Source organism: Cornus florida, unplaced genomic scaffold, assembly GCF_030987335.1.
Source record: "Cornus florida cultivar Cherokee Brave unplaced genomic scaffold, ASM3098733v1 CherokeeBrave_3.0.0_Hap2_Chr04, whole genome shotgun sequence".
NCBI classification, from domain to species: domain Eukaryota; kingdom Viridiplantae; phylum Streptophyta; class Magnoliopsida; order Cornales; family Cornaceae; genus Cornus; species Cornus florida.
The window spans coordinates 106,769,160-106,841,248 of record NW_026775574.1 but is presented as its reverse complement, the minus strand read 5'-3'; the positions used below and the strand labels follow the sequence as shown (position 1 = coordinate 106,841,248).

At 35.8% G+C, this 72,089-nt stretch overlaps 4 protein-coding genes across 4 annotated transcripts; all 4 read left to right on the top strand.

Annotated features, from left to right (window-relative positions):
- Positions 1-6,356: 6,356 nt before the first annotated feature.
- On the top strand, positions 6,357-7,388 carry LOC132304554 (VQ motif-containing protein 31-like). The gene has a single exon (XM_059802297.1). The coding sequence runs from the start codon at positions 6,611-6,613 to the stop codon at positions 7,163-7,165; it is 555 nt and encodes a 184-aa protein (XP_059658280.1). The 5' UTR covers positions 6,357-6,610; the 3' UTR covers positions 7,166-7,388.
- Positions 7,389-19,519: 12,131 nt separating this feature from the next.
- On the top strand, positions 19,520-47,370 carry LOC132304553 (thiamine-repressible mitochondrial transport protein THI74-like). The gene is made up of 8 exons (XM_059802296.1): positions 19,520-19,870; positions 23,341-23,715; positions 24,490-24,704; positions 37,191-37,261; positions 37,395-37,496; positions 46,261-46,378; positions 46,806-46,941; positions 47,018-47,370. The coding sequence occupies exons 1-8, from the start codon at positions 19,787-19,789 to the stop codon at positions 47,081-47,083; spliced, it is 1,167 nt and encodes a 388-aa protein (XP_059658279.1). The 5' UTR covers positions 19,520-19,786; the 3' UTR covers positions 47,084-47,370.
- A 2,439-nt stretch (positions 47,371-49,809) lies between these two features.
- On the top strand, positions 49,810-65,463 carry LOC132304552 (uncharacterized). The gene is made up of 6 exons (XM_059802295.1): positions 49,810-50,027; positions 50,147-50,203; positions 53,207-53,360; positions 61,062-61,159; positions 61,260-61,325; positions 65,081-65,463. The coding sequence occupies exons 1-6, from the start codon at positions 49,899-49,901 to the stop codon at positions 65,117-65,119; spliced, it is 543 nt and encodes a 180-aa protein (XP_059658278.1). The 5' UTR covers positions 49,810-49,898; the 3' UTR covers positions 65,120-65,463.
- Positions 65,464-66,558: 1,095 nt separating this feature from the next.
- LOC132304551 (probable steroid-binding protein 3) lies at positions 66,559-67,132 on the top strand. The gene has a single exon (XM_059802294.1). The coding sequence runs from the start codon at positions 66,613-66,615 to the stop codon at positions 66,913-66,915; it is 303 nt and encodes a 100-aa protein (XP_059658277.1). The 5' UTR covers positions 66,559-66,612; the 3' UTR covers positions 66,916-67,132.
- Positions 67,133-72,089: the final 4,957 nt, after the last annotated feature.

The following is a 72,089-nucleotide window of genomic DNA, read 5'->3' as shown; positions in this document are numbered from 1 at the left end:
GAAATAAATTTCGTTCTTCACATGGTCACTTAGAAAATGTGATTTTAAGGGGGGTTTCTTCTTCGTGTTTTTCCAGAAAATGCCATCTTGGTATCGGAAATCGATCGCAAAGTTCAGCTTCTGTTTTTTTCATTTAGCAGCTTTTTGGACCATCTGGACCAGTTTTCTTGGGAGGGCATTTTGGGCATTTCAAAGTGAGTATTTTTCGATTTTTCTAACATGTCATGTAGAAAACTCAATTTTGAGGGGGGTTTCTTCTTTGTATTTTTCCAGAAAATGTCATCTAGGGCCTCAAAATCCCATTTTTTCCAGAAAACTGCTGCCGGCTTTTTGCTGAGTTGTAGTACAAGTGTACGGGTGGTGAATCTCGTAACCGGCTAGATGAGCGTGGGCAGTGAGTTGGTCACTGATTTTTTGCCTTCTAACCGGTTAGAAAGGGTCTCCTAACCGGTTAGATGGTCTTGAGTTGACTTTTTGACCGTTTTGCCCCTTCTTCTTCCGTTAGCCATATCTTCTTCATCCGGACTCCGAATCAAGTGATTCTTGAGTCTAAATTCATTAATTTTTTGTTATCTTTCTAATGGTGTGCTCAATGGCACCCACTTTTAAGATTGAAATGACATTTTTACCCCTAGGTCCATTCTTGTCCGTTTTTGAAATGTTGCTTCTGCATTTGTTTCCCTTGGGTTCCGTGACTTCATTGAGTGTCACATTTGTGTCTTAGGGATGTGTTTTGTCTCTAGAGACCGTTGTTTTATCTTTTGCTTCCGTATTTCGGATCCGTTATCAGGTCATCTTTCGGTTCATCATTGACGCACCGGGTTGAAAAACTTGGGCCGTCAAATAAGCTAAGCAGTTTTGTTAAGTTTTCTAGAGAGAAAGTTGGAAAGCTATTTTGGCGGATTTTTTAGAGAGAGAACTTCTATTTGCAAATGGAGAGGATGAGACTATTTATAGAAGAGAGGAAGGAGCAAAATGACCAAAATACCCAGAGTGTATTCCCTAGGCTACCTCAATTTGAGGAATATTCCCCCCAAGTTTGGCCTAGTTTTGCTCCTTCCTCAACTTGGAGTTGAGGCATGTAATACCCCTAATGCACCCCTTTTTTATGCCTATTTTTGCCTTACCTCATTACCCCATTTGAGGCATAGTGTGTTTTAGGCTAAAAAAAGGCTTGGACTCATTTTGGTCATGAGGCACGGTGATTTTTAGGCCAAAATGGCTTGGAATCATGTTGTTCATGAAGAAAAAAAATTCAATTTTGACTTGTCTTGACCAAGTTTGACCAATCTTGATCAATTTTGCCCTATAGGTCAAAATTGTTGACTTTGGTCAAACTTTTATTGTATGTGCCAACAATTGATTTTTTAAAAATCAATTTTGACTGGTCATTAACTATCTCAAGCCAATTTGGACTGTGGGACACATGTCTTGCCTGTATGGTGCCTACGTGGCAATGTTCGAGCGGGGCCCTTCGATCATCAAAAATTCAACTATGGAACTTTCATAATCAAATCCATAATCCGAAAGGATTTGGGTGTTCTAAACACTATAGCATGGTCCAATCAACAATCGGACAATTATATTTTCTTAAAATGACCATTTTAGCCCATACGATGAAAAAAATGGGTCGTGAGAACTATACCCCGAAAAAGGTCAAATCTATCTTTTTTGGATACTTTGAGAAGAATGATGGATTTAGAATTCCAATCCTACATCCCGATTTTCCTAGGTTCAAAATTACCATTTTGCCCCTATGCTCGATTTTGATCCCGAGTGTAGATCGGTTTGTGGCAACCTTGTGGGCGGGTGCTAGAGACACTTGTAGGCTACCACATTAGGTGAGCTACATGTTTATAATCCCACATTACCTCGATGTGGATAGGGGAAGTGATATATATATAGTTGTTTCACTCTAATTGGTATGAGGCCTTTGGGGTAAAACCTAAAAGCAAAAATCGTTCGGGCTCGGGCCCAAAGCGAACAGTATCATATCATGTAGTGGAGTGGGTTGTTACAATTGGTATCAGAGCCAACCTAGCCAGAAATGTGGCCAACAGGGACATTGGGCCTAATGAGGGGTGATTGTGGTGACCTTGTAGGCTGGTGTGCTGTGGGAGGGTGCCAGAGGCACTGGCAGGATACCACACTAGGCGAGGTACAAGTGCACAATCTCACATTGCTTGGATGTGGAAAGGGGAAGTGTTATATATGTAGGTGTGTCACTCCAATTAATATGTGGCCTTTTAGGGTAAAATTCAAGAGCAAAACCGTGTGGGCTTGGGCCCAAAACAGGTAATATTATACAATGTAGAGTGGGTCATTACATGGTTGATGCTTATAATAAATTTTAAGTATCTTAGAACTTATAAGCGCATTGGTGAAGCTAAGATATTCGATCGGATGGTTCAATTTTGAGACAAGGTAAAATTTTGATTTTGTCACTGGCCCATTTTGGGATCCTGAGGTAGGTGTGGGGCTTTTCTGACATCCATAGTGCAATGGCAGTGTCAAATTTGAGATCTAACAATCCGATTGTGAGAAATCTCCAAAATCATAGGTTTTTGCCATTTCGAGTGATCTGGGCGTGATTGGGTGCCTGAAGGTTCCTTATGTGCACATTTCTAGGTGGATTTCTAGGTTTTGGGCTATTCTAGATGCAATGGTGGTGTCCAATTGAAGGTCGAACAACTAGATTTTCCTAAGTGACACTTAGTGGCGTCAATCCCCTATTGGCCTAGGAATTGAATAGGGGCAAAAATGAGGTGTCTACAAGCGTCATTGGTTGCTCTATTTTTTCAAATTTTTTGCTAAGTTTTCTTTAGCTAAAAGTTTATAATATCACTATATCATTGGCAAATAACATGCACCATAGGATGTCTTCTTCTCAATTATAAGTTATTTGTGATCTCAAATGGTTTAAAATTATTGTGACTAGCTAATATGAACTTAGTGTATACCCTTGGTACAATCTAACATTTATGGAAATATCACTAGTCTTATCACATGTTATGCAAACTCTAGTTTTAGTATTTACAGAGGCAGAGCCAGTGTATGCCCAGGGGGCACTTGCCCCTGCCTAGCCCTTCCCATTATATATATATGGTAATATATATATATATATATATATGAAAATTTTAAGTTTATGCCCCCCTTTAAAATTATTTATTTATAAAATTATCTATTAATTTTCTAGTTCTTTATTCTTTAAATTCATAAAAAAAGTTAAATTTTCCTTCTTAAATTACTCTTCTTCTTCTTTTTCTTTCTTTTTTCCCCCTTTTATTCCTTTAAATTATTCTCTTCTTCTATTTCTTCTTCTTCTTTTTTTTTTTTTTTCTTTTTTTTTTTTTTTTTTTTTTTTCCTAACATTGTGCCCCCCCTCAACTGAAATTCTGGCTCGGCCCCAGGTATTTAGATAATATGTTGAATAATCATTATAATTTCTATTAAAATTTATTTTTTATATAAATTCCACCAAATTATATCTCTAAGCACTCTATATACTATGCTTTTCTAGACCTAGAAAGATAATGTATATATGTAGATATTTTTTGCTTACTCCTACTTTTTTTTACCTATTTGTCTTATTAAGTAAAGGGTAAAGTATAATAACCCAACCCCCCCCCCCCCCGCCCCGGCGGGGGGCGTCTTTTTCAGTAAACCCCCTTATCTAATTTTTTTAATGTTGTTTTATTTAAATCATAATTTATCCGAACTTCAAAAATTCATATCTCACAAACCGTATATTCAAAAATTACAGATAATATATGCACGTAAAGCTTATGAAACAAGGATTTCATAAATATAATATTTGTTTAACAAACCACCATAACCAGAAAGAAATAGGCAATTTAAGAATCTTCTCCAGCAATCTTATTTTATTTTTTTACTTGCAAGAAAATTTTCTGAATTATTCATTTGCATATAGAGTATAATATATATAAAAAAGTAGCCCAAATAGAAACTGATTTTATGAGATACCATATTATGCGTCAAGGTATTTTCATTTTCTTATACACTCATCATTTAAAAAGAAAATAAAATAAAATGGATAATCGGTCTATTTTGGGGCTAATTTTTTTATATTTTATGCTCCATATGTAAATGAATAATTCTAGAAATTTTCTTGCAAATATCCTGAGTATTTTATTTTAAGATTTTTGGAGCAGATTCTTAGATTCCCTATTTTTCTCTAGTTATGGTGGCATGCACAAATCTTATATTTTAGGAATCCTTGTTTCATAAGCTTTCCATCCATATATTATTTGCAATATTTTGATGTACGATTTATGGTATATGAATTTTTGAAATTCGGATAAATTATGATTTAAAAAAAATAGTAATAAGGACATTTTGATCCAAATATTTACTCTTTTACCTCTCAAATAGTTGGGGGGAATTTCTTTAATAAAAAAATTAGACGGGAGATTTATTGTACTTTGCCCTTAAGTAAATAATTTGCACGGTAAATATCTTTAGTATAAATTCAAATTGATTATTGGATACCTTATATCCATGATCATTGCTTTATCATATTATCTCATTAATTTAAATGCTCAATATTTGTTGTAATTTTCTTATCCCCTTGTTTTTGTGAATGGTTATTATCATGTATTTCCTCTTTTTATTTGACATCATTCTTTCTTTTACAATCATGTAGTATAAATTTTGTTAATCATTGAATTCCCACTATTCCTAACAATTTCCATCAATGGCCAAGCCAGGGCTCAGTGGAACCACTGCCCCAACTCAAATTTAGTTATTTCTTACATTTGTATAATATATAATTTTTTTAAATCATAAAATGCCCCCACTCCAAATTATCCAAAAATAAAAAAATTATTCTCACATCATTTATCTACTACTCACATCAAGTTCTTCTCCGTATTAGTTATCGATATCTCTCTATTACTCTCTCATTCTTTTTTTCAAGTAAAAGAAAAAGAATGTTGTTAACATGAATTGATTGATTTTTTTGTGAATTCATTTTTCCATTACTTAAAATTACAATAGTGTCTTGCAATTAGTAGGGTTTCACATACTAAAATAAATTATCACACAACGTTCAAAAAGTGAAAATTACGACAATGAAAAAATATATTATAAAAATAGTATCAATCAATATTTAAGTTTTTGTATTTTCAATGTTGTTCCTACTAAATTAAAATTAATGACTCGGGTTTGATAGGAATTTTATCCAATCGAATCACTTTAAACAGGCCAATGACAATAATAAATATATTTTTCAAGTGGAATACTAATTGCAGTCATTTATTGGTCACCATTCCTATAATTACATATTCATTTATGAGATGTCTCCTACTTTTAGGAAATTATAAATATAAATTTTTAAGATAAAATTACCTTTTAACCTTTTCTTATCTCTCTCCTTTTATTCTCCTCTTCTTAATTTTATCCCTTATATCATTACCAAAAAAAAACAAGTATTACGAAAATATATTATTTTCTTTTTTTTTGGATTGTCAAAAAAAATAATATTATGGAAATGAATTATTTTATTTCTTTTTTAATTATATTTTAACTATATATATATGTGTGCTATATATGGATTCACGTTCAATTCCTATAATCACAATTCATATTATTATTATTTTTTTTAAATTTGTCAAAACGAGTAACATTATAAGAATTGATGATTTTATTTTTTTTAAAAAAATTATATTTTAACTATATATATATACACGTGTGTGTGTATATATATATATATAGTTACATATTACATATTATATATATACATGTACATCAATTAAGTAAGGAGAGAAAAAAAATAGAAAAAAAAAAACTATATGAATTGTGATTATAGTAACTGAACATGAATGCTATGCGCATACATAGCGCATACATATATAGTTAAAATATAATTAAAAAAAAGAAATAAAATAATTCGTTCCCATAATATTATATCCAAAAAGAAAGAAAATAATATATTCCCTTTTTTTTTTTTTTTTTTTTTTTGTTTGGCGATTTAAAATGTTATTGATATAAGGAATAAAACTGAAGAGAAAAGAATAAAATGAGAGAGATAAGAAAATGTTAAAAGATAATTTTTTCTTAAAATTTTATAACAATCTCACAAATAAACGTACAAAATTGTGACCAATAAAAAATGCAACTATGAAAGGATAGTTATGAGCACAAATGCAATTAGCACTCTTCATTTTTTTTTTTTTTTTTAATTTGAAGACAATTCTATTTGCAATTTTCTTGGAATATCGCCAATTAAGCACATCAGAAGATTCTGCTTGGCTTTGGCTTCGGCTTCGGCTTTGGTTTTGTCCAGGTTCACCACCAGATCTGACTTGGTTGCATCAAAGTTCCCTTTACCTCAAAGTCACAGCAACAATACCTCTAGAAAATCACTCTTTAAATACTAACAAACTTCTCAGTTCTGACTCATCAGAGTACAAAATCATCCCAAAAAAACACGCTGCTCTCTCTAGTTTATGGCCGCTTCTCTATGGTACCAGTTGTTGCTTCATTGAATTTGCTTCACTAATAGGCTCACGATTCCCTCTCTCTAGAAAAAAAAAAAAAAAAAAAAAAAAATGGTCTAAGAAAGGCAGCTCTCTGTCTCTGTCTCTCTCAAATGGAAAAACACTCAAACAGTACTATGATTGCCCCTTCATCTCCAGCTCCAACAACCTTCGTTCAAGCGGACACTACAACCTTCAGAGAACTCGTCCAGAAGCTTACCGGTGCATCCGGTGACTCTGCGGACAAACTTCCGGTGACCCTTCCGGCAAGGCTCTCCTCCAAGCCCTCCAATTCCGTTGATGCCACCGGCATTCGCCGTTCACCGTTCAAGCTCCAGGACCGAAGGCCGTCCATGAGGAAGTTGGAGATCAAACTCGGCCTAACCTCGCTCCGTAACTCACCACCACCGAGTCACCACTCGCCACGCCAGACTCACCTGGTCGCGTCCCCGATTCAGAGCCCGGTAACCCCACTGGGCTGCGACACGGTATTCTCCGCCCGAGTCGGGGCAGAGTCGCCGTCGTCGCCGGCTGTGTTGGAGGAGGAGAAGGCAATTGCCGAGAAGGGGTTTTACTTGCATCCGTCGCCGTTGAGCACTCCCATGAAATCGGAGCCGCCGGAGCTGTTGACTTTGTTTCCGTTGACTTCTCCAAGACAGCAGCAGTAGGTACTCTCGTGAATCGAATCGGTACGATTTTGGGTTAAAACTTTAAACTTTGGGTCGTGATGATGTACGGTTATGGCGATTTATATGTTTCGTTAATGAGTAAATTTCATTTGTGTAGAGAGTCTAGAGGGAGAGAAGATATTAATGGAGGACACATTAGTCGTGATTCTTACTCTCTGATGAATGTATAGTTGATTTCTTTCAAGTTGCAATTCTTTCATTTCTTCCTAAAGAATAATAATAATATATAATCATAGTAATATATAATAACTCTTTCATTCACAAATATATATTTACAAAAACAAAATTACAACTCTATATATATATGAATGTTGATATATCCTATGTATATGTATATATGCACAATTCTTTATAGAATTTTGTGGGCTCTTTGTATATTTATCTATGCCAGTATGGTACTTGAATATTTTAGTTATGAACTTATGATTGACTAAGATGAGAGACGATGAATTATCTTACTAATAGATACAAAATTTTAGTTTTGATTTATATATATTTTCCATTAAAATATCCTTTTAAATATATATGGAGAGATATCATATAATTATTGGCCCCATACTATGCACTAAATGTATCTCGATGGCACACATTAATTAAGATATATATATATATATATATATATATATATATATATATATATATATATATATATATATCTTAGTTTATTTTATTTTTCCTTTTTTTTTGCTATTCAGCTAACATATATTCAGTGATTTTAGGTATGACTAAGGTAGAATTTATTGTATGTGTGTTTCTTATAGTAGTACTAGTTCACTAATTCCATAATATGATGCATAAGGAATTATTATTATTATTATTATTTCATTTATTTTCTTTTATAGCTGTAGTATCATTTACCTTGTTCACTTGGTTACAACTTTTGTACTGATATATACTTGATTAATTGATTTAGATGACACTATAATACCAAGCCGAAAAATGGTATAGCCATGACATGCAGCATGCATAACTCGATCTTTAGCCATTTATATCTAGTAATTGAACTTCCTTCAACTCTTTTATGTTTTTAAAATAATGATGATTAAAAATGGTCTTAGAGAGTTCCGAATATAAGAGAATATAAATGATTCAAAGATAATGTATAATTTGTGCAAATCTCAAAAGAGGCCGCTGGAATTTATTTTTTAATTTAAGTAATACTTAAATTATATTATCAAATATATTTAATTAAATTAATACTTAATTAATTTAAAATTAAATATTAAATTAAATTACCAAACAATACCTTAGAGGAGGGGAAAGGATGACAGGTCCAACTTTCTGCTTCCTTAAAAAGTGAAAGTAACAAGAGAAATCAGAATAAATATTTGTTGGCTAAAACAAAAAATCACTCTCAAAATAGAGATTTATTGAATAAAATTAAAAAGACTATTTTACACTCATTTAAGTGTATTGATTGAATAATTAGGATACAAAGTTAAAAACAATAATACTTTTTCCATCATTCCTGTTATTGTTTTACTCTGGTTTTCTATATCCTTACCTAACGAAGTATAATGTTGACAAGTGTAAATATACAATATAAAATTATAAAATGATGTGAAAATCGACAAACTTTTGGTTGAATCAATTTAAAATTTAGAATGGAATGAATTTCAAGTTCAATTTTCTAAAATATCACTCTTAGTGACAAATAAAATAAAATAACAAAATATCCTTCTTCAATAATTTTTGTTTTAAAAAAAATAAAATGGCTACCGCCAAGGGAGGATCCAGGATTTCTCGTTGAGGTGGGCTAATATTAAACATAAATTTAATAACAAAAAAAAAAAATTATAACATAATATAGATAAATAACATAAGCGTGGTTGTTTAATTCCATTTTAGACTCTTTAGTTTGCAAAACAAGTAATTTTAAATTTTTAAGTAATTTACCTAAATCAAAATATATCAACCAATTAACCAAACCCTATATTAAGTAATTTTTTAAAGAAAAAATCTGGAATATATATATATATATATATATATATATATATATTGAATAATTGAAGAAATGATTTACTTTGAATATTAATTGATCTAATTTGTTGTGCACTTGTACTTTATACTTAGAGTCTGAAGTGATGAAAGCAATTCCATTTGTTGGCCTTCAGCAATTTCTGCAAAGGAAGATTCCAATTAGAAATTATGTGATTCAATTCAATTTGTTGACCTATATTAAGTTTGCAAAACAAGTAATTTTAAATTTTTAAGTAATTTACCTAAATCAAAATATATCAACCAATTAACCAAACCATATATTAAGTAATTTTGTTAAGAAAAAATATGGAATAATATATATATATATATATATATATATATATATATATATATATATATATATATATAAATAATTGAAGAAATGAATGATGACTTACCTTGAATATCAATTTATCGTGCACTTGTACTTTATACTTAGAGTTTGAAGTGATGAAAGCAATTCCAATTTGTTGGGTGGGACTGTAACAGGCTGAAATGAAAAACCTGAAAATCTAAAATGATTTGCCCCAAAATCTGAAGGAGCTGAACGTTGAAGGCTGAAAAACCTAAAATGATTTGCCCTAAATTTTTATTTATTTATTTATTTATTTTTGGTGCCCATTCATGGGGTTATTTGGTTTAGGTCTTTATTTTAGTAAGATGGCTGAGTTAACTTGGGCTTCATTCGGTTTTTGGGGTGGGCTAATACTATTATTTTTTTATTTTTTGGGTTGGGCTAATATATTAGTATAGTAAATTTTTTTATTTTTTTTTGGGTGGGCTATAGCCCAACCTTGCCTACCCTTGTGTCCGCCCTTGGCTACCGCGGTGGATAGCGGAATTAATGTAGGTGGTGGTGTTGAAAGTAGTGTAGATGGTGGTGTTGAAAGGCGACAATGATGTAGGTGGTGGACGATGGTAACAATAATGGTGGTGAAAGGCAACTGTGGTGTAGGTTATGGTGACGGTGGTGGAAGGTGCGATGGTGTAGGTGGTGGTGGTGAAAGGCGGTGATAATGGAAGGTGGTGTAAGGGTAGGTGGCGGCGGTGGTGATGGTAATGACGGTGTAGGTGGAAGGCAGCGACCGTGGTGGCGGCAATGATGACGATGGTGGTGGACATAACGGTGGTGGAAGATAATGATGGAGTCGGCGATAAAAGTTGGTGGTGGTGGAAGGCAATTGAGTTAGCAATGGTGGTGATCGACGGTGATGATATTGTGATGGGTGGTAGGAAACAATAGTGGTAGTGACAATGACAAGGGTGGAGGTGGCCAGTGGCATAGTCAGAAATTTTTTTCAGTGGGGGCAATTTTTAACAACAATAATATATATATATATATATATATATATATATATATATATTATTTGAACCAAAATAATATATGTAAAAATTAAACAGTACTAAATATTTCAAAATATTTTTCATATTCTGAAAGCACGTAGTCGAGTTTTAAAAATGTTCATGGCATAATAATAGTAAATTTAGAAGATAAAAAATTATATATCAAATTACCTGTCTTCGCACTGCAGTATTTGTTTAGATTTTGTAAATTTTTGAAAATTAACAACGCATTTGTTTATGGTAAAGTCAAAAGTTGGAAAGAATATTTTGTATTTTTGGGGAAAGTGTAAAAGAATATAATATTTTAAGAAAGTGGAAAAAAAAATATCATATTTTTTGGAAAGATTATATTCCTTTTTTGAAAAGATTATGTGCAATGTCAACTTTTAGTGGGGACAATTATACGAATATAAAAATCTTTCTATATAAAATTAGAAAAAATTAAAAAATTAAAAATTCAGTGGGGGCAACTGCCCCCACTTGTCCCTATGTGGCTACGCCGCTGGAGGTGGCAGCGGTGGTGGGGTAGGGAATGGTGGTGGTAGAAGGTGGTGATGGTGGTGGAAGGCCTCAAGGACAATGGTGGTGGTTTTATTTGAAACATAAGAGTATTTTTGAAATTTTGATTTTTTTTTAATAAAATAAAATTATTTGAGAATAGAATGCCATTTTATGAGTTTTTAATTGTGAAATGAATTTTTAAATTTCCATTTCAAGAAAATTGTCATTTTGTAAAGAAGAGTAGTGTTTTATTTCATGTAATTGGAATAAACATTCCATTATGACGCAGCATAGAGCAGAGAGTGAGTCACTGCACAGTATTTGCGCGTGAAAGTATTAGAACGTGTAGTACACCTAATGAACAAAATTCTCAAATGTGGTGGGGTCATAGTTGAAAAGGTCCATGTTGCGACATAGAGGTCACTGTCCGTGGACCGTGGCCTTGTCAATAATGGGTGTTTTGAGATCAACGGTGCTGATTTCCGAATCATTAATAATGGGATTTGTCGGAAACGGCACGGGACGGGACACAGTCTTCGCTTCCTGCTACGAAATCACATGGAAAATGTCTGTGTGGTCCCCACTATGGCCGATCAATGAGATGACTCACCCGACTAATCTATCTCCAGATTTGTCGTATGAAAAATTCTACTCTTATCAGTCAGACATAATAATGTTGACTTTTTCTCCTGTTTGCAATTTAAAATTGTTGAGTAACATTTAATTTCAATCCTTGATATGCATGTAAATAAAACACTATTGTTCTCCACAATATTACATCCAGGGATAATTTCAAAAAAAATAATATTTTGGTGGTTAAATGTCAAAAAGATAGACTCAAACTTAAATATTTTAAATTAATAAAATTTTATCAATTGTTAACTTAGACATGAAAATTTACAGTTGATTTATTTTTTTTTAATTCTTAAACTGCCCTACGAAATGACCTAACTACTTATTTAATAAAAAAATTTCATGGAGCCAAGGCTGAAAATCTCAAACACATACCTAAGACCATCCAATCATCATCACAAATCCCAATATCACATTTGCAACAACAACAACAATTTGCATCATTTCTTGAAAGCCCACACGTGTCCCTAAAAGCTAGAGTCCTTTGTGAAATTGCATTTCAACCCCTACCCGAAATTATCAAAGAGGTTATCACGCTCTCATATGGTTCTCCGATGGCTGCAGCAAGAGAGGAGGTGGTGCTAGCAAGGTGATGGCAAATGATTTAGTATTGGTGTTGGGTAGGTGGTGGTTTTGTTGGGCCGACAAATCAGTGGTCGTGAAGTTCTTTTGATCAATTTTTAATGTTTTTATTTTATTTTATTTTTATTTTTTTAATTTTGATCATGTTTTAGTGTTTTTTTTTCAATTTGACCCTCGAGTTAAGATTTTTGTGGTATACACTAGAAGGTGGTGATGATGGAGAGAGATGGAGAGAGAAGGGGGACTGGTGGTGATAAGATAGATATAAATAGAGTGGAGAGTGGCAGCGACAGTGGTGGAGTGACTGTGTTTTGGGTTTCTTGTGATAATAAATCATTTGAGAACAGAGTGTTTTTGAGAAAGAGGGAGGGGGTAGTTTAGTCATTCAAGGTCAAACCCAGATTCGCCTTAGGGTAGTTTAGGAATTAATAGAAAATCTACTGTAAACTTTCATGTCCAAGTCAGAATTTGATAAAATTCTATTAATTTGGAAAACTTGAATTTGACTCCACTTTTTGGCATTTGACCACCAAAACACTATTTTTTTTTAGAATTATCTCTTTATTAATTTTACTCCCATGTGATATGTTTATGGGGGCATTTCCCTTGTATGGACAAAACACCTCTTCATTTTAAAAATTGTGCAAATAACTCCCACTTCATATATTACGAGAAGATGAATTTCAATAACAAAGCAAATGATTTCGATAAAGTTTTAATATTTCTTCTGTGTCTTGGTTTTGATTTTGATTTTGTTTTTTCCTTTAATTTGTATCTGTTGAAGTGGAAATCAGTACGACTCAGAACGACACCATTTTCCTGCAAATAAGAGAGGAGAAGATCGATGAATATTGACGGCACCAGTGTGGTGCCTGCCAAGAGTTATCCAATAATCAAGTCAGTCATCGGAGGTCTAAAATAAAGGCAGGGATTTAATATATCATTTTTATCATACCCAATTTCTCGTTCTTATAGCCGACTCTCCCTTAGTTCTTTGCAAGATCAGAGGAGGTTTGTTAGGGAGATATTCTGCTTCTTAAATTTGAACTTGTACCGTCCTAGGCTATCTTTACCTAACCATTTTATTTTTATCTTATTTGTTTATCTAATTTCTCCTTATCAGTTGCCCTCCATTCCCAAGTTTGCTTGTCTAGCTTTGGGAATGTCAAACTAATTTTTCTTTTAACCCCCATGCACAATTCCCGAGGTGAATAGTGTCACCTCGGGTACTGTTCCCGAAGTAAATAGTACAAGGGCCAAAAAAATTCCCCCTGACACAATTCTCGAGGTGAATAATGTCACAACGGGTACTATTACCGAGGTGAATAGTACATATAATTTTTTTCACCCTCGGGAACAATTCTCGAAATGAACAGTGTCACATCGGGTACTGTTCCCGATGTGAACTATAATTTTTTTTTTTTTTTACCTCGGGTTATTATTTCCAAGGTGGAACTAATACAGATGCCAAAAAAAGGTTCTGTTTTGTAAGGGTGTGGATTTAAACCCATGGTTAATCACTCTTAGTGATGTAAAGCTGGATTTCTTTGAAAATCCAACATGCTATTTTCAAATTTTACGAGTTTCACTTAGTTGATCCCTTTGGTAAGGGAATAAATTTTACAAGCTTCGCTCAGCTCGTCCGTTTAGTAAATGAATGAATTTTTATGACCTTCACTCAGCTCGTCCTTTTAGTAAGTGAATTAATTTTACGAGCTTTATTCAACTCGTCCCTTTAGTAAGGGACTGTTTTCACGAGCTTATATTCAAGCGTTTTTAATTGCATGTTTTAGTCCATTTTTGTATTAATAATGTGTACTTTATAAGTGTTTGTATGTTTTGTTTATTTTCAGGATTTGTCTCCAAAAAAATGAATAAGAGTAAGGATTTATGTTGAATCAAGAAGATAAGCAAATAAGATGAAGTACTCACAAGAGATCAAGGCTAAGTTCGGACGTCGTTTCCAAGCACAAAATGGACGTTCAGCAGAAAAATAGGGTAAACAATTACAAGAGAAATAAATAAAATTCTAGTAGCCAAAGAATTTTCCGTTCGGACACCGCATGCCACACTCAGCCATTAACAGAACCTTGTGTGCGCGAGGAAGACACCATGACAAGCTACGTTTGGACGTCCGCACATCATAATTATATATATAATTAAATCTCTAAGTTGATTGCATTTAGACATATTTATGAGGTCTTGGTGAAGTTAATTCCCTAGCTTCTCTTCTATATTTTTAATCCATTTAAATTCATTCTATTTTCTGTTTTTATTCAAGTTCATTTCATAATTCAAAGTGACAAACAAATCATTCAATTAAACAAATTTTCTATCAAACTCGAAAGTGATCTTATAGTCTTTATTGCCATAAGCTAGCAATATTCATGAATCGATAACTCTTACTTAGCCATTTTCTACAAGCATGTGTGCTAGGGCAAGTGGTATTTATAATTGATACACTTAGTACAGATCAATATGTCTATTCATCTAGAGATGATCCTGATCTCCCCAATTGGTTGCTGCCCCATAAGGCAATTATTGGGGTTAGTACCTTCATTGGCAATGAACCTTTGCAAGTGACCCCTTCGAATCAGATTCTCAATCTGACTCTTAAGGTCAAAATAATCATCTGTAGTGTGCCCATGATCCCGATGGAACATGCAATACTTATCTAGAGATCTTTTCGCTGGATCAGACTTCATCCTCTGTGGCCATTTCAAAGACGCATCATCTTAAATCTGTAAGAAAATATGGTCAATTGACGTATTCAGAGGAGTGTAGTTGGCATACTTATCTGAATCCTTCTCACAAGATGTCCTATCGCTTTGGTTAAAAAATGATTTCTTGTATTTGGTTCCTAGGGGCTGACCTTTTCTTATCCTCTCCTTCATTTTCCTTCCGTGCATTCATGGCGTCTTCAGTGTTCATGTGCTTCTGCGTTCTAACCAACAACTCTGTCATGCTGGTGGGAGGCTCTTTTGATAAGGAGAATAGGAATCTGGAGGTTTGAAGTCCTCCCATGAAAGTGGTCAAAGTCACATTGTCGTCCACCTCTTCTACTTACAACATCTCTGTGTTGAATCGGGTGATGTATTCTTGGATCGACTCCCCCTTTTGTTGGCCTACCTCCTATGCTTCTTGCTTGCAATGAAGTGGTTTACAAACTGCTTACTCAGTTTTTCAAATGTGTCGATGATTCTTGACTTCAGATTATTGAACCAAACTTGTGTCGATCCCTTGAGGGTCATGGGAATGGCTCGGCACATGATTTCATTCGGTACAACATGTAGATGCATAAGAACTTGAAAGGTCTTCAGGTGGTCGAAGGGATCATTGGTCCCATTGAAACTTTCGAACGAGAGCATCTTAAACTTGCTTGGCAGGGGGCATTTCATAACGACATGGCTGAATGAAAAAATGGTCTTCCACACTATCTATGGCGACAGGACCTTTCCCCTTCATAGCCTGCATTACATCTTCCATTTTTGCCTTGAGATACTGGATCTGCAGGTAAAAATTGGTAACTTCCTCAGTCTTTCCTTTTATTCTTCTTTTCTTTTCTTTTTTCCTACTTAAAAATCTTCTTTTTGCATTTACGAATTATACATATTATGTAATTTTTTTTCTTTTTCGTTTTACTTAAATTTATCACTATAATTTATGAAGTCAATAGGTTTAATTTTCAGGCATCATTTCTCTCAAAATACAAAGATCTACAACTATATTCAATAAAAATATTAATTACTCAACAATATTTCAGTTCTTAGATTTGTGGAATACTTATATTTCTTATCATACTCATTGATTTACTATATTATTTTGCAATATATTATTTTTTTCTCTTTGATTTGAGCAATCTATATTTGTCATGTTTGTTGATTTTTTTTTTTTTTTAAACACTACGGCTTTAAATTGAAATCCTGGTTCTGCCCCTGGTATCCTTTATATAATTTTTTTATATTACTAGCTGAACACATAAATGTCTCTTTGGGCTCTTAAGGGTCCGTTTGGCAACCGCTTTTGCTTCATGCTTTTGTTTTGACCCGAATCATAAGCAAAGTTTCTTCTTTAAAGTGTGTTCAATACTATTTCAAAGCTTGTTTAGTAAGTAAATTTGTTACAAGATTTTTGAAAGCAAAAACATGAAAGCATCGGTCTGTTTGGCTAGTGCTTTTGCTTTTGCTAGCGTACTGTAGTGAAACAAAAGCACGAAACATGTTTGGTAATATTTGCTGTATTTTTGAATAATACCAAAGCGCTTTCAAAATTAGGGCCAAAATCGGAAGCATCAAAATGATGTTTTTGTTTGCTTCCGCACTGTAGTAAAGCACTGTCCATAAATAAATAAATAAATAAATTTCTTTCTAAAATGACATTTTTAACTAACTATTCAAATTTCAAACTTGTAATACTTTTTAGTAAACATGATTTCATGTTTTTGCTTCTAAAAATCTCGTAACAAATTTACGTTACCAAACAAGTAAAAACATCTCTGTTTCGGATCAAAACAAAAGTACAACGCAACCGTGGTTACCAAACGGGCCCCATTTTTATGCTTTTGATTTTGACATCTTTTTCGAAATCATGTACTTTTACTTCGCTACGGTATACTAACAAAAATAAAAAAACACATAATAAAAAGCATTCCTCGAACAGGCCTCAAGCGAACATAATGATTTTAGTTTGAGAAGGGGCTATATATTAATTGGCGTTTTCGCGCGCTTATGGAGTGGATGCTATACAAACTGAAGTGTTATATACAGTGTCCAAACATATTGCAATATTTTCCATGTTGGAAGATATATCTCATGGTATAGAATTTCTTTTGCAGCGTTATCAGGTTGAATTTCAGACGACTACATACATGTATTTATATATAATGCTAAACTTATGGTCCAAATGACTTGTACCTTCTCTTTCCTACTGACTCTAATACTTGATTGTCGCTTTTGTTGACCTCTCTTCACTATTTGATTTGGTATTTGCCTTCACAGTTTCCTCCTCAGATGCATCGAAATTTCTCTCTCTCTCTCTCTATATATATATACACACACATATGCACCTTAATAATGTTCAACAAACCATGATAGTGAATTCTCAAAATTACTTCTATCTGTCTCTCTGTGTTTGGTCAATGAAACTCATCATCATCTTGTCAACCATAGCTGCGCATGGTCTTATACAGATTTGAAAGAGAATACCAAGACAATGATTATTATTATTTGATGGGGACATTATATATATATATATTATATGGAAGTGAAATGTCCCCTTATAAAATTCAAAATAGATCAACATCAAGAAATTTGCACCTTAATTCATGGAGTGCTATACATATATAAGAAATGAAAGCATGCACCTTAACCATTCGTAGTTGAATCGTGGGTCCAAAGCACTTTCAGGAGAGTACGTACGTACTGTAAATTACATTTGTGTCCGGTATAAAATAGATGGACATCACAAAATCTAGTGAGGAGAAGAAGACATGATGACGTATATGTTATCCCCAATATATTTATTTTGATTGTATATATATGTTAATACTGAAGAGGTTGTCAAGATCACTAATCCTATTTTGGAATGCATCATATATTACTTGCACCATATATACTCCCCTAAGACAAAAAAATAAAAAATAAAAAATAAAAGATATTCCCATTATAAGATAACCTTAATACATCTTTGATATATTTATTTCTTAATTCCACAAAACATATAGTAATAAAGGTCCAAGTTGTTCTCAAGAAGTGCCAGATAAGGAGAAACAAGAAGCATATATGATTGATGATGAGCTCATTAACAAGGGAAGGGGTTAGATCGGAGTTGCATATATTCTTTGAAATGGTGATGATCAGAAAAGGACATTCACTTGGGTTATTATAAGCTTTTTGAATTTTGATAAAGATAGTGGAATTGAGCATATGGCGTGATGTGATGATGGGAGCATTTTCTTCTAAAGCTACAGCCACTTCCATCCCCACTTCACTTTGATGGAGGAGAGAATTCTAAATGCCTTCAATAAAGTTATATACCCAACAAAATTATTGCCAACATAACAAAACTATTGGACCACCTTGACCTTCATTTATACCCCCAATTTCTTTCTACCCATTTCACCTATTAATTAATCGCCACTTCAAAATGCACTTTTACATTTATGGAGAAACGAATAAGGATATATATGTATATATACATATTTTTAACATATAATAAACTCCCACAATTTTTTTTTGGGAGAATTTGAATCCTTTCGCCGAGAAGAGATGTCACCAAACTACACGTATTGATTGAAAAAAGAAATAGTGAACAAGAATCAATTCCCGCTTGCGCAACATATTAGGAAAATAGGATTATAGATAATTTTAATAAATCGAAAAAGATACTGTCTAATACATTTCATAGACAAGGGTTGGAGTTCGCATTTTGTTCGGTGTAAGTGTGGCTACTCAAGGTGGAGCCTTGACCTAAATGGATTGCTAGCTTGCCAAGACCCAAGAAGGATCTAATCTTTAGTGGTTTGATTGTCTGTGCATGGGCTTGGTTAAATAGCCAAACTATATCCCAAATGGCAAGGAAAAAGCCAATTCTAAATGATCAGGAGGAGATTGTGAAAAGATTGAATTCTCTCTTTCTTTTTGCTCTTTTCTACCTTGGTGATATGAGGACTTTAAACATACTTGTAAAATGCAATCAAAACTTCGTTACATGAGTTGGGACGTCATTTTATTTGGCTCAATTTAACTCCATGTTGGTCTAAACAAACACCCTTTTGGATGGCCTAAATAGCATTTAGCCCGTAATAGTTTTTTTGTTATAAGGGGAGACTTGTCTCACATCGGATTTGAATGGAAAATGAAATAGGTATAAATGAGTTAAGTGTTAATCCCATCTATCAGCTTAAGCTGTTGGGTTAGATTGAGAAACACTCACTCGTTACAATTGATATTAGAATCAAATCCAGTACTATTTATTTTACGGTCAACTTCAACAATGTTCATCCTATATGACTAGGATTTATGTTGAACTGGACATAGATTTTTTGGACCTTTCGTCGTATTAGTTTCAGACAAAGTCTGGAAACAATGTGGGCTTACAGTTCTATTAAGTAATGTAAAGGCCAGCCCGTGTGATAATACAGGCCTTAACCTTTTCACTCTGAGAGACCAAACTCCAAACCAAAACAAAATATGGAGCCCATAGATTGCCACATCAGACGGGACTTATAGCATATTAGCAACTATGCATAGGCAACATCACTGAGCGCCAAGTGCTGCCACGTTATCAAGACTCAGAATTAGCCCGTTGCGTTTACTTGGCACCTGCCAGTGTCATTCTCACGGATCAAAGAGAATACCCTCTGAAAACTTCTAGGTGAGAGAGACACACACACTGCTGACTAAGCGTTTGACAACTATTTGGACTATTTCCTCGAGCTATTTTGCTCTAGTGTTGTTAACAAACAAAGAAACTCTGAAACTAGAAATTTTTTTTTTGGAGAGATCATGGAGGAGATCTCATAGAAATATTTCTCAAAATTGATTTTCTTTTCTGTGTTGGATGATGGGTTGGAGATACAATGCTGGGTTAGGCTTGATTGGCACTGTTGTAATCATATGGGTTGCCTCTGCAGAGGTTACTCAGGTTAGAGGACTTTTTTCTCTCTCTATGTGTGTGTATATATGTATGCTTCCTTCCTCTTGATTGTTTATTAGGTTCTGTTTTCCTTTGTTGCTGGGATTTTTTTGACAGTGACTAGCCAATTAATGTGTTGAATTTAGTATGCAATTAACCTCATAGGGTTCAAAAGACATGTGAATTTGGTTGATAATTTGAAGTAAAACCCTGTTTGGAAATTTGATAAATTTTGTTTTGGTCTTTGAAATTTTACGGGATTCTGTTATTACTACTTCTTTGGGGGTATTATGGATTGGATTTCCCACCCCCCTTTCTCTCTCTCTCTCATTTTCATTGGTTTTCTATTGTGATGATTTTATGGACTTTTTGCAATTGCAAGGACTTTGCATGTGTATTTGTTTACTACTTTAACCATTCAAATTTCTATGGATTTGAAATCCACTTAAGGAAACCATATATGTCACCTAGTCGGCATACTTTGTATTTATGCGGTTAAAATTAGGTTAGGACTTTTCCTTCTTTGTCAAATTTTCACTCAATACATTGTACTAATCTCTGAAATAACTATAGTAATTCATACCTAGTGTTGTATTCTTTTCGTAGGAATTTGGATGCGTTATCAGGGAAATTGCTAGAACAATACATTTCATGTTACTGACAAGATTTTTCTTGCATTACTTTCGGTATACGCATGCTGTGTTGTGTATAAATTCTTCTTATCTTTCTCTTCTTTGTAGATGCCTTTTCTAATTCTTAACTCATTTCAATGAAATAAGTTATGTCAGTAGATAGTTCTTCTCACTGAGAGAGGACGCTTCTAAATGGTTGGATTGCCATTGATGATGCTACTCATAGGGAGCTAACACTAAAGTGCCTGCAAACATCTGATTAGTCTAAATAGAAAAATGATTTTCAGAGTAGGAAGAAGACATTTAGAATACTTTATTAGAGATCGATGTTATTCACAAGTTATTGACCTTGTAGAAGATTCTAGCCTAGCTAGCTCAACTTACCAAAGGACATCTTCATCCATCACCCGCCTCTTCCAGAATAGATTACCATCCCGTGCAAATTAGCAGAGAAGAATAATAGACTGTATATGTCCTTTTGCTTGTAGAATACCACTAACAACATGGTGAAATAGTAAAACATATTAGTTCAAAATTTTTATGCCCTTTCCCAATTCCAAGTATGTAACTCCCTTAAAGTGATACATATAAATATACCATTTTTGAGGAGCATTAAACAGTATTCAATTCTTTACCTGCACGCATTGTAGGTTTTGTCATGGGAACAAAACAAATCATGACAGTTCAGTAAGAAATTGCTAAGAATATGACACTTAGTCCTTTGCTTAGAAGCACTGGCAAAGTGCAAACAACTGAATGTGCTAAGCTTTTGACACTAATTCAGTCCTTTTCTTAGAAGCACTGCACAGTGACGGAGCTAGGAATTTTCTTTAGTGGGCCCAACCTTGAATTCTAATAAGATTATAAAAAATTTGAACCAAAATAATGAGTACAAAAACGTAAATGTTGATTCATAATATTTCCTTTGAACACATTTATAATGGTTATGATGATTTTTCATGTTTTGAATACTTCGCGTGATAACTATCAGTGTCATTAAATATAATCTTTCTTAATATCTATAATGAAATATGGATTTGTTTTGTTGTATTTTCTGTGGTAAAAATAAATAAAATGAATAAATAAAAAAGAACTAGACAAGCAACAAAAGCCATTGGGTGAACCTAGTCACCGAGTCACTAAAATATGCTTCTTCCTCCCTTCTTTTCCTTTTCTTCTTCTCTCTCTCTCTCCCCCTCTTCTTCTTTTTTATTTTTTTGGTCTTTGCATTGAGCTTTTAAGACTAAGGTTCTTTTACAATCTATGGGGGCCTTTTGCAATATCAAAATATAGATATGCAAATATAAAATTACAAAAAAGTTGGGTTGGGGCAGCTGCTCCCACCGGACCAAATGTGGCTCCACCACTGATGGTGCCCCATAATTGAATGGAAATTGAACAGTCGATCCATCTCTGCTAGAATTTGAAGATAATATTGATGCTTTTTTTTTATAATTATTATTATTTTTTTAATTTTTAAATTAGAACATGGAGATTTGAAAAGACCTAAAATATTATTTTAACAAATTTTTAAATGGACAGAGATTCGTCTTCTTTCTTTCCCCTTGATATTGAAAAGAGGACATGAAGATTCATGGAGCAAATGATTTCAAAAAAAAAAATTAATAATAATATATTCAACAAATTAGAGTATTGATGCTATTTTGGGTGATGGATTGAGATAGGGGGGACTTGGGTTTGATTGACACTATCATGTTCACGTGGGTCACCCCTATATGTTACTCAGGTTGGTCATTGATCTTGTGGGTATTATGTATGTCTAGTGCTCAATTGTTATCTTTTCATAATCAATGAAACTGACTTTCTTTCTTCTATAGCCTTCATATCCTTCTGAAATCATCTCCTTTCCTCTTTTACCATTCGATCGTGAAATCAACCTCAAATCGAGTACGATTAGGGTTTACCGACACTCAAGATGTCAATTCCTACCAACATCAACTGACCGTGGTCTTACATCAGAACCAATCAAAAGGGTTCAAAACATCATTTTATATTAATATTTAGTTAATTACATCGTTCAACGTGATATCATAATCCATCCTTTGAAATCTAATGCAGTGTGGGAACTCCATTCTCTTCCAGAGGAAGAGTTACTGACCTTCTTTAACCATTCAGTAAACTTTAACCATGTTTTACAGCATGCCACCTTATTTAAAGATGCCAGAAAGTCCTAAAGATACATATGCCCTTCTAAACTGGCCAAGACAAACATTGTAACCTAATAAGATCTAGATTACATAAAAAATTAAAGTTCATGAGCTACACTTGGATGGGTTGCAATTCGAGAGAAACTCTTAATCCAGCTCAGAATTCAACTCTTACAAAATTATAAACTTAACCAAAATAGCAATTTTAGAACACCAACCTCTATATATAAACAATTAGCAACTAATAAAAAAATTCTAAATTTGTAGTATGGCTAAACTAATAATCCTGAACCAGGAATTGAAAATAGTAAGACCAGAGGCTGAACACTTACTAAATCTAGAATCCAAATAGTCCTACTCCATACAATTACTATTATCAGACAAGGCATGAGTTTCTTTCCCCACTTGTTGCTAATGCATAATAATTGTTTCTTTGAGAGGATTTTGTGACCATACCAGTGGTCAGTAATGATAAGATTTACAAGTCTGTGAAGCCCATTGGCACAACTTTTAAGAAACTTATGTGTAATCTTAAATGCCTGTGGTGGACAGGACTCACATTTTGTTGTGTAAATTTCTGATGCCACTTACAATTCACATTCTATCCTTTTATGCATTTTAAGGATATGATTTATTCTGATTAAGATTCAAAATTCTTATGAACACTAATGTGTTGCAGAAAATATTTGTGGAGTATAAACAGCCATTTGCACTTACCTATTTGGGGGCCTCTCTTATGGTGATCTATCTTCCAATAGCAATTTTTAAAGATTGGATCTGCAGCATACTGGACACAAATTTGCTTGAGAATTTTTGCAATGGCAGTCCTATCGTGAGCTCTTCAACTGGACTAGATATTCCTCTTAGAATCGACGAATTTCATCATGGTACTGGAACAAGTATGAAAGGCTGCCTAATTACTGACAAGGACCTTGGTGAAATGGAAGAGGGGTGTCCTCTAACATATAATGTGCTTGATCAAAGTTGTGAGCGTAATTGGTGGGAAATTGCCAAATGGAGTTTCTATCTTGCTCCTATATGGTTTGTCACAGAGGTAAAAGTATTTGATATTCTGTTTTATATTTTAAAGCAACTATCATTGCAGTGAAATCTGAAGATGCAAGCAAGGATATCCATGTGATTTGTAGGGGTGGATTCTCTTACAGAACTACCTTTTGATATGTAAGTAGCTAAGTTGTCATACAGCCTTTGGAACAATACTGAGATCTCGTGTTCAACTCTTCGAGGCATCCACCAGTTGTTTGGTGGATAATTGCGGGTATCTCAAAAGGGATTAAAAAAAAAAAAAACAACAACAACAACAAACAACAAAAGGAAAAAAATCTCACTAGGAAAGAGTACCTTTAATTCTTTCTTTTCTTTCCTCTTTATTTATTTTTTTCAGGGGGTGGTGGATTGACTTTAACAGGTAGAAAATTTTAAGCGGATTCTACCTGCACCAATTAAAGAGGGATGTGAAGAAGTTCCATATTCATAATAAGAAATATATTTAAAAACAAAGAGGCCTGTAGGTTACTGATGTTTCGAACTGTTTATGATTACTCTTCATTTCATTTATTTGTTTGAAAGTAATTTATTGCAGATAATATTAAATTGACCCTAAAAATTCATATGGCGTTTTATCCCATGCACTTGAGCTGGTCTGATGCAGTGTGCTCTTGGACTATCCTCAAGTTCTGATTGATGCCAACTTTTCAGTATTTGAATACTCTAATAAGTTTTGTAGGATGATCTTTAGGTTACCCGTAAGAGACCGCTTATAATAATAGCTTTATGTGACTAGTTATAATGCTTTAATGCAATGCAGTATTTATCGAACTCTGCACTGGCAAATACTAGCGTTGCAAGTACGACTGTCTTAACTTCAACATCTGGCCTTTTCACACTTTTCTTTGGAGCGCTTCTCTGCCAGGACTCTGTAAACATTTTAAAGGTTGTTGCTGTTTGTATTAGTATGGCTGGTGTTGCATTGACTACAGTTGGAAAAACTTGGGCCTCTGATGAAATGTTGAGCGCCTCTGAGTAAGTTAAAATTTAATTGCTTCGCTGTAATAATTTCTCACATGATGTCATGCTTCTTTCCACACCTATATCCTACCTCTACCATTGTTTTGATCCTGGTCACTTGCAAGTTTAAGCTTTTCTTAAGGAGTTTCATGTGAGTTGATTTGTGTTTATTTGGTGATTTTTTCCCATGTTATGAAATTTTTGGTGCTCCTTTTGTTGGAACTGTTTGGGTGCTTTGTTGATTTCTTTTTCCCTTAGTATCTGGAACACCTAATGTAGAATGCTAATAATAACTGCATTCTCATCCTGTGTTTTGTTTGGGTGAAAACTAGAAAATGATCCGAGGATACTCCGCAAAGGCCATTTAATTCTTACTAAAGTTATGTGATGATGGGATGCCAAATGTGATAACATTTTAAAATCACTTGTCCTTGGTCTAAGGCTAGATTATAGAGAGTGGTGAGGTGGTGTAGGCTTATATACTTTATATGGATTTCTAGATTAGAGCATATTATGATATGATAAGGTCACCTACAATGCATGGCCAGTTTACTTTTCATTCAGTAGATGATGGCATGCAATGTACAGGTTCCATTCATTGTTGAGAAGCATGTTTAAAGTGAATAATCCAATGCAAGTTCACAACACTCTTATATCATTTTGCTGGAGAACAATGACCTATCAGGAACTGATTTATTATTTTGATATTGCCTTGCAAAAATAGACAAAAAGGAAGAATGAGAAGAAAGTCTTGGTATGTCACCAAATTGTATATGGAACCAACCTGTGAGCCTCTTATGAGATTTTATGAATCATTTTAGTACTATTCAAATGCTTTAATACCATATTGAATGGCCTAAATTGTCTGATAGGTGGTCCATAGCTTAATTCTCAACCAAAAAAAAAAAAAAAAACTAATACATCAGTACATCAACTATATCTTCTTGCAGTCATGTTTATTACAGCCAACATAACCTATTTTTTTAGTTTAAGTGAAAGTGTTAACTGTGGTATGGCCTACATGTTGTGGTTTTTGGAGTTTGATCACGTGTTAATTATGTGAAGAATTGGGGTGTTTGAATTTACTGATTTTTTGGTGTTTAGTTGGCTACTGGCATATCGCAACCGGTTCCGCCCTACAGAAACGGTTCTGCGTGTGGCGTTGCAGACTTGGTTTTGGCTACTGCCAAAACACAACCGGCTTACAGGTTCCGTTTGGGCAGTAAGTTACACTACATTAGTGTATGACAAGCGCAACTGGTTGCGTGGTGTGGAACCGGCTGCGCTTCCTTGGGAAGTTGCGAAAATTGCTTTCCATATTGGTTTCTGACTCTACAAAAGGCAAGTCTTGTGGGGCAAGCTGTATTCCTTGGTCTAGGGGACTATTTATACAACCCTAATCAGATTTTAGGGTTGATGTGATGATCATAACGTGAGTAAATGATTAGATTAATTTGTGCCAACACAAGAGGGAACAATTGAGAGAGGTTGAGAGGAAGATTCTCCATTGTAATTCTTCATCTTTTTTATAGTGGAATTTGTTTGATGCGCTCCTTGGACATAGTCCTAAATTTTGGGTGAACCACGTATGTCTTGTGTTCATGTGTGTGATTGTTTTTTTTTTTTTTTTTTTTTTTCTTCGTGATTGCTTGTGTTTATTCCTCGAACATCGTTGTTTTTGGGTTTTGTAATACCCCTGATTTTAAAAGGATAGTCTCGGTATTTTTTAAAAAAAATTATTTTAATTGCATTTAATTATTTAGTTGATTTCTTGGCTAATTGTTTACTTTTAGTTGATTTCTTGGCTAATTGTTTACTTGTTTAGTTGATTTAATTATTTGTTAAATGTGTTAATTGATTTAATTGTTTAAATGAAATTGTGTGTGATGATGTGTATTTATTTAGGAATTTAATTGTTTTATTTTATTTTTATTTTAATATTTTTAGGGAATTGGATATAGATAGTAGTAATGGACCAACTAATTGGGCTCCATGGACTACTTGGATAAGGGGTTTAATGGGTACGGATAATTACCCATGTATATGTATATTTAATAAATAAATAAATATATATATATATAAGGAAAGTCATATATATTTATATATTACATATAAAAAGGATTACACATAGATTATACGTACCATATATTTTAGTTACCTTTTTAGTATTTAGATTTTATTTTATTTTTATTATTAGTTTGGCTTGGATTGGGAAAAGGATTAGTGTTATTTTATTTGACTATAAATATATAATTATAGGGTTGTGAAAGAGGTTAGAAAATATATTACGTACTATATTTTAGAGAGAGAAAGAAGGAAGAGGAAGAAAGAGAAAAGGAAGAAGGAGGTTAGGGTTTTTTATCTAATCCCTAAAGGCAAGTTCTAATTCTTCTCTTCTCCTTTGATTCGTACCCTATGCATGCTAGATTAATTCTAGGTTCTTTAAATAAATTAATTGAATCTAATTACATGAATTTATTTGGAAATTGTATTTCATGTTTTAATAATGGGTTTTAATTAATCTGTTATGCCGAATTGGCACTATTGGTGGCCTTGATTTTTAATTTAATTTAATTTATTTATTTTATTTTACTTGAATTAATACTCGCATGTGTCAGTATTGTGTATATATATATGAAATCAAATTTTGTTCATGCTTAAAGAATGCACACGAAACGAGGGAAAATTAATGAACCAGTTTATATATTAATCGGTGTATGCATATATAGGTAAAGTCATTAGGTGTTTTTGCATAATTTGTGCGCGCCGAACGAGAAAACCATTGATAAGGGATTTAAATAAAAATCAGACTATGATATAAAGGATAATGAGACTTTGTGTTTTGTCATGCACGCCGAACGAGGAAGAACATCACAGGAATGTTTCAGTTTATCTCATTGTATTTGCAATTGAAATTTCACTTCATTTCTAATACATACACGCGGCACGAGGATGGAAAGGTTAGCTTAGAACAATTTGATATTGTGAGAAATTGTTAGAAAGGAATATGGTATATTACAAAAATTAGTGATGCATTAAATATTTTAAAAGTTAGACTAATTAATGTTGGATATTAAACTGAGGCTATTGTTTTGTTATTAAGGAATTTTGTATTAAATATTTATTTATTTAATAGATTCATTAAGAACTGAAGTGCATAATTTAAGTTTACATGTTAAGTATGGGTTTAATTGTAAAAGGATAAATTAATTAAACATGGTTGGGTTAAATTATTTTAATCAATTGTTTAGATTTAAATTAATTTAAACAAGGCATGGAAATGTACAATTTAGTGGAGTTGCATGTTAATTTCTTGTGATGTAAATTAAATGCATGCCACTTAGAGTTGATATTTTGCTCAAGTAAATGCAAAGGATGTGTATATGATTTTTATCATATTTATTTGGATTGTTATATGTAAACATTATTGACATTATCCTTGGATTTGAAATTTTTATTTGATTATGATATGGATTAATGCACCATTATGGGATGAGGGCATATTAGGGACGGATTAACTTAAGAGTTAAGTCCTACCTATTTTAAATAAGGGAACGGATTAACCATAGTATTAAGTCCTACTTATTCGTGTCAGGTCAACGGAATAGTTGGATGACATATTATTAAAATAATAATTGGATAGTTTATTTTGATGATTGGATAGGACGGATTTTATATATATAATTATACGCCATGATATGAGCTTAAGTCTCAGGATCAGTGGTTAGGGTGCGTATATTGCCAGGGATGTGTAGCTAGATATAGCGTAGTTGTGTACCCTGGTAGGTCTAGGTACTCATGCCCACTATATGTGCGTTTTGCATGTTACCTACTATTCAGGTTGAGACAACTCTATAGTCTAGTGAGGTTCCTTTAGTGTGTATATATCTATTTATGGACTATTTAGTTATTGTTGAATTAATTAGGATGTGTACGTGTATCGGGTCTCTGTTTGGGATGTAGTAGATTAGAACTTGTATGTGGGCCTGACCCACCATTATTTTTCAGGTGTTCGTCAGTTCCAGTCTTAGAGATTGTTCGTGCCAAGCAGAGACAGTCATTCACTCTTCCGACTCTACGTAGGACTCTTCTTCATGGTTTAATTATTAGTTTTATTTCAGTTCAGTATTTCAGTTAGGATATTGTTAGGGGTCCACAATATGGATTCCCGAGTTGTAGTTTAATTAATTACTAGTATCCGAGAATTGGAGGATTTTATTATTGGATTTTTAATTATTATTTATTTGAGAATTTTAAAATAAGGATTTATTATTTAGTTTCCTTCAGCTTATTATTTATTTATTTTTAATTCATCTTGTATTCCAATGCTTGTTTAAATATTAATTGTTTGATATCCCTTGTATTCTGTGCTCGGACTTGATCACCCGTGGCTCTAGAATCGAGGGGTATCACAGTTGGTATCAGAGCACTCCAGGTTCAAGTGTCTCTAGGGATCTATCGTTTTAAGACTTCCGCGTAGCGTATTCTTTTATTTAGAGCCTAAGATTAGGATTCGTTGTATTCTTTACGGTTCGGTTAAATCGTACTAATGTCTGTCTTTCTATGTTAATAGAATGGTTAACGCTAGAAGAAGAAGGGACAATCAGAGAAACAGGCAACGAAGGGAGGCGGCTCGTAGGCAGCGTCAGGAGGATGAGGGTCAGTTCTATGAGGAGCATGAGGAAGTTCAGCAGACTCGGGATCAGGGAGGAGATCCAGAGTTTCCTCCTCACATCAATGACCTTATTGCTCGGGCTATAGAAGCAGGGGTAACCGCTGCACTTCGGAATCAGCCTCAAGTACAGCCGGCACCGTTACCGGCACCGGTTGTTCGGATTGATACTTGGGAGAAGGCTAGGAGTTCTTTCACAAAGGGGAGCCCACCTGAGTTCACAGGCTCCACCGATGCGAGAGCAGCTCATCAGTGGAAACAGGACATCGAGCGACATCTTCGCTTGGTTCAGTGCACGGAGGTTCAGAAGCAGATGCTTGCTACTTTCAAGCTAGTTGGGGATGCACTACAGTGGTGGGAGTCAGTTACCACCGCAGCGGAGAGGATGGCATTGACTTACGATCAGTTCAGTGCACGCTTTGATGAAAAGTATTTCCCTTATGCAATCAGGGCAGCCATGAAGACTGAGTTTCTTAATCTGCAGCAGGGGAACATGACAGTAGCGGAGTATGAGCAGCAGTTCACACGCTTGTCTCTCTTTGCACCGGAGGAGGTGGATACAGAGGAGAAGAAGCGCAACAGTTTCGTCAAGGGACTGATGTGGTCTATCAAGAGAGCTATTACGGGTAGTCCAGCCTATACTACTTATGCTCAGGTGGTAGACGCCGCTCTACAGCAGTATCAGTTGACCGTGGATTTTAGACAGGCCAAGGGTGAGAAGCGGGGTGATCGAGACTCTGCTAATCAGTCAGCTGAGAAAGGGAATGGGAACGGACACCGACAGAATGACAAGGGCAAATTCCAGGGACATCAGCCTTGGAAGAAGCACAAGGGTGGTTCAGATGCTCAGCAGAATGGGGCACCTATTCAGAGGCAGCAGAATGGGGGACCACAGGCAGGACAGGGTCAGCCACAGGCTAACCGACAGAGGAGGCCATTTGGTACTTTCCAGGGTAGTTGCTATACTTGTGGAGAGTATGGTCACACTTCCAGGCAGTGTCCTACAGTAAGACAGGGACAGAGACAGGGACAATATGTGCAGCAGGGGCAGAGGGCACCAGTGCCTTTACCAGCTCCACAGGTTCCACGGATTCAGGGACAGACATATCCAGCTTTACCAGCGCCGCCGCAGCCTCAGGGACAGGCATCGCAGCAGTTACATTATGGCAGGGTGTACAACCTCATGCCACAGGATATTCGGGCACCTCAGGCTATTGAGGGTAAGTTTTCTATTCGTGGTTTGCATGGACGTGTTTTATTTGATACGGGTGCTACACACTCATTTGTAGCTAGGACTTTTGTTGCTTGAGCCCAACCCACCATATGAAATGTTCAACCCAAGCCCAACCCTAACCCTAACCCTATCCTTAACCTTAACTACTCAACCCAAGCCCAACTCATCCTTCTACTTTTAAATTCGGGCTTGCAATTCGGGCTTAGATTCCGCGCAAAAATTTCGGGTTAATTCGGGTTACTCATATGGTTAATCCTTACGCCGAAAATTTAATATGATCTTGAATTAGTTTTAGATTAAATTACTCTTAAACAAGAAAAAGTCTTTAAAGATTTTTAATAAATTGCAAACAAATTTTTAGAAAATTAATTCTCTTAAATGTTAACGTATAATAAGTTAAGATTTAACAAAAGAAGTTGAAAAGAAAAAAAGTAATCATAGTTTAAATATTATATATAATGTATTTAAAAGTAAAAATATATATGAAAATAATATTAGAATTCAGGTTCAGGTTGGCTCGGGTTGCTAGCACTTCAACCCAAGCCCAATCCTAATTAAATTCGGGTTGAGATTTTTCAACCCAAGCCCAACCCTAATTGTAAAAATGATTGCCCAACCTCGTGAAAAATCGGGCTGGGTTGGGCTCGGGTTGGGTTCGGGTTACCCATCCCAAGTTGCACCCCTACTTGTGGGTCTATAGCAGTTGCAGAAAACAGAGAATATTACAACCTTTGGCACCAGAGAGTGAAAGGGGGGCTTAAGATTATGCACTTTAAGGGTAAACTACCAAGCATACAGGCGATTGATATTGACTTCCATGAGAGTTGTGTGATGGGCAAACAGAAGAGGGCCAGTTTCAAGAAGAGTGGCAGGGGAAGAGATCTCAGAAAGAAGAAGCTTGAGCTAGTTCACACAGATGTCTGGCCAGCCTCAACCTCAATCTCATCCATTGGCGAAAAATCCTACTTCGTGACTTTCATAGATGACCACACGAGGAAGGTATGGGTTTATTTTTTGAAGCACAAATCTGAGGTATTTGATGTGTTCAAGAAGTGGAAGGCCACGGTGGAGAATGAAACGGGCTTGAAGATCAAGATGTTGAGGTTAGACAATGGTCGTGAGTATAAAGACACTGGGTTCAAGAAGTTCTGTTTTGAGAATGGGATCAGATTAGAGAAGATTGTGTAAGGAACCCCACAGTAGAATGGGGTGGCAAAACGGATGAACCGAACATTAACAGAGAGAGTCGGAAGCATGCGCATATATTCGAATTTACCAAAGCAGTTTTGGGCAAAGCAGTCAATACAGCAGCCTACCTAATTAATCGTGCACCATCGGTGCCTTTGGAGCATCGAATACTGGAAGAGGTATGGAGTGGCAAGGAGGTAAATCTTTCATGGTTGAAAGTTTTTGGTTGTATTGCATATGCGCATATTAGTAACTATACTAGGGGAAAGCATGACCCTAAGTCACTAAAATGCATCTTCATTGGGTATGGTGGAGATGAGCTTGGTTATCAACTCTGGGATGACCAGAAGAAGAAAATCATCAGAAGTAGAAATGTGGTTTTCAATGAGAAGGTGATGTATAAGGATAGAGATGCATCATGGTCAACTAGTCCTGTATAGAGTATGCCTGAATTTGTGATGCGTGGCAGAATTCTGGACAGAATGGTGAACATGGGTATGGTGGAGATAAGTTTGGTTATCAACTCTAGGATGATTAGAAGAAGAAAATCATCAGAAGTAGAGATGTGGTTTTCAATGAGAAGGTGATGTACAAGGATAGAGATGCTGTACTGTCAACTAGTGCTGTATAGAGTATGCCTGAGTTTGTGATGCAAGACAGAATGGTGAATAGTTTGACAAGTTCGTTTTTTACCCGAATATAGAGTTTTTTTTTTTAGGTGGAAACGACTCATTGAGAAAAACCCACTAGCTTTAGCTTCTGGCCATGTTGGTTTTCGGCTGAAAACCTTCGTTTAGGGCTCCGAAATCGCATTTTATTGTGTTATAATAGGAGGCCTGTGGATTATTTCAGGATTTTTGTTCGAAGCCTTAACGAAGTTGGAATGCTTTGAGATTTTATATTTAGTAGTTTTATTTGATTAGGTTTCTTGTGAAATTTTTCCAGAATTTTTAGAGAGAATTTATTTTTAGACTTATTTCTAGGATTAGTTTCCTTGTGTTTTTAGTTTCCTTCTAGTGTTAGGTTTTCTCTATTATAAATATACATGTATTGCAAGAGCATAATTTAACCTTTTTTATCAATAATATTTCAAAATTCTTTATGAATTTTCTTTTAGTTTGTGGATTCAAACAACCCTTCCTCGTGGATTCAAGGCAACCCCATTCCTTGTGAACATTCTATTGCTTTCTGCTACGTTAGTTGGTATCAGAGTCTTGATTTACCCTGGGTTGATGACGATTGCTCGTTTTGGTGGCACTCACTTTGCCGACGATGATCGCAGAGTGTAGGCCCCTTGGGCAGCCATGCATAATCAAGATGGGTTCGTGGCAACTGGTTTTGGGATAAGTGGCAACCAGGTTTGTGGTTCAGTTTGAGTTCGCCCTGATGATGTGTCTCGTAGCCAAATGAATATGAGTTATGTTCCCTGGTTTTGGGATAAGTGGCAACTAGGTTTGTGGTTCAGTTTGAGTTCGCCTTGATGATGTGTCTCGCAGCCAAATGAATATGAGTTATGTTCCCTGTTTATCCACGTAGGCCTCCAGCCTATGCGGATTATTTCGATGATTCTTCCGATGATGAGGAGTTAATATTCAGTGATCGAGGTGGACGCAACAATTGTGAATTTCAGGTAAAACTTGATCTACTTACTTTCAATGGAAGTTTTATTATTGAAGATGACTTGGACTAGATTGAAAAAGTTGAAGGATTTTTTGAATATTTTGATGTACTTGAAAACAAGCGAGTTCTGCTTGTGGCCTTCAAGATTAAAAGTTGGACTTAAACTTGGTGGGAACAAATACAATTTTATCGAAGGAGGGAAGGATCATAGCCTGTTCGGTTGTGGTACAAGATGAAACGGATTTTCATGGCTAAATTTGTACCACTAAATGATGAGGAAATAATGTATCAAAAATATCGAAATTGTCGGAAAGAGAGTCCATCTGTCAAAAAGTCTATAGAGAAAATTTACAAGAAAGATAGTGGCATCAAGGATAATAATAATAATTTTGTTAAGGCAACGACTGATATTATTGAGGTTGATCAAGAGCAAAATTATGTTGCTTCACCTATTGTAGTTGAAGAAGATGAATGAACGGATGTGAAAACATTAATTCCTTTGCAAGAGTTGGTAGATGCAGAAAAGGGCTTTAGCACAACAAAAAAAGAAGATGGTGACACGGAGTTCGATGTTGAAATTGAGCAACAAGAATTAATTGATGATCAACGGGTTAATATTTTTTCCAAATCAGATATCCAAGATGGTATGGAAGAATCTGGGCTTCAAATTGGTGAAGTATCATTATTTAAGCATATTGTTAATGAAGAATTATTTATTCCGGAGTGTGCCAATGAAAATATTGTGGTGTTGTGCTATTGAGGTTCTTATGGCGGTGATAAATATGATTTTGTGGTCATGTTATTCGCAGCCAAACTCAAGGAAGAGTTTTTTTTAAGTAGAGAGGACTGATGCAAGACAGAATGGTGAAAAGTTTGACAAGTCCGTTTTTTACTCGAGTGAAGAGTTTTTTTGGGTGGAAATGACACATTGAGAAAAACTCACTAGCTTTAGCTTCTGGGCATGTTGGTTTTTGCCTGAAAACCTTCGTTTAGGGCTTCGAAATCGCATTTTATTGCGTTATAGGAGGCCTGCGGATTATTCCGGAATTTTTTGTTCGAGGCCTTAACGAAGTCGGAATGCTTTGAGATTTTATATTTAGTAGTGTTATTTGATTAGGTTTCTTTATCTATTTTAAAAAAAAATTTAGAGAGAATTTATTAGACTTATTTCTAGGATTAGTTTCCTTCTAGTGTTAGGTTTTCTCTATTATAAATATACATGTATTGCAAGACCAGAATTTAACTTTTTATCAATAATATCTCAGAATTCTTTATGAATTTTCTTCTAGTTTGTGGATTCAAACTACCCTTCCTTATGGATTCAAGGCAACCTTGTTCCTTCTGAACATTCTATCGCTTTCCGCTACATTAGTTTGTTGAGTTGGGTGATGTTCCGAACATTATTGTTGCGAAGCAGTCAATTGAGGGTTCATGGCCAGAACTCACAGAGTATAGTGCACCGCGGATTCTAACTCCTATGCTTGTACTCAGAAAGTCCATTCGTCCTCATGTACCAAATCGGCGGTGTATGGATTACATGTTGCTCACAGATGGTGATGAGCCTGAATGCTATGATGAGGCATGTCAGGTTGAAGATGCTAGTGAGTGGGAGCTTGAAATGGAGGATGAGAGGAAGTCCCTTATCTCCAACAAGACATGGGAACTAGCCAAGTTACCCAGGGAAAAAAAGCTCTTCACAACAAATGGGTGTACAGGGTCAAAGAGGAATATGATAGTTCCAAAAGATATAAGGCGAGATTAGTGGTCAAAGGCTTTCAGCAGAAGTTAGGGATTGACTACACATATATTTTTCCCCTGGTTATGAAACTGATGCCGCCTTCCAAGTGGATACGAATGATTAAATCGTTTTCACAACAATATTGAAACGACTTAACCATTCAATGCAAGAGAAAAGGAGAAATTGCAAAGCAAATTTTATTTGCTGTAAAATATAATAATAATCTCTTCAATTAAAACTGATTGAACCCTAGAAATTACGAGGCTTTATATAGAATTTCTTCCTCCCCAATCCTAGCCTTATATTAGCTAACTACCAAATATAAAATAAAACCAAAACAGAAAACTGCTGAAAATCGGAAAACTACTCAAAAAAGAAAAGCTGATGAAAATAAGAAAGCTACTCAAAATAAGGAAACTTTCAAAATATGGAAATTTTCTGAAAAACAAAAATTCCTTTGCAAGAATTTGAAATTTTGCCTGCATCAGTCTCCCCGTGTTGGAAAAAACTCGCCCACGAGTTTGGAGCAATTTTCCATGATCAATAAAAAATATGCCAAAAACCTTGGGCAGTAAGATATACTACGTTAGTGTACGACAAACGTAACCAGTTGCATGGTGTGGAATCGGTTGCGCTCCCTTGGGTAGTTGCGAAAATTGCTTTCCATATTGGTTTCTGACTCTACAAAAGGCAAGTCTTGTGGGGCAAGCTGTATTCCTTGGTCTGGGACTATTTATATAACCCTAATAAGATTTTAGGGTTGATGTGATGATCATAACTATAGTGTATGATTGGATTAATTTGTGCCAACACAAGAGGGAGCAATTGAGAGAGATTGAGAGGAAGATTCTCCATTGTAATTTTTCATAGTGGAATTTGTTCGATGCGCTCCATGCACGTGGCCTTAAATTTTGGGTGAACCACGTATATTTTGTGTTCTTGTGTGTGATTGTTTTTTTTCTTTGTGATTGCTTATGTTTATTCCTCGAACATCGTTGTTTTTGGGTTTCCGCCACAACACTACACAAAATGACGGACCCGGGATTTTTTTTTAGTGGGCGCAACCTTGAATAATAGTAAATTTAAAAGAAAAAATGAACCAAGATAATAAATACAAAAATATAGATGTTGATTGACAATATTTCCATTCAATACAATTATAATTGTATTCGTTGAGTTTTCACCATTTGATAAGACAAGTTGTGTAAACATGCTTCTTCCTCCCTTGTCTCACTCCCTCTCTCTTCTTGTCTTTGTGTTGGGTTTTAATATCAAGGGTATTTTTATTATATTGTAGGGGAATTTGTACAAATTAAAAGATAGACATGGAAAACTAAAATAACAAAAAAGTTGAGTGGGGGCAAAACATGGCTCTACTATTGATATGCTAACTTTTATTTAATTAAATAAGATTTTGCTCTACTATTGATATGCTAACTTTTATTTATTTACATAAGATTTTGTTTTCTTTGCAAACACTATAACAACATAATAGAGAGAGAGAGAGAGAGAGAGAGAGAGAGAGAGACAGTTGATTACTCTTTTTCACAATTTAAAACTTTAGTGGGGCAAGTATATATTGTTGTTCGGGGCTTATTTGTTATTACTTATATAATGTTGGGGCTTATGTGCAATTTCTGAAACTTATTATTATAAATATAATGTGGTGGAAGGATGAAAGAATTCTTTCATTCTTTCTCTCTTTTCCCATCTCTCTCTCTCTCTTTTTCTCTCATCCTCTTTCTTCTCTTTTTCTTCTTCTTATACTTTACTCTTTGATTTGATTATCTCTTAAAGTCAACATATATATCATTAAATATTTAGTGGGGGCAGTTTGAGGATTTTAATCAGTGGGGGTGGCCTCCCCCCATTCGGACCTATGTATGCTTACACAATTTCTTAGACGGCCATGCTAATTTTCTTTTTTAGGGACAATAAATTGAATATGTAAAGTGATGTTCCACATTGATGATGTTTATATTTTGCACAGATTTGCTTTATCTTATCTATGTCCATTGTCTTAAAACTTAATTCTATTTATAAACCTAGGAGCAAAAGGCATTGCATTATTGGCGACATTTTTGGTCTTCTCTCAGCAGTATCTTATGGCTTATTTACAGGTAGAGCTTTTAATATCTGTATTTCAATGGATATTACTATTTGAAACTTGGAACTTTGGTGATCAATTTCAATTTGATAATGTTGTTATTAGTCTCTTTCTTAATTTGTAAACTACTTAGCCACTTAGTGCAGTTCTGCTCAAAAAATCTGCTGGATCAAAAGGAGACAATGTTGATGTGCAAAAGTTCTTTGGATTCATTGGACTGTTCACTCTCCTTGGCCTTTGGTGGATTGGTAAGAGGATCAATAATCTCAATTATTTTTCTCTGTGTCGCAATATTTTAGGGTTTAAAGAAATCTACATGTGAAAGAACTAAAATATCTCGTCTTTTATTATTATTATTATTATTATTATATATAGATGAATTAGAGTGCTTCAGTTGATTTTCTAGGATCTGAGGTGGAGCCCTAGTATAAAACTATAACTAAATTATAATAGAAGGATTTAGATGTTGGTTCTACAAATAGACATTAATGCAGGACTAGCAAATAAGGATTGGTTTGCATAGCCACATGGTGTTTATATAATTTTACCACAGGATGCACCTAGATGAAAAGCTACCTGTAAGAATTCTGTTGTGCCTGATGAGATAATGGTCAAATTATGCCGGGGAGTTCTACGATCATACTATAATGATAACACCTGTGTAGCTTCTTGTATCCAGGGGTGGAGCCAATGTAGGATGTGTGTGTGTGTGTTTTTTTTTTTTTGGTGGGGGTGGGATACATCCACTATATTTATTTAATTTTTTTATTTTTATATATGTGTGTGTGTGAGAAATTTTACGTAATTCCCCCCTAAAATTTTCAATTGTTAAAATTATCTCTTAATTTTTTCCTCCTTTTTTTTTTTTTTTTTTTTTTCTTATCTCTCTCTCTCTCTTACTCTTCAAATTCCTTTAAATTTCCTTAAAAAGTTACATTCTCCTTCTTCAATCAAACCCTAGTTTTTTCCTTTCAAAGTTCTCTCATTTTTTTTTTTTCATCTTAAAATTATTCTTTTTGCACTTATTTTATGATGTATGTATTGTAACCTTTTTTCTCCTCGTATTCTTTTTATTAATCTTCTTCTTTCTTAAATTCATTACTGTAATTTTATGAACTCAATGTGTGTAATTCCATGCATTGCTTTCAAAACATGAAGACCCGTCGAGGACAGTTGTAATTGTACTCAATAGAAATATTACTGTTAGCATTTATGATACCACGATTTATGGTATAACTTACCATAATAGCAGAGATTTGACTATGCATATAATAGCATATATATGATACCACGATTTATGGTATGACTTACCATAATAGCAAAGATTTGACTATGCCATAGAATATGCTTTAGAATAAGTTGTGATTTGATTTTGATTTGATTTAGTTTCCTTTCTTGTAATATGAGCATGTGCTCATTTTATCTATAAATACTAGAGCTGTGAATGGGTAAGTCATCTCATTCAAGCCTTTACGCAATTCTCTCTTTTCTCTTCTTTTTATATATTTCTACTTCGTATCAGAGCCAACACCTTTCCACACCTTTCAACAGCCTTGTTACTTGTGCGACAACTACCTTAGGCTGTTTGTGACATCGTGTGATGTTGCCTACACATGTTTTTCTGTGTTGCTGTTTTGTGATCGAAAACAGGTATTTTTAAGTTTTACAATTTCTTTTTCACTCTTCTAGGGTTGGGTAAATTGGGATAGTTGGTTTCCAACACCTAGAAGGGCTTGGGTAAAAAAAAAAATTAATTTACAAAGAGGTTCCGAATATTAAGAAGGAGGCTGTCTGGCTATATGTAAGCGGGCAGCGCTCCTTAAAAAAGGTATGTATTTGGATTTTTCGAGAATGGTCTGAGGAGACATTGTTTATGGTCTGAGGAGACCCTTTGATTTATTAACAGAATTTGTGGTGTTTTTGGAGTTCTTTTTATTGTCGTGTGACAGATTATGGTAGATTCAGGGTCCTCGACTGTTAATTCTCTTGGCTCACGTTCTGTGGGTGGTGGTGCCATTTTTCCCACCAACTCATCAGAAAATCCAGGACTTTAAATCACCACAGTGAAGTTGGATGGTTCCAACTCTTTAATTTGGGCACATTCTGCCAAGATGTTCATTGGTGGCAAAGACAAGATTGGCTATATTACTGGTTCTGAGAAAGAGCCAACTGAGTCAGAGAAGGCATATCCACAGTGGTTTGCAGATAACGCTATGATTATGTCTTGCTAGTCAATTCGATGCAACCAAACATAGCTGTTGGCTATATGTTTTGAAGACTGCTAAGCAAATTTGGGATTCAGTTCAACACACTTATTCTCAGAGGCAAAATAATGCACGAATTTTCCAGCTGGGGCGAGATATCACCAGGATTTCTCAGGGTGACTTGACAGTTTCAGGTTACATCGCCAAGCTTCGTGCTATTTGGGTGGAGATTTCAAATTATGATTCCTTCCACTCTTAGAAGGATCCAGATGATGCAGTTTTATATGCAGGAATTGTGGAGAAGAATCGAGTGTTTCAGTTTCTTGCCGGGTTGAACGACGAGTTTGAGTATGCTCGTGTTGGGCTTATCTTCATTCCCTACTCTTGAGAATGCATATTCCTATGTGTTGTCAGATGTGAACCGCCGGACTCATCCATTAGGTGTTGTTTCTGTTGATTGTTCTGCTATGGCAGTTCGGATTCCCAACCTTTCAGGAACTTCACCATCCCAGTCAGTTCAGAGCACTACCACCGGTCCTTCTCTGGGACGACATCGTGGACGGTGTGACCATTGTGGAAAAATTGGTCACATCAAATCTCATTGTTATGCTCTACATAGACGTCCATCGCAACAGAAATAACAGCCTCGATCCTCTGCACATTCTGTTACACAACCAGTCTCGTTGTCAACTCCTGACAACCCTGCCTCTACATCTTCTGCCACAGTTACCTTGACTCAAGCTGATTTGGACAAGTTCAAGCAATTCTTCAACCAAATGGAGGCATCATCTCAGCCAACCTCCACTTATGCCCACTCAGGTACTATTGCGTATGCACATAGCGTATCTACATCTTCAACACCATGGATCATTGATTCTGGTGCTTCAGACAATATGACTGGTATGACCTCACTCTTCCAATCTTATAGTATTTGCTTTGGCCAACGCAAGGTTTGCCTTGCGGATGGCTCTCCATCTTCCATTGCTGGGAAGGGTCACATATCAGTTACTCCTTCATTAACTTTGTCAAATACACTTCATATTCCAAAGTTGACCACAAATCTTATTTCTGTTAGTAGCGTTACCAAACAATTAAATTGTAGTGTAACGTTCTTTCCCTCTCATTGTATTTTTCAGGATCTGGTGTCGAAATGGACGATTGGCAGTGGGCGTGAAGTGGACGGTTTATACTTGTTGGATGCTCCTTTGTCACCGTAAGCACATTCAGCTTCATTTTCTAATATTGTTTCATCTAATAAAGCCCAGCTTATGCGTTGGCACATGCGTTTAGGACATATTTCTTTTGATTATTTGAAACATTTATTTCCTTCCTTATTTTGTAACGTGGCAATGTCAGATTTATCCTGTGAAACATGTCATATGGCTAAACATGTTCGTTCCAATTATCCTGTTAGTAGTAATAAATCTGCTTTAACACCTTTTGATCTTGTTCATTCAGATGTGTGGGGTCCTTACCCAGTTACTTCGAGTCTTGGATTTCGATATTTCGTGTTGTTCATTGATGATCATAGTCGTGTTACTTGGGTTTATCTTATGACAACCAAAAATGAGGTATACACCATTTTTAAAAATTTTATGACAATGGTTCAGACTCAATATGATCGTACCATTAAAAAATTCCAATCTGACCAGGGTACAGAGTACATTTATGGGGAGGTACAACGGTTATGTACAGAATTTGGGATTGCGCATCAGCTGGCTAATGTTAAAACTCCTCAACAGAATGGTCGTTCTGAGAGAAAGAATCGCCACATCCTTGACTTAGCCAGAGCAATCTGCATTGGCATGAATGTTCCCCAGTCATTTTGGGAAGATGCAGTTCTTACTGGTGTTTACATCATGAATAGGACTCCTTCTAGGATTCTTAACTTTGCAGCCCCACTCTCAATCTTACATCCCAATTCATCTCTATTTTTGATTCCTCCACGAGTCTTCGGGTGTGTGTGCTTTGTTCAGCAGTTGGGGCAAACTCGTACAAAGCTTGACCCCAAGGCTTTGAAGTGTGTGTTTTTGGGCTATTCTCACTCTCAAAAAGGTTATAGGTGTTACCATCCTCCCAGTCATCGGCGGTTTATATCCATGGATGTTTCTTTCTTTGAGCATACACCATACTATAGTGGTTCAGTTGGTTCTCAGAGTGAATGGTTCCCATTGAATATAATGGATGATCACCTTCTTCCGTCTTCAACTCTTCTACCATTACCTGTTTCTTCTTCTATAATTCCTCCTCGTGATACCCCTCCAGCAGGGGGAATTGTTCCTTTTTCACAGGTTTATAATCGGAGACAACAGGTACAAGCTTCTATCCCCACGATCGACTGCCCTGTTCCTTCAGCACCAGCTCCGCCTTCTCAAGCTATTGTTTCGCTTGATGATCGCCCCATTGCTCTTCGAAAGGATAAACGTTCTTGTATTTACCCTATTTCTAATTTTGTTTCTGATTATGCTCTCTCACCCTCCTATCGGAGTTTTTTTGTTTCTGTTGCCTCGGTTCCTGTTCCTTCCAGTGTTGCAGATGCGCTAGCACAATCTCAATGGCGTGATGCTATGACAGAAGAACTACAAGCACTTGAGAAAAATCAGACTTGGGACATGGTTCCGCTTCCTATTGGACGAAAGGCTGTGGGTTGTCGTTGGGTGTTTACAGTCAAGCATAATCCAGATGGGTTAGTTGCTTATTTCAAGGCCCGATTGGTTGCCAAGGGTTATGCTCAGACTTATGGCATAGATTATCAAGAGACTTTTGCCCCTGTTGCCAAGATGAATACATTCCGTGTATTATTTTCTGTTGCTGCAATTCGATCTTGGCCTCTATTTCAGTTAGATGTCAAGAATGCCTTTCTTAATGGTGATTTTCAAGAGGAGGTGTACATGGTTCCTCCTCCGGGCTTTCGTTCTCCTGCTCATTCTAGTATGGTATGTCGTCTTCGTCGTTCTCTATATGGCCTCAAGCAGTCTCCTCGAGCTTGGTCTGATCGCTTTGGCACTGCTATGCTCAAGTTTGGTTTCCATCAAAGTGCAGCTGATCATACCTTGTTTTTACGTCATTCAGGCGGTAAGACAGTTGCTCTCATTGTGTATGTCAATGATATTATTCTTACCGGCGATGATACTACCGGAATTAATGAGGTTAAGAGCTATCTTGGCCGTCAGTTTGAGATTAAGGATCTTGGTCCCCTATGATACTTCTTGGGCATTGAGGTGGCTCGCTCCAAGACTGGCATTTTCATCTCTCAACGCAAATATGTTCTTGACTTGCTTTCTGCTTCTGGTCAGCTTGGCGCTCGTCCTACTGATACTCCGATTGAGCAGAATCATCGATTGGCTGATTCTGAGGGGGAGTTGTTGTCAGATATTGGTCAGTATCAGCAACTTGTGGGGAAGCTCATCTATTTATCCATGACTCGACCTGACATTGCTTATGCCGTGAGTGTCGTGAGTTAATTCATGCACTCTCCTCGTGCCCCACACCTTGATGCAGCTATTCGGATTCTTCGCTACTTAAAAGGGTGTCCAGGCCGTGGTATTTTGTTTGCTAATCATGGTCACTTACGTGTTGAGGCTTGGACAGATGCTGATTATGCAGGATCAATTTCAGATAGGAGGTCTACTTCAGGTTATTGTACCACTGTTGGTGGTAACTTGGTTACTTGGTGCAGTAAGAAGCAGGATGTTGTCTCTCGATCTAGTGCAGAGGCAGACTATAGGGCTATGGCTCTTGGGGTAGGTGAGTTGCTTTGGCTGAAAACCTTGATGACAGACTTGTGCCTTCCAGTGTCGCTTCCATTCTCACTCTACTGCGACAGCAAGTCTGCCATTAGCATAGCAGCAAATCCCGTTCAGCATGACAGGACTAAGCATATAGAGGTGGACCGTCACTTCATTCGAGAGAAGATCATCTCTAGTCAAATTTGCACTCCATTTGTTACAAGCTCTCAGCAGCTTGCAGACATTCTTACAAAGGGCGTCAGCAAGATTGTGTTTGAGAATGCATTGTCCAAGTTGGGCGTTTCAGATATCCACGCACCAACTTGTGAGGGAGTGTTAGCATTTATGATACCACGATTTATGGTATAACTTACCATAATAGCAGAGATTTGACTATGCATATAATAACATATATATGATACCACGATTTATGGTATGACTTACCATAATAGCAGAGATTTGACTATGCTGTAGAATATGCTTTAGAATAAGTTGTGATTTGATTTTGATTTGATTTAGTTTATTTTCTTGTAATATGAGCATGTGCTCATTATATCTATAAATACTAGAGCTGTGAATGGGCAATTCATCTCATTCAAGCCTTTACACAATTCTCTCTTTTCTCTTCTTTTTTCTCCTCGTATTCTTTTTATTAATCTTCTTCTTTCTTAAATTCATTACTGTAATTTTATGAACTCAATGTGTGTAATTCCATGCATTGCTTTCAAAATATGAAGACCCGTCGAGGACAATTGTAATTGTACTCAATAGAAATATTACCAATCAATATTTTGGTTCTTATATTTGTCAAGTATTTATCTTTCTTATAATACTCCTTGATTAGCATATTGTTTTGCAATGATTTTTTTCCTTGCTTACCTTTTGATTTTAACAGTCCATATTTGTCATGTTAGTTGAATATATATATATATGGATTTTATCAAGTACACTGCCCCCCTCCCCGAAATGAAATCTTGGCTCCGCCCCTGCTTGTATCAACTCATTTAGAAGTCGGAAGGATATAACAAGTGGTTTGTTTACATAGAATTCAACATTATTCAAGTTAATGAGAGCTAGTCTAAGTTCATCTTGTGCTGATTTCATTAATGATAGAATACTTGAGTTGCATAAACCCATAACTCAAATGTTGATTGGTTAAGGCAGTAAATTTCAACAGACACAACATTGTAGTTCCTTAAGTAGTTTTCTTCTTGTTCTTGTTATCTTCTCTCTCACACCAAATGTGGTGGAGTCTCAACTCGTTTTTGGACTCCCAGTTTTCTTTTCTTCAGGTTTTGTTAACAAGTAGTGATATGATGAGTTTAAACTCCGCAAGTTTGAGGATATGACAAAAGTCAATTGGGTCAATGGGTTTTATATAAGGAAGTTTTGAGTGTGGAGAGGAGAAATGCATTTTATTGGTACACATTCACTGCATCCTTAAGCTCAGACAGCTTGAACTTGTTTAATCTCCTCTCTTAATCAGTTCTCTTGGTTGGTTGTTTCTCAAATCAGAGGAATGCAGCATTCTTTCTGTAAATTCATTGAGAAAAGATGGGAGTTGGCATCATGGAGAATGAAATAAATCTGAATGAAGGGATCCCTGGGATGAGGTTACTGAAATTAACACCAATTGTCATTGGATCGTGGTACATGGAAGAACATGAGATGCTCAACTTGGATATTCTTTTAATTTAGATTCAGCTAAGGAAGCCTAAAACTGTTTACTATTTTTGAACATACAACACTTCCAAGAAGGCATTTTTGTCAATGAAAATGTGGGATATGAAGGCTGACAGTGATCAGCAACTTGTTTCATTCGAAGGGGAGATCACTATGACAATGCAGGGTTGTATTTGCATTATTGTGGTCCGAGAGACCTTAAGGGATGTTTTTGTTGATACGAGGCTTTCTTTGTTTAGCATTTTTTAGTAGGCTTTGAATTTGAATCTCTTGCTTTAGGAGGAAGCCCATTAAGGGGGCTTATCAAGAAGAGTGGAAAGTTTTGATGGGTTCATGAAGGAAAGTTGTTTTGATTGTGTTGACCATAATGATCTTCCAATTTTAGTCAATTTACTCTTGATACTCAAATCCATCATGTGGAATTACACAATTTCTTTACAATTCTAAATTGTATGGAGGCTGTCTGCAGAAATTGGCTTTGAATTTGTGTGATGCAGTGGAAATTATTACGATTCTTAGTTTGTTTTTTAGGTTCCGTTAATCACTTAGTTAGGGGTATTACATCTTGTGAAATCTAACAAGCAAATTTGGTAGTACAACGTGGGGACATAAGCAGAATCACTAAAAGAAATTAGGATGTAGTAGTCTATTTAGATCAAAAATATACTTACTAATTTAAGACTCAAGAAAACAAAAAGACCAAAATCAAAGACACTCCAATTTAAGTTGTAGTTAAAAAGTGGAATCATTCAACTTCCATGGAAATTCCCCATTGATAAATGGCACTAGGTACTTACATATTGCTTCTCCATGGGCTATGATGCCACAACTTTTAGGAAACTCCCAATCTCTCGAGGTGTTTTGAACATCAGGTTGTTTCTTCTACAACTTAACTAGACCAGTCCCTCATCCCGATTGAGCTTTTGCAATGAGATTTTGACAGTTCCTCTATGGGTGTGGTGGGTTAATTTAAATTTAGGTTTATTCTTCTAGTGATTGTACCCTTGTTACATTACTTATCATAGGTTTCTGCTTTGGGCAATTTGGAAATCCTTGGATTACAAATAATTACCTGCAACCAGTGAATTCTTCTATTCGAAATGAGGTGGGCAAACAAGACGTACGCCCCTTTCAATTGGTATTCCAGCATTGTTTTTTTTTTTAATTTTTTTTTTTATTATTATTTTTTTTATCTCTTCTTCTAGAGATGAAGTAACTGTTGTTTCTCTTCTGTAATTATATATTTCAATTTTTACTAGTGTGGCATGTTGCGACACTGATCTTGTTTCATTCTGTTTGCTCTGTACATGACATGCTTGGTTTCGTGAATTGTTGTAGTTTTGAAGCTAAAATGTCTCTAACCAATTTGTTTTATCAATTTACGTTGTTAAATGCAGTATGGCCACTAAATGCCGTGGGGATAGAACCTCAGTTTGCATTTCCACATTCAGCATCCATTGGTGAAGTTGTACTGTTAAATGGCTTAGTGGGGAGTGTTCTCTCAGATTATTTTTGGTATGTTGAGCAGTATTTACATACTCATGGGTTGTTGGAAATAAAAAGGACACGGGAGTTTGGCATTTGAAGAAAATCTCCATCCTATAGAATGGAGTAATCACTAAAATAAAGAAGGTTTAATGAAGTGGATTTGTTGCTCAAAAAAAGGATAAATAAATTGATGCAACTTTATTTTTGAAATCCATATACATAGTACTGAAATGACATCAATTTCAATTGTGGTTTTTCTACTTCTATAATTCTTTATTCCATGTCTGGAAAACTGAAGAATACTGCTACTGTCATTAACAGGTTTCTTTTTTCTTTAATTTGGCACAAAAGAAAATGGATCATATATACGTAGTATATATTTTTAGAGTTGTGATATGGGACTCACTTAAGTTCTATAAGTATTATTAAATCGTAACAAAACAATTTGAAACAGGGCCCTGTCCGTGGTTTGGACGACGCCATTAGTTGCAACACTGGGTATGTCCTTGACAATTCCACTAGCAATGGTCGCTGACATGTTAGTCCACGGACGTCACTATTCTGCAATCTACATCCTTGGATGCTTCCAGGTATGTCTAATTTATTTATTTATTTTTCCGAATAAATGAAATGATTTATTTTAATTTTCCACATTTGGGAATTCAGGTTTTTGCAGGATTTGTTATTGCTAACCTCACTGACAAGTATCCACGTCAGAAAGACGAAGGGTAGCGTTTTTTAGGTCCTGAGCAGCAGAAGAGAAGCGTGTGTATTCCGACTATAAAGAATGTAACCTCTCTAAGTTTTAAGAGACAGGGTCAGACCTGTTTTCAACATCTAACGTAATTACACTAAACATGAGACATGAATTGTTGTTGTTTTTGTATCAATCTGCTATAAATTAGAATTTTGAAGCGCTGTGCTGTGTGACGCTGCATTGAACAAAAATGACGTTTTTAACTTTCCACACAAGGCAATGTTGGTGCTAAGTTCAGCAGCCATCTTGGTTTCTTTCATTAGCGGCTTTTTCAACATTTTTATAAATACCCTGCAAAATATATATATGTATATACCCTCCATGCTCCTTAGACGCTTTTCTCTGCATGTTTTTTTTTTTAACCTGGCAAGATAATCGCCACGGCATCTACATGGGCAAGAACATTAGACCATACACAAAACGAAGAAACACATACAGCGCCAAAAGACACTAAACTATCAAAAGCAAAACTAACACTCACTAATGTCAAGATCACAGCCTTGACAACAACCAAGAAGGTGTATCAAGAAGGTGCCAGTGAGAGTGGGAGCAGTAGCCCCAACAAGTAAAGCTAGCAAATTGAACCGCTAAAGATATATATCTGCACCGTCTTACACAAATGCTCAGCATTGTCAAGGACCGGGCCCACCAGCAACGAAAAAAGAACATCGAAAATATCGTGCCTAAACGTTAGCCATGACGTTAAGGTTTTACCAACTAAAAAATCACAGACTGATCGTCGGAGCCGACCCATCGAGGAACTGAGCACAACATCGCAAGCACCAGAGATGTCTGACTTCGGCGCAGTGCTCAGATGCATCAGATCCACTCTCCATCACAAACTGCTCCATAAAAATAAGCTCCATAAAGGATCACTCGTACAGATCCATCTCCGGCGACCTAGGAAACATCCATCCTCTAAGACGGCTCAGAACATTAGATCGGAAAATACAAACTCTCGATGAAATGAGAAAGACTCTACTCACAGAGACTCTTGACGACTGCAAGGAGAGAAAGAATAGGATTACTTCCCCACTCTCAAAGAAGGGAGCAGGGAGAAAAACCGAGGGGAATAAGGGGCGTGTTGCAGAGGGAAAGGGTAGAGAGTTTTTCTGCATGTTTTTAAGCATAGTGAGTTGTGGAAAAAAAATAATAATAATAAAATAGGGCGTGACATCTTCTCACTGTTATGCCCAAATAAGATAAAAGTTTCCACACTCCATACTATACAACACATTTGAATTGATGAGAATTTGGGCATATTTTATACATATATGGAGAGAGAGAGAGAGAACAAAAATGGAACAGATTACTTGCCTATGCAACGCTAATAGCTCCAGCCTACCATCAGATCATGTGTGTATATTCCAAAAAGGGGGACCTTCAATTTTTCCTTTTACTTTTGCAGTCTTAATACTTCACTCTCCTTAAAAAGGTTTTTTTTTTTTTTTTCTTCATATTTTTTGGGTACTTTTACATTATGAGTACTTCACTCTCCTTAACAAGGGGCTTTTTCATATTTTTTTGGTAAGAATTTTTTGCACATTTTCTCTTTTTAATTGTATCCTCTCTCCCCATTTAGATTTCATCATAAAATATCAAAATTCACAATATCAAAGCTATGTGACCAGCTAAAAATGTTAATCAAGTATTGACCTTCATGCAATGTAAATGCATTTCCATGTAATCAAAATACTAGGGACAACTAAAATTCATTACAAACTCATATTCATTAGATTTTGTAGTAAAAAATTGTGTATTTGGTGCATTCAGACCCTATGTGCAAGGTTAAAAAATATTCATTGCCACAACAAAGAACCATAAAGACTTTATTTTGACTAATAAATGATGAAAACAAAATATAGATGATTAGAAAACAAATATATACACAGACACTTCTCCCAGTATTAGATACGGCCTGTGTCAGACATGGCCGGTGCATGTGTCAAAAAATATCTTGGAATTTTAATATTTTAATTTTTGACTGGACACTTCATGGGCACATTATTAAAAAAGTATCGGTACTTTCTTGATAAAAATTGATACGTTAACAGATCATGCTAAGTGACCCTCTCTTAGCTGATGAGGCTTTATTTACAAACCCTCTAGAGTTCATCCAATAACATATTACATTTTTATATAGGGCTGCTTGATTCAATTTTCTAAAGACAATGGTTAAGAACTAAAAATATAAAATTATTTTAAGAGGAATATAAAAAACATATTTATGATAGCATATATTTTTTAAACTGAATTTTTAGAAAACAATTTTCAAATTTGTCAAGCAGACATATTTTTGTACAAGGCAAATTTAAAAATGAATATTCTATTGAAGATATCGCAATTGTGTGACTATATCAGAAATACATACAATAAAATACGCGTTGAATATGACTAAAAGTATTCACACTTTTAAATAATCATTTATTTTTAGATTGATAGGGCTCGAATATGCTGATGCACGGCTGGATACACCAGGAAATATCTCTTCTTCTTTTTTTAAATCATGGGGGGTTTAACTAGAATTTAAAATTTTATTGGAATAAAAATAAAATTTTATCTGAGGACATGCACCGGCACCGCACTCGATTATTGAATTGAGGATCGTTGGCCTGCAATACTTCAAAACGTGTACAGCGAAACAGCATAGGAGTCCATATGTATATAGACTATATATATATATATATATATATATAAATAAAACATATAGACAAGTTACACAACAGGAGTGAGAGTTGGAGAGACAGAGACTACTGGGTGGGTGCACATTAGAAATAGAAATAATTAAGGATGGATAAAGGAAAAGGAGTGATGGTGGGAGGTCGCAGATGGGGCGTTGAATTTACTGACAATTCCACCACTCCTTCCTCTCGCGACATCCCCGATCCACCTGGCTTCACTCGCGCTTCTCAAGATCAGGTTTTACTTTTTTTCAGATTCATATTCATATTCAGATTTGCTTCCTTCCTGCTTTCTATGTGTGTATATATTTAATTAAATATACTAAAATATAATTTTGTTTCTTATTTGTTCTATAGGATGATTCCACTCTGAGTCGCCAAAAGAAGGACGCTGAAGCTAATTGGAAATCTCAGGTAACTCTAACTTATACAAGAAATATACATGTATTAGATTTAGGGCTTCCATTAATTATATTATATTATATGCAATTTCGGCAAGCAAGCAAGTAATGAAACTCCTTGCATTATACCCTGTTTCTTTTCTTTTTCTTTTTCTTTTTCTTTTTCTCTTTCATTTTTTTTTTATAAGTATTTCTTTACATATAAAATTGTTATTTAATCATGTTTAAGAAGAAAATTGACCGAAATTGAAATCTGGACTTAAAAAAATATTTCAACTACAATGAATAATTTCTCGTGGACCAAAAATGCCCAAATTCCTTTTTGTCCTTTCAAAGAGCCTACCGCTGATCACATTCTTAGAATAGAGAAATGAAAAATGACGTGTGTGTATATATAGTTCCATTAGTTCTCTTTTGTAGTATGCATATGCCTCAACAAAATAATGAAATATTTGTTATAAAACAAACCTGAAGAGATCATCATATCTTAGATGTTAATTGAACTGAGTTCCTATGCCTTTCTCAATTTCTTCAGGAGCATTAGAAGCACAGTATCAGAGAAGGATCCATAGTGGAATCAGTATCCTATTTTCTAAATCGTGAATCAGATTTTTTCCACAACCTTCTTCCACAAGGACCACAATCTCTTTTTAGTGAGGACGACAAAAAAAGATTTATAGAATGATGAATGTAAAGAATCAAAACAATTCAAGATATCTTTGCATGGTCTTATCAAGGCATGCCAGGACTCAATACAGATATTTTGTTCTCCTTTTCGTGAACAGTAATTTAGGAGTGATGAAATATTCATATTCCCCTACACACCCTGTAGATTTGGGAAGAGTTTCAGTTGTGTTCCTCACACAGATTCCAGACCATAGTACAGTACAGTACGTACCTCGGCGCCTAAAAGAGACCATTTAGCCAGACTGCATCTTGTGATTCACACTAATGGAGCACGAAAATGAAAGAACCCTAGTACACTGGGGTGTTATAAAGGCTCAAGGTGCACTAAGGCGCTAGAGGTCTTTTGGAACCGAGGTGCGAAATGTGTGCCCGAATGAAGTGAGGGACACAATTGAAATTTTAAAGTACCATAAAAGCATTCATATCTCATAAGTCGTATCAATATTCTACTTATAAAAAATTAAAATAATAAAATAATAAAAAAAAGTCTTATCAGTATTCTAAAAATTAATATCAAATACAAAAAAGTAAATCCATCAACCATATAAGCATTCAAGAACTATAAAACAGAGCACAAATGATGTAGGACAAAGAAAAGGCTCAAATAGAAGAAAGCAAATAAGATTTGTGGGCTGGAAATTCAGAAAACAGAGCTAGGATTCAAGGGTTGTTAGTAGTGAAGAAAGATTGAAAATAACAAAGAAAAGCCTATTGGAATCACTCCAATAGAGCCTAGGTATCACACTTAGAGAAGGCCTCACACCCTCAGAATTTGTGAATCACTCACAAGAAATCTCAAAAGATATTTTGTTATTCATTCATTGACTAAGTAATCAGAATTACATAGTAGCTTTTTTATAAAAAATGATGACCTTTGCATTACCCTATAATGGAGGTAATCAAAAGTTGACTCTTGCTTAATAAAGTAACAAATAACTTAATTGATGCAATTTACCAAAACAATGCAATTTCACAATAATTAATGCAATTACCAAAATAATGCAATTTGACCAAAACCCCTAATTAAGCAAGACTCCAAGTGGACCCCATCGTCTAGCATGTGCCAAATTAAAGTTTGAGCCTTAGAACCCTCCTTGCCACACCTTTTATATACTTTAAAAGGCTACTGCCACTGTTCTCTACCAACAAATTTGTTTTCTTGGAAGGCAAAACATAATTTATTTTTTTGAAAGGCAAAACAGAATAGAAAAAGAAATAAATCTATTAACGAAAAAAAAAAATGTTAACAAGAAAAGGAAAAAAAAAACAAACAGAGCCCCCCAAAAAAAAATGATGCGGAGACAAAAGAAGTAGATGAAGAGAGAGAAGTAAATGAGAAGAGAATGAGAAAGTGTTAAAGAAGAAAAAGGAGAAAATAAAGAGCCCAAAAAAAAAAAGGGCAAGAGAGATAAGAGAACAAAACGAAGGGAGAGAAGTAAACAAAGATGAGAAGAGAGTAAAGGAGAAGAGAGAAGAAGAAGAAAGAACTGACATGGCTTCGTCGTTCGTCTCTAAAACTATGGCTTCGTCGTTCGTCTCTACAACTATGGCTTCGTCGTTGGTCTCACAGTCTCACTCTTTCTATGTTCAGTTGACACTTTGACTCTTGGGCTTTCTTATTTGTGGACCAAAAATTAATTCTCGAGGTTCACCCAAATTGCACTTTGTCTGTTTGAAGAGCCTACGGCCATAACATCAACGATTCAGCAGATCACATTCTTAGATTAGAGAAGTTGCATTTATATTGTTGACTTCTCCGGTCCCACGTGTCACATCCTGCTTCCACAATCTCTTTTTAGTGAGGACAACAAAAAAAGATTTATAGAATGATGAATGTAAAGAATCAAACCAATTCAAGATATCTTCGCATGGTCTCATCAAGACATGCCCGGACTCAATACAGATATTTTGTTTTCCTTTTCGTGAACAGGAATTTAGGAGTGATGAAATATTCATATCCGCCTCCACACCCTGTAGATTTGGGAAGAGTTTCAACTGTGTTCCTCACACGGATTCCGGACCATAGTACAGTACGTACCTCGGCACCTAGAAGAGACCATTTAGCCAGACAGTGCATCTCGTGAGTCGCACTAATGGATACAATATTTTTGTTGAAATGTGAGAGCAACTATAGCAAGCTCTGCTTATAATTTGAGTAGCCAGCTATTTACTGCAGTTTCAAAACCTCATTCCCCCCCACCCTTCCCCCCACCCACCAAAAGCTATTCTCTGCAGAAGTTTTTATGTTTTAACCAGTTTTTTGGTACCATTGCCACTGTCTTGATACAATGTTTATTATTAACTTTATTATTGATTTCTATGTGAGCAGAAAGCATGGGAAGTAGCACAAGCTCCTTTCAAGAATTTGCTAATGATGGGTTTCATGATGTGGATGGCTGGAAGCACAGTGCATTTGTTCAGTATTGGTATTACATTTTCAGCTCTTTGGCAGCCTATAAGTGCTCTTCAAGGGGTTGGGAAAGGTGAGGCACCGGAGTAGTTTTAAATTTCCTGCCTGCAACTTTTATATTAGTTTTCTCTTCTTTCTAATTGTGGAAGAGTTGTTTTATTTTGTTATATAGAGGGAGCTTTTTCAAACAAAAAAATCTTCTCTCAACCCTTTCCCGATGTAGGGGAAGAAGAAGAATAGAGAATAAGGGAGGAGAAGAAGAATAGAGGGAAGAAATCCCAAACAATATTCTCAATATCAATAATCATAAAAATGTAAGTCATAATGTATCCATCAGCCATATATATATAGGCTTAAAACCCTAAATAATTAAAGAAAGTCAAATATAAAAATTAGGGAACATAAACCCTAAATAAATAAGGAAAGTCGAATATAAAATAAAATAGAATAAATCAGAAATCATCCTCTGCGCCTACGGCTATAGTAAGTGCGTAGACCACTCGGTTCAGGATCTCCATCAATTCTTCCCGGCTGAGAAGAACTCTCCTCCGTAGAGTAAAGCTCGTGATATTGCTCCAAAAGATCTGGGTCAATGCGACGAAACTCATCCTCTGTGATCCTTGAAGCATCTGTATCTGGACAATCTCTCCAACGGACAAGGTATCGCTGATAACCACCCTGATGAGAAGCAATAATCTGATGGTTAAGTATCTCTGCAATCTGATCTGTACTCCGTGGCTGACTCGGTGAAAGAACTGGCACTGGTGTTGATGAAGATGTAACTCTGTGGGTGTACCTGCTGGAAAAGTGGGAGGCTCAAAGATGCCTCGATAAGGAAACAAATCCTCCACATTGAAAATTGGACTAATACTCATATTAGATGTTGAGTCAAGTAAATAAGCATCAGGTCCCGAATGATACGAAATGGGCCAGTGGCACAGGCATGCAATTTCTTGGAGGAGTTTTTAGGATAATGCTCTTTGCGAACACGAACCATAACATAATCTCCTTCATTGAATTCTTTATTCCTATGATGAGCGTTAGCAGCAATTTTATAATTTTCATTACTTGAGCAATATTCCGTCTTATATCTGCATGAACATCACGCATGTGCTGGGCGAAGAAATCAGCAGACTCAGAAGGATGGGATTCAAGTGGTAAAGGAATAGGGTCAACATACTGGCGAGTGGAAAAACCGTAAACAATCTCAAAAGGGCTCTTACCAGTACACCTATTCACCGAACTATTATAGGCACCTAAGTGAGTCTCCTAAACTTCTATTAACAACCTCGGTCTGACCATCATTTTGGGGCTGGAAAGCAGAGGAAAATTTCATATTAGTCTCAAAAAGTTTCAAAAGTGTCTTTCCAAAAGTGACTCACAAACTTGACATCCCTATCAGACACAATGGAAATGGGTAATCCATGGAGCCTAACAATTTCCCCAAAGAGCAACTTAGCCACATGTGAAGCATCAGTTGTCTTGCTACAACAAATGAAGTGAGCCATCTTAGAAAACCTATCCACAACAACTAAAATTGAATCATGTCCTCTAGAGGTCTTAGGCAACCCTAGAACAAAATCCATGATAAGATCTCTCCATGGCGTGTGTGGGACAGACAAAGGGGTATACAATCCAGTATTTCTCTTCTTAGCTTTAGCCAATTGGCATGTGCGACACTGAGAAACGATCCTAGCAACGTCACCCTGTAAAGAAAGGCCAATAAATTATGTCCTTTACTAGGGAAATTGTCTAATCTCTACCAAAGTGACCAACAAGTCCTCCCGCATGTAATTCCCTGACTAAGAAATCTCTAATTGATGTGCGTGGAATGCAAAGTCTAGAGCTTCGGAATAGATAACCATCTTTAATCACAAAGTCAACATAATATCTACGGTTACCATCCTGAATCTCTGAAAATATTTTCCGAAAATCAGGACAAGTGGAGTACTCATCCTTCATCCTTTCAAAGCCTATAACACTGACACTCATAGCTTGAACAATAGCTACAACTAGACTGAGAACATCAGCAGGCTTATTTTCTGAGCCATTATGGTAATTGAGCACAACAGTGTACTCTTGTAGAAAAGCAACCCTTTTTTAATGCTCGGCACTTAACTTTCTTTGGGAGTGAAGGTACCTTAAGGCTTGGTGATCGGAGTATAAAACAAACTCTTCAACAAGTAATATCGCCAATAGTGGAGTGCATGTACAACAATGTAAAACTCTTTCTCATAAGTAGAATATTTTTGTTTAGCTTCATTAAGCTTCTCGCTGAAGTACACAATGGGTTGACCCTCTTGACTTAAGACACCTCCTATTCCAACTCCAGACGCATCACAAGCAACCTCAAAAACTCTGGAGAAGTTAGGATGACGTAGAACTGGTGCTTCAGTCATTTTCTGCTTGATTTCGTTAAAGGCTCGCGCTGCAGGTGCAGCCCATTTAAACTCCCCTTTCTTCAAACAGTCTATCATAGGAGCCATAATGGAACTAAATCCCTTGATAAACCGCCTATGAAAAGTAGCCAAACCATGGAAACTACGAACCTCTGAAATGGATTTAGGTTCAGGCCACTCTTTAATTGCTTTTACCTTTTTTGGGATCTGCAGCAATTCCTTGCTTAGAGACAATAAATCCTAGGAAAATCACTTTAGTCTTCATGAAAGAGCATTTCTTGAGATTAACATATAACTTTTCAACTCAAAGAACCTCAAGAACTTGTCAAAGATGACATAAGTGTTCTCCTTTAGACCTGCTATAAATTAAAACATCATCAAAGTAAACCACCAAAAAATTTCCTATGAAAGGACGAAGGACTTGAGCCATGACCCTCATGAATGTACTTGGTGCATTTGACAACCCATAGGGCATGACTAGCCACTCATAAAGTCCATCTTGTGTCTTAAAGGTGGTTTTCCATTCATCACCTCGTCTAATGCGGATTTGCTGGTAACCACTACGCAAGTCAATCTTGGAGAACCACTGGGAACCAGCCATTTCATCTAAACGAGGTATGGGAAACCTATACTTAATTGTGATTTTGTTAATGGCTAGGCTATCAACACACATTCTCCAAGAACCATCTTTCTTAGGAGTCAAAAGAGCTGGGACAACACATGGACTAAGACTATCTCTAGTATCCATCAACGTGCCTTTTCAATTCAATATGCTCCTTAACCAACAGGCTTGTGGCCTAGCGGTACAAGGCTTCTACTTCCCAAAGGGAGGTCAGGGGTTCAAACCTTAGTGGAGGTAGTGTGTGTGAGTCCCAACTAGGGAAAAAAAAAAAAAAAAAAAAAAAACATGCTCCTTAGGGTTCATTCGAAAATGAGGGAGGTTAGGCAATTGGGATCTTGGAACTAAGTCAATTGCATGTTGGTACTCACACACACATGCCTCCACCGAGGCTCGAATCCCTGACCTCCCTTTGGGAAGTAGAGGTCTGGTACTGCTAGACCACTGGCCTGTTAATTGCATGTTGAATATCCCTCATGGGAGGTAATTCATCTGGCAACTCCTCCGGTGTCACATCTTGAAATTTTTGCAACAACTTAGTGACCTCAACTGGAGTTGGATCCACCACTTCATCAGAAGGTTCTTCAGGAATTTCCTTCGCAACAAGTGCTAGTTCAATGCCTGCTTCCTGTCCTCCTTTCGGGTCAAGATGTGGAGGTGTTTCTTCTCATTAGACTGAGATTGCAACTTATGTTTGGATTTACTATCTTGTTCAATTGGCTTTGTGGGTGTTAACATGATGGTTTTGCCCTTATATTTGAACACATAAGTGTTATCTCTCCCATGATTAGTAATCATAAAGCCAGGGGTGACCAAGAAGTATATAGGCTACATCCATAGGTAGGACATCACACCAAATCTTTTCCGAATATTCGCCCATTTGGAGAGGAACCAAACACTGAAGTCTTGTTTACCCATGCTACCCTATATGGTTGTGGGTGTGGTTCGTGTTGAAGCTTCATGCAACACCTGATTTGGAAACTACATTCATTGAACTTCCTCCATCAATGACAATCTTGCAGACTCTATCTCCACATCTTAGGTATGTATGGAAGATGCTGGTGCATTTCCAATTATCCTCCTTAGTAGGAGTAGTTGGAATGCACCACACAACACTAATGTGTGCATCTTCAATTTCTAAATCTTCCTCAACCTCCTCATTTTCTAAGGGATCTTTTACAGCATTGACAACACTAAGCAATTCCTCTTCAACAATTTCATTTTTCTCAGTGCTTATGGTCATTGTACGATGAGGACAATGTGAAGCATAATGACCCTTACTATGACAATGAAAACACTCAATAGATGACATATCAGGTCGAGTTCTAGACATTGAAATTTCCTTACCCTTGGAAATATTAGCCCTTTGATCAAAATTATTGCTACCTCTAGAGGCAGCGATCCCAGATTGTACAGTTCCACAAGATCTCTTGAAAGAAACCGACCTTGGTTGTTGGGACTCCCCAGCTTATGAAATCATTCGCCTAGGGTTAGGAAGCTTATAATATTTCTCAATCTCTAAGGTCTTATGATAAGCTTCTTCTAACGTTTCAGGCACATGCAAATTGACTTCTCTCTTGATCTCAGGCTTTAATCCATTGATGAATTTAGCTACTGTGACCCATGGCTCTTCATTTACCTCACATCTTATCATGAGTGCCTCAGTCACACTAGAAGACATCTGTCTCCATTGGTCTAGCAATTGCCTCCTGTAGTATGTGGGAAGATATTTTTCTTTTAATTTATGTTTCATTTCAGTCCACAGTGTAACAGGTGGATCACATAAGCATTCTAAATTGCTTTGAACTCCTTGCCAATGCCTGTTGGCAGAGCCCACCAATTTCATCTTTGCAAATTGTATTCTGTGACTATCCGACATATCATACCACTCAAAGTAGTCTTCCATGTCAACTAACAAGTAAAGGAACGCATTAGGATTTAGGATCTAACCTACGATCATAGTTTATGAGCATCGACCTTAACTTTCTTGGTAATGTCGCCCGAATCATTAGGATAGTACCTAGGTTGGTCATGGTAATGTCTTTGAGGGAAGTGGTGACGCCTATCTTGGTATCTACCCTGGGGTCTAAAAGGTCTCTGATGATCCTCACAATCATCCTCAAACACTGGCTCAAAGTCATCTAAATCCTAAAGTATTCCTGTGGAAACCTACGATCAGGCTGAACATGTGATATAGGTCTTCTAGAATTTGGAACTTGACTCTCCCTAAAGTTAGGATCCCTTTGTTGAGTGGTTCGAGATGACTCTAGCACAGGGAGAAGGCCACGACGGGGATTTGAAAGCTCAATTGGATTATCATGATGACTACCATTTGGACTTGTCCTAAGCATAGGAGAAACAGACATGTGAACCTCATGCTCATTACTAGGACGCCTACCCATAGAAGTGGTTAGTTTAGCCACCTCTTCACTGAGTCGGGCCACGGATTTGGCAATAGTTTTCATATTTTGTTCCATGTTATGAATTTTCTCTTCCATTTTAGATTGACTTTTGCATAAAAGTCTCCAATGGTCATGGTGATTTAATGGAATATGTGCCGATATTTGACTTTAAATTGAACTCAGTAATTCAAATTATTAAATACTATTATGCATAAATAGGAATTTAGAATGCAATGAAATTAATTATACTAAAAGTTCATGCACAAGGGATAGGGATTTGGGTGCAAAGAAGGTGCGTGGTCCGTCGAGATGATTTCAAAATAAAGAGTTTTGTTTTTATTTTTTATTTTTTTGTGATTATGAAATTAAGGTGCAACTAAGGCAATTTAAAAGGGTTCAAAATTTAAATGGTTTCAGTTAGGACCATGCAAAATTTTCTAGACTACCAAATAAATATATAAAGTATTAGAACAATTTTCAAATGAAGAAAAAATACCTTTTCCAAAGTGCCAAGTGGATCCCAAGTGAAGCAGGCAATCCAAAAGTGGCAGTAAACTGAAACTGATATTCTTTTTAATTTTTATTTTTTTGAACTGGGCTACTTCTGGACTGGCTTCTTCTGAAAATGGTTCAATTCTAGTTTAGTTCCAGGATTGGACTACCTTTGTACCTGTACCCAAACATGCCTAGTTTGGAATGGGATATAAATCTGTACTGCTTTCCAAATCGCAAACCAGGGACCCAAGGCTTCTGCGAGTTAACAATCTAATTGCAGCGATGACAGGAAGCTCCGACGACGGCAATGACCAGAGATGAATCTTATGGCGACGATATAGTGCTCCAATGATGACTACGAAGATGGTGAGACTATTTGCAGGTTCCGGCAACGGCTGAAGACGGTAGCAAGAACTGACGGCAAGAATCTGTTAGCTTGATGTTCGCTGGAGTTTGGCTTCAATTTATGTGTTGGGGTTTTGTGACTGATTTGCGGTGATTTTGGGTGCTGGATTTTTTTTTTTTTGGGAATTGCAGAGAACCGATGGTATGGGTTGAGGGGTTTTGGCAATTACAGTTTGTTTGGGAAATGACTAAGGTTTCAGGTTTTGTGGAGTATGACTGATGGTTTCGGTAAAAAGGGTTTGTTTGGGTTTCGGTGATGGTGAGGCAGTGGTGGTGTGGTTCTGGATTTTGCGACAGTGATGTTAGGGTTCCAATCTGGATTTTGTGACAGTGGTACTAGGGTTCCGATGAGTGAACAGGGCTGGTGATTAACGACTGTTGGGGCTTGTCTGGATGGGAGTGACTAGGGTTTTGTGGATCGACTTGTACGGATGGACTTGATTGCTGTGAACAGAAGAGTAAGGGTTTGATTGCTCTGAACAGTTGTGAAATCTATGGATCTTTGCTCTGATACCAAAACTGATGTAGGAGAAGAAGAGGAATAGAGAATAAGGGAGAAGAAGAAGGGTTTGATTGCTCTGAACAGTTGTGAAATCTATGGATCTTTGCTCTGATACCAAAACTGATGCAGGAGAATAGAGAATAAGGGAGAAGAAGAAGAATAGAGGGAAGAAATCTTAAACAATATTCTCAATATCAATATCAATAATCATAAAAACGTACGTCACAATGTATCCATCAGCCATATCTATAGCTTAAAACCCTAAATACTTGAAGAAAGTCAAATATAAAAATTAGGGAACATAAATCCTAAATAAATAAATAAAGTCGAATATAAAATAAAATAGAATAAATCAGAAATCATCCTCTGCACCTACGCCTATAGTAAGTGTGTAGACCACTAGGTTTGGGATCTCCATCAGTTCCCCCTGGGGCAGTTACCCTTCCTTAGTTTCATGAAAAGTTTGGCAAGCATTAATAGTGGCATGTGGCCTAGGGGTATCTCCTCTTCTTAAAAGCGGAAGGTGGATGGTTCTAGTCTCCCCAAGACATTGTAGGAGTCATTTGGCAGAAAAGATACAAATGGTGATATTATATTTTAGACTCATAAGCCCTTGTTCTATAACTGTAAAATAATCTTTTCTCTCCAGCAATAAGTATTATTTTTTCCTTTTAAATGCGGCCTTCTACCCAATCACTTAAACCATAAGTTAGAATTATTTATACTTATTGTCCATATTAAATCTATGTGTGGGAAATTTACAACCGTGAAGATATTGGAAATGAACTATTTGACTTGCACTTGTAGAAATTGATGTTTAGGTTTCCATTTTCACGCAATTTTCACATGGTTTCAGCATGTCATGGTCTTCCACCTAGCAATTTTTTAGGTGTTATGTTTCTTTCTTCAAAGTTCGAACTCAAACATGTTAACTGTCAAGTTCATTTTGCAGTTTTTGAGCCTTACAAGGACAGTAAAGTGGAACTCCTCGGTCCCAAATTACTTTTCATTGCCCTTAACTTGGCGGGTCTAGCACTGGGTGTCTGGAAGGTGGGCTGCCTTTTTTGACCCTTCAAATAACTGTATTTTTATATTGTGGCATTTCTAATGTCCTCCTTTATTCATATGAAATTTACTTCTTGTTGGCCAGCTTAACACATTGGGTCTTCTTCCAACTCATGCATCAGACTGGGTTTCATCCTTACCACCTGCTCAGGTTCAATACTTGTACCCAACTGGCATACAGTTTTCTTTGTTTAATTGGTATAAAAATTCCTGTTCTCTTACTAAATTACGGTGTTATCTTGTCAGGATTAATGAATTAACAACACTAAAATACTCTGAAAGAAAAATGAGAGAGAGTTCTCTAAATCAGAAACTGAACCAAACAGCCATTAGTAGCTTTCCATTTTCTGCTATAGGATTTAGGTTGTCTGAAGTTTAAGCGTCCTTTCATCTTGTTACTGAAATGAGTCATATGAACAATTGCAGAGATTCAAACTCAATCTGAACTAGTGATGCATTGGGTACAAGAATTGCAGCAGCAATTCTCAAAACAATCAAATATTTTGTGCTTTTTCATAAAACAATGTTGAGTTTTACAAGCTTTTCTACTTTCCTTTAGTTATTTTCATGTGTTCTAAACTATTTTGTATATGAGGGATTAAGTTTCTTGATGAATACTTACCTAAAAAAAACAATTTTTATGTATAAATAGAATTTTTTTTTTAGTTATTTTGAGGCTTTACCACGATGTATTTCAAATTTCATAACATAGTAATAGTGAGATTGTGAGCAGAATTACAGTTTTTAAAGCTTGACTATTACCTAATATAGAAGTTTTTTTGGAATAATATTCTGCCAATTCATCAAGCTGAAGCTACAAGTCTCTGTTCTTTACTGTTTTGAACTTTGAAGAAGTTCCAATGCACTACTAATTAAGTTCTAGCTAGGTTTCCTTTTACACCAGGACTGCCCCTATTATTTAGGGCAAAAGTGTCTGCTGCCAGAGCTGTTTGAACTGTGGGACAATTTGAGTTGCTCTGGTAGCACCCAATAAGGTACATTTGCGAGCGAAATAATGTATGAAAATGTTTGGTTATCACAGAATATTAAGTTGATGAAAAGCAGTTGGTTCAACAAATTAATGGAGTTTTAACGTAGAGAATTGAACCTCAAGGGGTTGTTGAGGGTTCAAAACTGTTATAGCATGCTTTCTACCCAAATTGTTGGAGTTTGAAGTGAGGAATAACTAGAGAAGCAGTAAAATGAAGATATAATAGAGAAAAGAAAAACCTGAGCATCTGGCAAGGTGAAAAATCACTTGTTAATTTATCTGAAACCTACCTAGGAGTGTAGATTTTACTGGAGAAAGGAAATCAGTATTACTCTTAAATTGGGTCTGACGCTTCAATTTCAATGCACAAAATTCATGTGGTTTTGGGGCTCAAATATACAGGCTTAATCTGTCTTCCTAGGTAAGTGAGAGTTTTCTAAAAATTACTTGAAGCGGCTAATGAAACAAATTGAGAGTTTATATCAGTTTCTGAAGCAAATAAAAGCCTTTTATCCCAATTGTATAAATAAATCCTATCATTTCATTCTTTTAAACAATGATGCTGCAGCGCTAGGTATTGACCAGTTTCAATGCACAAAATTCATGTTGTTTTGGGCTCAAATATGTACGCTTAATCGGGCTTCCTAGGTAAGTGAATGTTTTCTGACAATTACTTGAAGCTGCTAATGTAACATTTTGAGAGTTCATATCAGAATCTGAAGCAAATAAAAGCTTTTTATCCAAACAACAGTATTGTATAAATAAATTCTATCATTTCATTATTTAAAACAATGATGCTGCAGCCCTAGGTTTACCACAAGACTTCTACAAAATGGGTGGAGAACTGATGAATTTTATCTAAAACAATCGGTAAATTAATATTGGTATTATTTTAAATAACTAGAAAATGATGAATAATCAACCACAAATCTTTTTTTTTTTTTGATAAGTAATCAACCACAAATCAGCTATACTTTGCAGATTTTATTTTGCTTAAACTACAAACTTTATTGAACAGTTAATTTTATTTATTTTTTGATAAGTAAAAAAATGTTGACTTATTTGCTACTACATTTACTCAATTAATGCTGCACTATTGAACAGTTAATTTTATGCAACAAAAGCTTCCCTAAACAACCAAAGTTTGGGCACCTTGTAAATGAAAACTTCAAATGACCTCCTTTGTTTCCTCAAACTAGGCCCCTTGTATGGCCTGGCTAATTTCTTTCCTTTCAGTTGAAGTTTGTCAACCATTTATTGGGAGACAAAGTTTTCAGTGCATGTGCTATGAATAACAACTTACCACAGCTTACCACATTAAGTTTAACTAAAGTGTATCCAATTGGATGCAGGCATGTGGACACGTACTACACATTAAAATATATTATGCATTATAGAATTAATGTAATATTTTATTTTCTTGTTCTTTAAGGGTATACTTGATTATAATTTTTAATTAAATGGCACGTGGTGATAAGGGGGTTTCTACCTATCCCATAAATAGGAAACTCTTTTCTTCTATTAAATTTTGGTTTTTTACTTCATCTTCAATCAACACCGAACTGTCTGATTTGAGTTTGTGTGTTGGACACACACCCATACTGATCTTCATGTCGTGTTGTATCGATACGGGTACATGAAAGGAGATGGGAGAGTCCATGTAATATAGCTTACCACACTTTTCCAGTGGTGTAGAAGGTACTTGTCTAAACCATCTATCATCTGATGAGGCTTCAAGAGCTATCATGACACTAAACTGAGAGGAACTGACCATCAATATCATCATCAACTTCCTCTTGGAGTTCAGTCTCTTCCTCTACAAATGAGTCAATCTTGATCAAACTCATTATCATGTAAAAGATACTTGTCACCATCTGTCATCTGATGAGACTTCAGGAGCCATCAGACACTAAATCAGGAGGAACTTACCATCAATGTCATCATCAACTTCCTCCTCTTGAACTGAAGTCTCTTCCTCTACAATTGAATCAATCTTGATCAAACTCATTCTCATGGTTGTGATCACGTACACGTTGATCTATAAAAATTGAACATTTTCTCCTAGCACAAGCTGAGGTCTATATTTTGGTTGACCACACTTGAAGCAATTGAGTGTAGTAAGTTTCGGACCGAGGATAACCTTAACATTATCTGCTTGATTTTGATTGGCTTTAGTGGACATTGGAGGTGTTATATTTTGAATATTATTGGACACTCAACCTCCTACTTGAGTTTACCAGTTGATCCCATTGCACCCTAAGCCATACCTATCCCATGAGTTGACTGCCTAAATTGACTATACCTTAAGCGCATGACAATACACATCATCTATCTGTACCAAGTCCTGGAAAACAACTTGATCATGGATAGGAAGGTGCAATCCTGCAACATAATCGGCTACACTTGGTACTCCTCATGTACCTTGAAATCATTTAGGGCTTGGAACATGTAGAACACTTTTGAACACTCCTTGAAATCACACAAATGAGACTTTATTCATCAATCAATTGGGTTTTTGAAGAAATGTTCATATTATATAACTTCTCAATGGTGTGTACAGGGACGGATCTAGGAATTCATATGAGGGGGGGCAAATTAATATAGAGGGGGCAATTTCAAAATTTTATGGCTTTAAATGCAAAAAAGTATAAATTTAGAAGCCCTTCACTGATCCATGCTTGGGTGTGTATGAAGGAAATAACTGATGTATGTGGCACTTTCAACCATAGGACTTTCTCAAACCTTGTATACTGCCGTTGTTTATGCCAATCTCTTAACTCCCTTGGTTATGGTTGAGACGTTATATTTTCTACCAATGTTTTTTCTTCTCATTTTTGCCTGTGAATATTGCTGAAAATCTGTATGATTGCTACTCAATGTAATTCTTTTTAACAAGCAAGAGTGTTTCATTTCAGGAGGTTGAGTATTCTGGTGGTGGTATTCCCCTGCATTAGGGTGCTTTCTTGGTTTGATCTCCAGGCGCGGTGAATTTCCAAGGATAGATGAACGTAAAGCGGAATTATTGGAGCGGATAATTGAATAATTCGTGGTTCACTTTGGTCTAACACAAGAGTTTGGTGGTTATGATTTCATGGACCATACTACTCTTAACTTGTAGGCTTGAAGAATTAGTTTGTACTTTGTAGTAACTTAAAGTGATCCAAAGTGTATAATTGAATGTCATTTTTGTTAAACATTATTTATTGAATAGATTTAGGTACGAAGTTATTACTGTGAATTTTCCATTAGTATGTTGGAATGATGAATTGATGTAAAATATAAAGAAATGATTACATGATCACGGTGGCGACGGGCGGGTTTGGGACGGGGGACCCCAACCCCATCCACGTCCCAATTTAGCAAAGCTCTCCGTCTCCAATCAAAACGGTCTATTAAATGTAGCTGGGCGGGTTTTGGGAGGAGAATTTGTATTGCAAATATATGGAAGGTAAATAGTGAAATAAATTTTCAATTTCATGTTAATTATTTCTGTCTATTGTGGAAAATAAAAAGATTTAAGTTTTCAATTGAAATCTGAGATTTAATATTGTGATAGCAATCATACAGGGAGGTTGGTGGTTAGCGAATAAAAATAATATAAAAAGATATTTAATGATTGAAATTTTATTTTTTATTTTTTTCACAAAAATTATTATTATTATTATCTTTTTGACTTGGCGATGGTTGGAGGGATAATGAGTGTACTTGGCATCATGGGGTGGTGAGGGGCATCTGGCCTTTTACTACTTGAGCAATGTCGCTACTTGGCATCATGGGGGTGGTGAGGGGCATCTGGCCTGCTACTTGGCATTATGGGGGTGGTGAGGGGCATCTGGCCTTTTACTACTTGAGCAATGTCGCTACGTTTATGAAAACTATTTAAAAAATAGATAGAATAAGTTTGATCTTTTGGACAAAATGAAATTAGAGTAAATACCAATACCTATGCACTTCTTGGCTCGATCCGTCCACTTATCAAGTCTTGGTCTTCTAGAACATGATACAATATGTAGCTGGATATAAAGCCAATTGCACTCTGCGGATGACCAACAAAGAAGCCCTCGTAACGAAGGAAGAAACAATTTGAATTTATTGAGCTTTTGGTGATTTTTTTGATGGATCTGTTTTAGAGAGGGGTGAGAGTTTGAGAGAGATGGTGGGTAGACAAATCAAAAGGGTATTTTTGTAATTTAAAAAAAAAAATAATTTAATATTAAATAATAAAATTAAATTTGTCATTTCACAGTCTCATTAACCGGATATATGTATATTAAGGTAATATGATAACTTTTTATAGTGTATTTTTCAAAATTAGTTGGGTTTATAATAAAAAATTTAAAAGTATTGAGGGGTTTTATGAAATTAGCCCTAAATATATATAGACTAGAGGGGGTATCTGTAATTACATCACAGGAAGTCACAATAGATAGAATAGATAGATAATCTAATGGAGCTGACGTCCGACCAACTGAAGCAATACGACGGTACAGATCCGTCAAAGCCCATCTACTTGGCGGTGAAAGGCCGCATCTTTGACGTCACCACCGGCAAGTCCTTCTACGGTCCCGGCGGCGCATACGCCATGTTCTCCGGCAAGGACGCCAGCAGAGCTCTGGCCAAGATGAGCAAAAATGAAGAGGACGTCTGTGCCTCTCTCGACGCACTCTCCGACAAAGAGATTGGTGTCCTCAACGATTGGGAAAAGAAATTCGAAGCTAAGTACCCCATTGTTGGCCGAGTTGTCCCTTAGTAGATCATTCTCATCATTACATATCCATATATATATATATATATATATATTTGTATGTGATACTGTCTGTTGTTTGAAGCATCAACTTCTCGGTTTTCTTTGTTTATTTGGTTTGTTAATTGTGGTTTCTGGTTGTTGGATCTGAAGATTCCTGTATGATATAACTGTCTCATGAATGATTGGGGTGCATAAATAAATGGAGGTCAGGTTGTGTAAATTTCCTTTTCTTTTTCTTTTTTTTGTGTGTGTGTATGGGTTGAAATTTTATGCAGTTTTGTCCTATTGATCTTTTGGCATTAATTAATACATTCTGGGTTTATGTAATATGTCCTACTAAGCAATTGGTCTCCACTGCAATTTGGTTTTACTGATCCATGTTTCCTGTTTCCAGCTTATTATTATGCTTTTGTTGAATTGTGACGGACTTCATATTTTACAATGATTATAAAGTCTAAACACAAGTTGAGGCAGAAAAATTCATTAATTTTGTATGTTGTAAGTCATTCTAGTTCATATTTTGGTTATAATCATATTTCGTATGCATTCATTTTGTATGTTTGAGCTGCTTCTTTTGGTCTCGTAAGTCTAAGCTCACTGTGTATCTAATATTAATTTAATCTGTCTAATACAGTTTATTTTGCTGATCTATTTGTATGAAACAGGTTTATTATTGTAATTATTTCTGTGTTTTAATATAATTTTTTATTAAAAACACTTTTTTCAATAGAAGTTTTATGCTATAACATATTGACGAGCGGCTTCAATTTTATTGCTTGTATTTTCTCAGAATAAATTTATGTTACAATAGCTTTCTTACATCAATTTGTTGACTTGCACCACGTACTCGACATATGTCATGCCACCAATTTGATTTTTATGATTTGAAGAAATTGTTCTTAGAGAGTAGGAAAATGAGACTGTTATTATTCTTTGTTTATTTCGTTTCACCAACTCCTTGAGCTCTAGGTATTAATTGGTTTTTTTTTGTTTTGTTTTTGTTTTTGTGTTTTTGTTTTTATGCTTTTTTTTTCCCCCTGTTTTTTCTGTTATGCAAGTTCTATTTTTTTGGTGTTTGCCTTTCTCAGTGTGACTTGAAAAACATTTTTGTGATATCATTTATTTCTTTCAATATTTTCCGATATTGCAAAATGAGGAACATTATCAAAGTTTGGAATTATGAATTAATAAATCAGACATAAAATTACTCTCATAGTTGGTGTGCCATGTGTCTCTATTTCAAATTCTATACTCCAGTTTCACCAATTGTCCATCTCAGCTCAACTTTATTCAAATTTGGTAATATTTTGCTTCCTTGACTTGGGATTGTTATAGGAATCTTATCGTATTACTGCATATTTCTTTAATTGGTATGTGCTGATCTGGGCCATTCCAGGTTTTCCCCTATTTTATCCCCATTTGCAATCTCATGTCACCTTCTGTGTTCAGTGTGTTTCTCTCATGAATCCTATAAATTTCCTATATCCTAGTTATCAGGTACTAAAATTATTCAGTTAGATACTGTCTTATGCCGGCTATCTTAGAAACCTTTCAATTTTAAAAGCTTCTATAATTGATCTTTCTCATATGTGCTCAACTGAATTTTCTATCCCATTTTTTCTTTTTTCTTTTTTCTTTTTAAAATCTCAATATCTGTACATTCGCTGTCCCTTAATTTTATGATTTGTAACTTTAGCTCTGCAGTTAAAAGGGTGACTACAAATTATCTCTTCCATTCAATTATGCATGTCTAGTTTTGATGTGTTGGAAGAAAGTTGAGATGCTGCAGTAGCAGTCAGGATCATCTGAAAGAAAAAAACAAAGGAACTGTCAAAAACATGGTCGAAGACTCGAACTCATTCTCTATGGTATAAACTAGAAAGAGCTTCCACCTTTTTTTTCCCTACTTTGTGGACCAAATGTCCTTTATTTTAAATATATGTTCTTTAAGCACAAAAAAATAAAAATAAACACACAAAAATGATTTGCATATGCACCCCTACTGCAGAGAGATTATCCCCAACCATACACGATTAAAGTCATCAAGATATAAATGATTAGTCTTGCTCTCCTACTGGCAACTGCAGAGAGATTATGTTCAACCATCCATGATTGAAGTCACCAAGATGTTCTTTTCCTTCTCTCTCTCTCTCTCTCTCTTTTTCTTTTTTCTTTTTTTGTTTGTTTGTGGTGACTAAAAATTGCAGATTGCAGTTATACATAAGCAAGTAGACTTACCCTGATTATCTGCAATGAACTCTTATGCTTGCTTTGACAGACCATTCTTCTGCTAAACCGTATCAATAGTTTTGCATTCTAGACGTCAATATGTCGTATCCCATGGTGACCTCCAAGCTTGGTGCTCCACTCTATGTGATATGTGTGTATAGTTTATTTCGGCTCTAGAACTTCCACTTTGTTCCTTTGTATTGTTAATGATTTAAATAGAAAAAATATTTTTTGTCTTCGGGGGAAAAAATGTGATGGATAGTGTTGATTTCAACTCTTCAGCAACTAAATAGTGAAGGCTGCCATGTCTTTCCTCTCAATGATCCTCTTCACTACCACCTTTGCTTCTTTGAGTGTACCTTCCCCATCATCTCCTACCTGAGTTCCTTTGCAACCTTTGTTTATGGTTTAAATACTATAGAGGAAAGGAGCTCTTTGGCAGTCCATTAACTACCTTGCTAGCTACGCTCCTCTAGTCCCTGGATTCTTCTAGGTGACTTCAATGCCGTAAGGTTCTGTTATAAGAAAAGGAGGTGGTACTGTCCAGTCATGGAAGAGTTTGCCAATTGCATTCATGATAGATTTGGAGGACCTTCGTTTTTCTGGTTTCTTTCTAAATATCCTTGTGTTAATAATGTTGCAAAAAAATTGATAGTCCTTTTTATAGCCCATTGGTCTTCTTTCTTCCTTAATTCTTCTTTCTAATTCCTTCCTTCACTTATATCCAACCATAGTCCCACGTGTCCACCTTGCAGTTGCTATCCCTAAAAGGGCTAACCCTTTCAAGTATTTTATCTGGCTTCTTTCCTATTGTTGCTAGAATATGGCGTCACTATGTTTAGGGTTTGTGAGAAAACTTAAAATTCTTAAAATAGCCCTCAGGTCTCTTAACCAATTTCACTTCAGTAACATTTCTATGAGAGTTCAGCATGGCATGGAGGAATTGTATTCTATTCAAAGACTCTTCGACCTTGATCCTGCAAATGATAACCTTAGAATCTAGGAGAAAGAATGCTCTTTAGCTTACCTTGGCCTCAGCAACATTGAAGAGCAATTGTATCACCAGAAAGCTAAAGTTCACTGGCTGGCATATGGTGATCAGAACACTGCATTATTGTACAGAGCTGTTCAAAGCAGGCTTAACAAAAGAAAGATCATGAGCATTAACTCCTCTTCAAGCGTACCATCAACAATCCTTTAGCTATTAAGCAAGATATTGTTAGTTTCTTTCACAACCCTGGCAACTTTTTTCAAAGTCTATTTCTAATGAAACTGCCAAGGACCTTTGTTCTACTTCTATCCCAACTGATCAGGAAATAAAAAAATTGCTTCTTTTCTATGAAGGCCAATAAACGATGAGGCCCTGATGGGTTCAATTCTGAGTTCTGTAAGAAATCTTGGATGTCATAGCTATGGGTGATTCTCATCTGTAGTTAACCAACTTATTAGAAATAATCCTAATTTTTCCTGCCATTGGAGATGTAAATCCTTGCAGCTTGCCCATCTTACCTTTTGCAGATGACATCCTCTTGACGCCTTTGCTTCCACTTCTGGTTTGCTCCCTTATCCGTCTAAAGTGTTTCTTGTACTTTTCTGGATTTTCCGATCTAACAAAAAGTTCTGTTCTCCAATTGTTTGGTTTCTATCTAGCTTGGTCAGCTTCCTCTCAAGTATCTTTTTCATCCCTTCAATCACTAACAGGCTGACTCCTTTGATTGTAAATTTCTCTGTGACAAAATGTTGTGCAGGATCAGTTACTGGAGCACTAAAGTCTTATATTTTGAAGGAAGACTTCGATTAGCTGGAGGAGTTCTAAGCAGCATATACACATGGTCTTATCTCCTCATTTTTCCTTCCAAAACCATTTTCCAGATGAACCCATTTTTTTAAGAGATTTCTACGACAGGCACTGCAATATCAAAATATGGTGCTAAAGTGGCATTAAGCAGTGTTTGGAAGCCAAATAAAAAGGGTGGTTTAGGTTTACTTGCTGTGCTTGACTTGTGTAATAAGGCTGCTGTCCTTGGGCATTTTTGGCATCTTCAATCTGATGCTGGTCACAATATATGTATGGGTTTTATGGGTTAAAGAGGTTTCTGTCAAGGGGTAGAAGTGTGGGATATAAGCATTCCAGCCAAATAGCTCATGGTTTTGTATGATATTACAGTTGAGAGATATTGCTCTACCTGTGCTGGTCCAGGTTCACAAAGTGAGAAATGGGCAATACTCAAAGTGTGTTTTTTTTTTTGATTCCCGGCTCCCCCGTGGCCCTCTCTCTCAAGCTGTTTGTTAATCCCAGTCAGGGATGGTTTATATCTGAGTATCCTAAGGTCTTTAGAATTAATAGCTAATGAACAATGGGCATGGCCTAGGCAATTCCATCCCAGTGTTTCATGGATCATACACAGTATATTTCTCAGGAGTATTATTCCATCTGTTAGGACTTAGTTTTCCTTATGGGAATGGTAGAGCCCCTGCTTTTAAATTCATCATGCATCCTAATAATATTTGTGTTGTCTCTGTTTGTTTTGTGGCGAATACGATGATTTGGTTTTCCTCTTCTCCCATTTGAAACATGTGCAGTTTCAATGTGGTTTCCATGTGAGTCCTTGTTGGCTAAGGTTCCTCATTTTTGGCTTTTCTTACAGTTGGGAAGTGAAACTATCCTCTAGCAGAAGAATAGCTTTGTCTACCTAACACGTTTGAAGAGGAAAGGGAGCCAAATGAGAGAATCTCTATGTCCATTTCTAACTCTATTATGTTTGTTGAATGTTGTAATGTCCATTTCCTTGGGTTAGGAAACTTTCCAACTCTTTTTTTTTTGGCTCACTAGCTTTCTATCCTTTGTTCTGCCACTGCAAGGCTGTTGTTGAATACTAATATGAGTGAGTGAGTAAAGTTGGATCAATCACAAAAGTGTTGAAAGCATTTGTTTATTCAAAAGAGTT

Excerpts from the sequence above, each read along its gene's own strand:
- LOC132304552 (XM_059802295.1), top strand. The coding sequence starts at position 49,899 with ATGGATAAAGGAAAAGGAGTGATGGTGGGAGGTCGCAGATGGGGCGTT. Across the intron at positions 50,028-50,146 it reads CTCGCGCTTCTCAAGATCAG|GATGATTCCACTCTGAGTCG; the intron begins GTTTTACTTTTT and ends TTTGTTCTATAG. Across the intron at positions 50,204-53,206 it reads AAGCTAATTGGAAATCTCAG|AAAGCATGGGAAGTAGCACA; the intron begins GTAACTCTAACT and ends CTATGTGAGCAG.
- LOC132304554 (XM_059802297.1), top strand. The coding sequence starts at position 6,611 with ATGGAAAAACACTCAAACAGTACTATGATTGCCCCTTCATCTCCAGCT.
- LOC132304553 (XM_059802296.1), top strand. The coding sequence starts at position 19,787 with ATGATGGGTTGGAGATACAATGCTGGGTTAGGCTTGATTGGCACTGTT. Across the intron at positions 19,871-23,340 it reads CCTCTGCAGAGGTTACTCAG|AAAATATTTGTGGAGTATAA; the intron begins GTTAGAGGACTT and ends AATGTGTTGCAG. Across the intron at positions 37,497-46,260 it reads CCTTGGCCTTTGGTGGATTG|TATGGCCACTAAATGCCGTG; the intron begins GTAAGAGGATCA and ends TGTTAAATGCAG.
- LOC132304551 (XM_059802294.1), top strand. The coding sequence starts at position 66,613 with ATGGAGCTGACGTCCGACCAACTGAAGCAATACGACGGTACAGATCCG.